The sequence below is a fragment of the Heterocephalus glaber genome, unplaced genomic scaffold (assembly GCF_053883595.1).
Source record: "Heterocephalus glaber isolate CG9 unplaced genomic scaffold, H.glaber_assembly_v1.0 deba00001555, whole genome shotgun sequence".
Taxonomy (NCBI): Eukaryota; Metazoa; Chordata; class Mammalia; order Rodentia; family Bathyergidae; genus Heterocephalus; species Heterocephalus glaber.
Window position 1 is genome coordinate 16,943,900 of NW_028258346.1, and position 72,089 is coordinate 17,015,988.

Consider the following 72,089-nt stretch of genomic DNA (forward strand, 5'->3'; position numbering starts at 1 on the left):
ATTATTTTTCTTCTCTTCACCAACAAAGTTATGAGGAAATTAGTCTGAATTCCATTGCATCACTTGCCATGTCATTCAATTTTAACCACATTTTTGTTTAAATATTGCCTAAGGCTATCCAAAGAAAATAACACATTTATTAAACCTGGGGGAATCTGAAGAAGAAATACGGCTCAATTTCCAGGTGCTCAGAATGAGTGAATGAGAGAGACTTCAAAGATGCTTGACCCACTTTTATTAATTTATAGCCTTAAACATCCTTCTTAGCCTCTATTTTTTATAGATATGATGTGGATACTTGTTTTATTTTAAAATTTGTTGTAAGCACTAAATTATACAACATCTATTAAATCACTAGTACAATGCCTGGCACATGAAAACCATTCAATAAAAGAAGGTGTTATTATTAGTAATTTTATTATTGTCATGACTACACAATAATGACTTTCCCAGTCCTCAGGAGACTCCTCTTGTCAGTCCTTTCCTTCTGTTGTTCCAAAACCATTCCACTGGGTGGTCCATTCATTCATACAGTTCTGTTTACCAATTACTGATCCTAAACCCCCAAGTTTGTCTTCAGTCTTCACCTTACACTTCTACGCATTTGTTGGCCTCAGTGTTTGGCTTCCATCAGATTTTGCCATTTTTCTGATTTATTTGTCAACATTCCTTTTCCTTTTGCTCCCTAAATGTAGACTCTCTTAACATTTATATTATTGAACTTCTCACTCAATGTTCTACTTTCCTTTGTAGTCTCCATCCTAGGGCTTCCAAACTGAGATGTCAAGTTCTAGATGTTTTCACCTCAACTCAAAATCCACTTTCCAAACTTCCTGCTTATAATTTCCATCCCGTTATTTCCTTGACCCTTAAACTTCCTTTCCCTCACTCTTTAGCAGCTTCATTTTGTGGAAATAACATTGTTTCAGTCATCTATGTTGAAGCTTCCTAGCAATTTTACAGATCACATTTCTTGATAAATCCTACCTGAAATGACAGTAGCCCTCCCTGGCCCACAGAAGTTCTCTCCTTTGAGTAGTCACTATATATATATAAGTTCCCCATATTAGGCAATAAGAAAGAAAGAGAACTATTTGGAACTAAAAAAAAAAAAAAAATAGAAAACAAAAGAAAATCAATTCTGGAAAACAGTGGTATGAGAAGTGTGACAGCAATTTGAATGTAATATATGAGTTACTTTTAACATGTTCTCTTTATTGGGTGCTCTTAATATTCAATGCATTACCCGGCTATATAGAGTTGTGTACCTCAAGGGTCAAAAGAAGGGGTAGATAGACTGAGCTGCACAGATGTTCACTACATTGTTATTTATATTATTAATATAAAATATTTAAATCCCCAACATCTATTGATTAAAAATTGTTACATATAATATGTGATGAATGCTCTGCAACAAATTACATTTCATGTAATATTCTATTAACTGTTATGGAAAGATATTTATACAAGTTGTTGAGTTAATAAAAAAGATTTGCAAGAGAAGGAATGGGCCAACTAAGGGTTATTACCTGCTTCAAGTTGTTACCAGTGAATTTCGTTGTTTTTTTTTCTTATAAATTTTTTTTGTATTAAATTCTTTTGTTGGTACATTGTAGGTATGCAGCACAATTACATTTCTCATTGGGAATTGTACCTTTACATGATGCATCTTGGTTCTTATTTTTCCCCATTCCCCTGCCCTCCCTTCACCCCCTCCACCCTTCCCTATTTACAAAGACTTTATTTCCATTTTTTCCATTTCTCATCATTTTTCCTTTCCCTTCATTCCTTTCCCCTGCCCCTCCCACTACCCCTACCCCTTTGGACCTTTTCTTCCTATTTTGCATTATCGGTCATTCATTCTAATCATTGGTACATTTTAGGTATACAATATAATGACATTCATCATTGGAAATTTGCACCTTTACATAGTCTCTCTTGGTTCTTATTTTTCACCCTTGCTCAGCCCTCCCTTCAACCCCTCCAGTCCTCCCTATTTACAAAGATTTTGTTCCTATTTTTCCATTTTCTCATATTAATCCCATTCCCTTCTATCTTTTCCCCTAAACCTCCCACTTCCTTCCCCTTTGCCCCTTTTCTTCCTATTTCACATTACCTATTATACATTTAGTCCTTATTTACACTTTCAGTCTCTCACACCAGAGAAACTATTCGATATTTATTCATGTGTGTCCTATTTATCTTGCTTAAGAGTATCACCTCAATGTGCATCCACTTAGCTATAAATGGCTCTAATTTCTCATTTTTTATAGCTGAGTAGTACTCCATTTTATAAATAAACCATATTTTCTTTATCCAGTCTCCAGTTGATGGGCATTTGGGCTGTTTCCAAGTTTTAGCTATTACAAACTGTGCTGCTATGAACATGGGCACACATATATCACTGTGGTATGATTCTTTTAATTCTTTGGGGAAGATCCCCAGCAGTGGAATAGTGGGGTCAAATGGGACTTTCAGTCCTAGTTCTCTGAGGTATCTCCACAGTGATTTCCACAGTGGTTGCATCAGTCTACACTCCCACCAGCAGTGGAGCAGGGTTCCTCTTTCCCCACAGCCCTGCCAGCATTTGTTATTGGTTGATTTCATGATAGCAGCCATTCTTTCTGGAGTGAAGTGGAATCTCAGTGTTCTTTTCATTTGCATCTCTCAAATGACCAGTGATGTTGAACATTTTTTCATGTATTTATTTGCCATTTCTACTTCTTTGTCTGAGAAATATCTGTTCATTTCACATGTCCATTTTCGGAATAGGTCCTTAAATTTGGGAAGTCTGATCTTTTTAAATTCTTTATAGATTTGAGATAGTAGACCTTTGTCTGAGGAAGAGCAGGTGAAGATTTTTTCCCACATTGTAGGTTGTCTCTTCACACTACTGGTGGTTTCTCTTGCTGTGCAGAAGCCTTTTAATAAGAAGAGATCCCACTTGTTGATTGTTTGTGCTAGTTCACAGGCAACTGAGGTTTTGTTCATACAATCTTTTCCTATACCGATGTCTTCAAGGGTTCTACCTAACCTCTGTTCCAACTGGGTTCAGAGTTTCTATTTTAATATTTAGATCTTTAATCCATTTTGATTTTAGTTTAGTGCATGGTGAGAGATATAGGTCTAGTTTTAATCCTTGGCAAGTTGAAGCCCAACTTTTCCAGCACCATTTATTAAAGAGGCTATCTTTCCTCCAGTGAGGGTGTTTGGCTCCTTTGTCAAAGATGAGGTGGCTGAATGTGTCTGGCGTTGTTTCTGCATCTTTTAATCTGTTCCACTGGTCCTCAAGTCTGTTTCTTTGCCAGTACCATGCTGGTTTTTATCACAGTAGCTTTGTAGTATAGTTGCAGGTTGGGGATTGTGATAACCCCTGCCATGTCTTTGTTACCTAGAATTGCTTTTGGTATTCTGGGTCTCTTCTTGTTCCAAATGAATTTTTGGATTGTTTTCTCAAGGTCCATGTAGTATGCTGCTGGGATCTCAATTGGAATTGCATTAAATCTATATAGCAGTTTTGGAAGTATGACCATTTTCACTATATTAATCCTTCTTACCCAGGAGCAGGGGATGTCTGTCCATTTTCTGATATCATCTTCAGTCTCTCTTTTCAGAGTGCCATAGTTTTCAGAGAAGAGGTCTTTGATTTCTTTTGTTAGGTTGATTCCTAGGTATTTCAGTTTTTTGGGTGCTATTGTGAAAGGAATTATTTGCCCTGTTTCTCTCTCAGTGAGTCTGTCATTGGTGTAGAGGAAAGCTATTGATTTTTGTGTGTTGACCTTGTAACCTGCTACTTGACTGAATTTGGTTATTAAGTCTAGAAGACTTTTGGTGGAGTTCTTGGGGTCTTCGATATAGAGTATCATGTCATCTGCAAATAAGGACAATTTGACTTCTTCATTTCCTATCTTTATTCCTTTTATTTCTTTCTCTTGTCTAATTGGCTTGGCTAATGTTTCCAGAACTATATTGAACAAGAGTGGTGATAGTGGACAGCCTTGTCTTATTCCTGATTTTAGTGTGAAGGATTTCAGTTTTTGACCATTTAGTATGATACTGGCTGTTGGTTTTTCATAGATGGCTTCTATCAGTTTGAGGTAGAGACCATCTATTCCAATTTTTTGTAGGGTTTTTATCATAAATGCATGTTGGATTTTGTCAAATGCTTTTTCTGCATCTGTTGAGAAGATCATATGGTTTTTGTCCTTGGCTCTATTGATGTAGTGTATTGCATTGATTGATTTTTCGTATATTGAACCATCCCTGCATCCCTGGGATGAATCCCACTTGATCAGGGTGTATGATCTTCTTGATGATCTTCTGCATTCTGTTTGCCAGTATCTTATTAAGGATTTTTGCAAGTATGTTCATTAGTGAGATTGGCCTATAGTTCTCCTTTTCAGTTAGGTCTTTCTCTGCTTTGGGGATCAAGGTGATGCTTGCTTCCAGGAATGAATTTGGGAGGATTGCTTCCCTTTCAATTTCATTGAAGAGTTTAAACAGTAGTGGCAGCAGTTCCTCTCTAAATGTCTTGTAGAATTCAGCAGTGAAGCCATCAGGGCCCGGGCTTTTCTTAGGTGATAAGTTTTTAATTACATTTTCAATTTCATTGGTTGATATTGGGTTGTTCAGAATTTTTAAGTCTTCTTCATTCAACTTTGGTAATTCATATGTATCTTGGAATCTGTCCATTTCTTCTGTGTTATCCATCTTATTGGCATATAGGTTCTGGAAGTAGGTATTGATGATCCTCTGGATTTCTGCTGGAGCTGTTGTAATTTCACCCTTTTCATTCCTAATTGCATGAATTTGGGCCTTTTCTTTCCTTTTTCTGACAAGGTTGGCTAAAGGTTTGTCCATTTTGTTGATTCTTTTGAAGAACCAACTCTTGGCTGCTTTGATTTTTTGGTATCGTTCTCTTAGTCTCCATTGCATTGATTTCTCCTCTGATCTTTATAATTTCCTCCCTTGTATGAGCTTTGGGGTTGTCCTGCTCTTCTTTTTCTAGAAGCTTGAAGTTCAGCATCAGGTTGTTTAACTGGACTCATTCTGTTTTCCTAATATGCATATTCACTGCTATGAATTTCCCTCATAAGACTGCTTTCATTGTGTCCCATAGACTCCGATATGTTGTATTGTCATTGTCATTTAATTGAAGGAACTGTCTGATTTCTTCTTTAATTTCCTCTGTGACCCATTGGTTATTCAGAACTGTGTTGTTCAATTTCCATGTGTTTATGAAATTTTTTGAGTTTCTTTTCCTATGAATCTCCAATTTCATCACACTATGGTCTATTAATATACAGGGGATAACTTCAATTCCTTTGCACTTACTTAAACATGTTCTATGTGTGAGTATGTGGTCTATTTTTGAGAATGACCCATGTGCAGCTGAGAAGAATGTGTACTCTGATTTTGTGGGGTGGAAGACTCTGTAAAATCTCTTAAGTTCATTTGTTCAAGAGTTCAATTGAGTTCTAATATTTCATTACTTATTTTTAGTCTAGTTGATCTATCTATTTGTGACAGTGGGGTGTTGAGGTCCCCCACTACAGTTGTATTAGTGCATATATGACTTTTCATGTCCATTAGTATTTGTTTTATATAGTTGGGTGCACTGGTGTTTGGTGCATAGATATTTATGATTGTCATCTCTTCCTGTTGGATTCTTCCCTTTACAAGGATGTAGTGTCCTTCTTCGTCTCTCTTAATCAGTGTTGGTTTGAAATCTACTTGATCTGCAAAAAGGATAGCTACTCCTGCTTTTTTTTTGGTTCCTGTCACATGGAGTATTGTTTTCCACCCTTAACTTTCAGTCTATGAGTTTCCTTTTGAATGAAGTGTGTTTCTTGTATGCAGCATATTGTTGGATTTTGCTTCTTGACCCTTTCTGCCAGTCTATTTCTTTTGATTGGTGAATTGAGACCATTAACGTTGATGGTTATAACTGGAACGTATTGACTTGTCATTGGCATGACTTTTTCTTTTTGTTGGGTTCTCCCCTTTTCCATTTAATTTCTTGTCATGCCAGATGGGTTCATTCTGCTTTGCTTCCTGGGGATGTGATCCTCAATGTCTGTTCCTAGGATATTGTGTAAAATTCTTTGGAGTGCTGGTTTGGTATTCACGAAGCTCCTAAGGTGCTCTTTGTCATGAAAGTATCTTATTTCTCCATCCATTTTGAAAGATAGTTTTGCAGGGTACATCAATCTGGGTTGGAGGCTGTTTTCTTTTAGGGCTTGGAATATGTCACTCCAAGCTCTTCTTGCCTTGATGGTTTGTGTTGAGAAGTCTGCTGTGATTCTGATGGGCTTTCCTTTGTATGTGATTTGTTTCTTTTCTCTGACTGCTTGTAGAACTTTGTTCTTCTGTTGAGTTTCTGGAATCTTAACAATTGTATGCCTATGTGTAGATTTTTTTTTGATCCAGGCTATTTGGAGTCCTATATGCCTCACTTATCTGTATGTCAAGCTCTTTTCCCCTGCTTGGAAAGTTTTCTGCCATTATTTCTGTGAAGAGATTTTTTATGTCATCTGCTCTCTCTCCTGTTTCTTCATTGAGCCCAATCAGTCTTATGTTGTTCTTCTTTGCATCATCTAGCAGCTGCTGGATTGATTTCTCATGTTCCCTTATAATTTTGAAGCAATTTTTCTTTTCCTGGTCACTAATTGCAATCTTATCTTCTATATCTGAAATTCTGTCCTCACATTGGGTCATTCTGCTGTGTAGACTTTCAATGGAATTTTTCATGTCTTGGAAATCTATTTGAATTTGTTTTATGGATTCCATTTGTTTCCTATGTTGGGATTCCATCATGTTCCTCAGCTCCTCTCTAGATTTATTAATCATGTCTTGCACTAGGGGCACAATTTCTCCTGTTATCTGAGAAATTATTTCTGATTTCATTTTTTCCAGATCCCCTTTTGTTGCCAGTTCAGTGGGTCCAGGTGGTTGAGTATCAGAATATTCCATTTCATTTCCCTTTGGGGTTGCTGTACGTGATCTGGAAGTCTGGTTTTGAGACTTACTTATGTGTTTTCTCATTTTGACTGCGGTGGGGAGCTGTTAGCGCCTTCATTGATTACCTCCTCAGAGCTGGGAGAGGTGGGACAGGGGCTAGGAGCAGCAGCAGGGATGGTGACCCAAAAGCTCTTTCCTGTGGGCTGGGAGCAGTGGGAGGGATGGTGGCCGGGAAGCCCCTACCTCTGGGCCAGGAGCAGCAGGACTCAGTACCTTGGTCTGGTGGTCTGGTGTCCTCTGAGTCTTTGTAGTGTGGAACCAGGTGGCTGCCTGTCTGCAGCGGGGTGATTCGGTATGTTCCGTGCAACTGGGGACCTCGGTAGGGCAACCAGTGAATTTCTAGGTATAAATGTGATGATTCTGCTTTCGCTGTGTTCCAGGGAGTGACTGAAAAGAAACAAAAGACAAGAGATGGATATAGAGTAATCTAAATTTAAAGAGCATCAATTTCAGTGTCAAAGAATTCAAAAAGAACATGAGATAGTAGTCCAAACTCACTCTCTATGTCTTGTGGTGATTGAAATGGAGTGATTTGCTCTGTGTCTCACAACTGGTCATCACAGATGTGGAATTGAAGGTTTCTGACATCACTGCTTTAATTCTCACTATTTTCTTATCACCGTTAAACTGACAAAGTATCCAGTTGGTACATTTTAAGCATGTGTGAAAAGTAGTCCACCCTCAAAGCTTGGGAATATTGATTTTGATGAAACCAAATAGTATTTTAAGGACAGAAAGTTTTGGAAGTACTTTATATTTAATTTATTTCTTCAATGGATGACTTTACACAAACTGTTTAACTTTTTCTGAACCTCTGCTCCTTTGAGTGCAAAACAGAGAGTTACTCTCTATACCACAGGGCTGTTTTGAGGCTTAAACAGGTGAACTTAAGTTGACACCAGCATCAGCCTGTACTTAATGACTCTCAGTCAATGCCAACTCTTTCCTCACTCTCCTTGAATTGCTCATGAAGACACCAGCTTGGCCATACCATAAGTCTGTTTTATGCATTCAATTGTGTCCCTCTTATGCTAAAATTTGTATGCTGAAGTCCTGAATGCCAGTACCTCAGAACAAATCTCTGTTGATTAAGCCACTCAGACTCTGATCCTCTCTATGGCAGCCCTGGGAAAGTAACACACCTAAAATTCTTCGATTGAATATTACTTGTAGTGGCATCTCTTAGGAACTAACCCTTAATCAGGTCCCAATCTTCCATGTTAAAGAACAGTAGGTCAAAAATCTTTTCCACCCAGCTCTTAGGTAGTATGTATTTTCAAGGATTAAAAAAAGATAAGTAGCTCTGCAATATAAATAATTCTAATTCTAATCTTCCAGTATGTTACTGAGTTTAGGTTATTCATATAGGCTGTGGGGTGGGGAATAGATAGATAGATAGATAGATCTCAATGTCCATATCTATGTCTATGTCAGATCTATATACCTATATCTACTCTGCTTTTTAAAGAAATATAACAAGGTTTTTCAGCATTTTTATCAAAAACTTGCTATAAACACCATTTTAATAAAGCGAGCACATCATACTCCCTCCTAAATTTCTATTTATGATAAATTGCCAGTCATTAATGGATTGTTGAATTCCACTTTTTGTTGTATTTTCCAAAGTTTTGTCCAATTTCCCAAACATTTCCTGGTGATACTGTGCCAGATAGATGATGTCAAAGTCAAAAGCTATAAAGATTTCTAATATTTTAACAATTATTGCCAAATTGCTTTGCAAACAAGACCTGCCTACTCTTTCTCTGTGGGTTTAATCCAAGGTATCGGTGGAAGCAAGTGAAGGGCTATGTCCTGGGAGCACCGGAGTGTCTGTGGCCCAATGCCACGTCATATAATGGATTCACTTTACAGAAAGTCCAGAAAGAATGGAAAGGAAAAATCATGAGATAAGAGATAAATAGAAACAAAGCTTTTGCAAATAGGGAGGGGTGGAGGGGTTGAAGGGAAGGCAGGGGAAGGGGAAAAAAATAAGAACCAAGATATATCACGTAAAGGTACAAGTTCCCAATGGTGAATGTAAATGTATTGTATACCTAAAATGTACCAATAAAAGAATTTAAGAGAAAAAAAAAAGAAAGAAAGAAAGCCGGAAGCCATACATAGTGCTTGCGTAACCTGCACAGAAATCTCTCCCCTTCACAGTTCTGGAACCCAGCATCAAAATGCCATGGAAGCTGAATTGTCAGCTCAAGTACCAAGCAAAAAGCATCTCTCTCCTCTCTGCTCTCAGGGATGTCTCTACTGACCCACACACTTCAGTGTTTAGTTCAGAGATAACTTTCAATAAACTGTTGTCATTTGAAAATAGTCTGGACAATGTATGGTCCATCTGAGATACTGAGAAAATAAACAAGTTGGGGAATGCTCCCTTCTCTCATTTGTAACCCTTTCTGGAATATGTGCACCAGATCTTTCCCTTTCTTCCTTGCAGCAGCACAATTTCAAAGAAAGCTCTTGATTTGGCATTTCTGGGAGACCCTTTTCTAAGGAGATGCAAAAATGAATGGCACTGGAGTTTTGCTTCAAAGCAACCAGTTCATCCTCCTGCTGCTATTTCTCCTGCAAATTCAGAGTCTGGGTCTGGATGTTGATAGTCGCCCGACTGCAGAAGTCTGTACCACCCACACCATTTCAACTGGACCCAAAGGTGAGGAAAGGAAATCCACATTTTTGTGTAATAAATATGATCTCTCCCCATCTCTCAGCCCATCCTAACCTGTCTCCTCTTGCCCCCCTAGCTTCCTCCCACTTCCCTTTGATTTGGTAGAATCAACAGTCTGTTTCTTACTTAAAATTGCTGCTCCTCCTTTTGGCTAAGATCAAGTGTATTTCTTACTTAAAGCTTTCCCTGGAAGTTAGTAAGAGAAGGCTGGGAGGAGATGGGACCCTGGGGTGGGAATTTGATGAAAGTCACCCAGGGTTGGGGGGAAATTCCCTCTCCCACCAGGCCCCAGAGGAAGATGGGCACTGAAGGTGTTCATCTTCAGGAATGCTTTCTTTAAGACCATCTGTTTCTATTCTTGCGTTGTTTTCCTTTTGTCCTTCTCATACGGATTCGGGCAGTTAAAGGTCAATAAAGTAAAAATTAAATCTTAAGTAAACTTTTACTTCACAATTATTGGGCTCCTGGGTGCCAATAAAGAAGCTGGGAAATCCTGTTGTTAAGGGTTGGAGGTAGGACAGAAATGAAGATTTCTTTATTTGAGAGTAGACTCTTCAAGGCCAAGTGCCTTTAGCTGAAGAATGATAGAATATTGCAAAGTTTTTCAAGTAGAGTCAAGGTCCAAGGTCCAAACATGCTTCAAGCAACTGGTTGATAAAAAATCTGTTTTCTTGGTTTCTGCTCTTACCCTTTTGCTCTGAAAGTGGTCACTGCACTGTAGACCGGTGCACTCTTATTAGTAATTCATGCCTTTTCTCCAGGCATGAGGTTGAGGAATTGCAGCTGTTTAAAATTTTAAGTAGAAAAAAAAGTTCCTTCCAAATAAAATAAAAAATACATAGCTTGATGTTTGTCAGTTATTTAAATGTGTATTGCTTAAAGTGCATGTTTTTTTAGTCAGTGAATTAATTTCCTCCTAAGAGTGCAATCCAAGTTTTAACCTTTGATGCTATAAAATAAATACAGAGAGGAACAAGGAGATGTTGGTGCTTCCAACTCATTTCTGGGGTGAACAAATGAATAACGTGAGGGCAAATGTTCAGAAAAAAAGTTTATGTTAGAAAAAGTGTTTACTTAAGACCCTTGCTGGAACTCCCATGGAGTGTAGGAAACTCCGAGTCATGCCTGCGGTGTTGTGGATAACACTAAAAATGAATGTTTGCCTTAGTCAGGCAAATGGGATTTTTGGAAGAAACTTCAACTTTCAAACTGAAAGTGTTTGAAACACTGGATAAAGTATTGTTAAAAGAATATCCAAAATACAATGCTTTCCAATCTAACACTTCTATTCATTTTGATTCAGCTACCATGAGCTGAGCACTTACGCATCAAGCAATATTTTGGGCACAACAGGTGCATTAGATGATATTAGTGTCGGGAGTAACAGAGAGGTAAGGAATTCAGGAGGGAGGCAGAGGTCAGAGCAGGTTTTTTTGAGAAGGTTGAAATTGAGTTGGGTCTTAGACATGATTCTGTTAGGCAGATGGGGAAAGAGCACTTTCCAAGGAACAGCAGAGCTTACAGAACAAGAAGAGAAAATATTTAGCATGCACTTAGGCAAAGGATCCCACTGCTTGCTTTTGAGAGGTTACAAAGTGTAAGTCAAACTCCTAACCGCTTCCAAGATAAAGGCAAAGAATATACTTTAAAAACTTCATGAAACCACCCTATTTGATTTTATGATTTCAGTCCATATTCAATATTTGTTGTATATCAGCAGGTGTCCACCTGCAGGTGTCTTGGGGTCCACCAGGGGTCTTTTTCATTTTTGTTTTATGGTACTAGAGATTGGACCCAGGATACTGAGGTACAACCCCGGACCTTTCTTAACATTTCATTTTTGAGACAGAGTCTCCTAAATCACTAAGTTGTCCAGATTGGGCCTGAACTTGCAATCCTCTTGCCTCGGCCTCCCAGAGTGCTGTGTCACCATACCTGGCTCCACCATGAGTCTTCTCATCCCCCTTCTTCATCTGCCACAGACCCCCTTTCTCCCCATTGGAAATCATGTTACGATTTCCAACAATAGAAACCTAGAAGTCTCCTTAACTCTCTTCCGATCCCATGTCGGATTATGAGATGTTTTTACAAGCTGGAGTTTGGCAGGAGGAAGACCTGAGAGCACTGGGGAAGAGGAAGAGTTGCTTTCAAACCCCGGGTTCTAGAACTAAGTCTGTTATGGACTCAGGTGCAATTCCCTCTTCATCCTTGGAACCTGGAGGCTTTGCATCAAATGCATTCCAAATTCCCTTCTTAGTGAGGAGATTCCATGATTCTGGAAGTCCCACCCATCATGCCAGATGAGGAGGGTCTAAAGCTAAGATGAAGAACCAATCTCAGGACTTGTATCTAATTATGAAGGTTGGAGTTAGATGGCAAACTCCCGGAGTCAGCACTCAGTCTGCTTGTTTCTTCCTTTGAGAGCACCTACCCACGTACAGGGAACAGCATCGGGCATGTTTATTGCTGCCTTTCCTCTGCTCTGGATACTGGGTTAGGTGTTACAGACACAGCAAAAAACATTTCCTGGAACCCTCTGTCCAACATAGACTACTGTGCACTGGACCTCATTCCTTCCTGTGTCCTACAACAGCCCCTCTCTAGCCCCAAACAAGGCAGATTTGGATATTTAGCTCTACAAAATTAAAAAAAGTGTTGATGGCTAAGGGAACATATTTATTTGGTTTTTGATCAACATATTTTTTCCTTCAGTCAAAGTCTTTATTTTTTCCCCTGGCTAATTGTCTCATTGCTGTATCCCTTAGGACTGTGGCACTGAGCTCAGAAATTTCTGATACTCTGGGAAACAGGCAGTAAAAAGAATGTAAATTCATTTAAGAGAATAGGAACTAAATAAATTATTTAGCGTTGCAGATGAAAAACAATAACACTACCCAGTTATAGAATCTCTTGTCCAAAATACAGACATCCTTTTTACAGTATTATTTCCTAAGCTTGACTCAGTGGAAAGAAAGGCGTTGGATTCCATCTGTTTGGTCTTCAGCATGTTGTCATGTCCATGACTGGGCTTTTTTGTTTTCAGAATGGACCTTCAGCCGACTTGCCTTAAAAATAACATAAAATGATCAATATAAATTTATGTTGTATAGATTTCATAAAGAGATATCTCACAAATTCTGTTTATCTTTCCCTCTTCTCCCTATTGAGTAACCATTTGGGGGACATTGTTCCAATTATCAAAACTATGTTGTTTAAATAAGCATTATTTTTCTTTCTATGCCTCAATTTATTACTTTATGCTGCTTAGCTGAAAAAGAAAAGATGCTCTTGTTGTGATTTTTTTCTAGTTTAGTGATTTCTTTTAACAATTTATGTGAAATTCTGACCTCTAGTGGTTTAACTCAAAAAGAATAATGCCAAGAAATGAACCAGAAATGCACGTGTTAAAGGTAATAAGAAATATTTGGAAAATGCTTTCTAAAATTGCAAGGAAACTTAAAAGGCATTGTCTTACTTAATATCCACTTGCCTTATGTGGCAAGAATTTCTTACGCATAAGCATACAGGCTCAGCAAGGTCGTTCAGGAGAGGGAGTCAGTCAGCTTCAACTTGACTCCTGGCCTTCGGGCCCTGGATCTACCGTCCCATTGCATTCACTAGTTCATATGAGTTTTATACTGGCATGAAAAACATGGTCCATGGGCCACATTTTGGTGACGAGACCTGGGTAGGAAAACGCCTAAGAACATGGAATTCATGCAACCTTACAGCCCAACAGTTGCCTTGGACACTAACATAAGCTGAAAGGAACAGCAAATCTTCTCTTTAATCATTAACCTCAGTGCATCATTGGTCTGTTTGGAAACTAATACTGTGTCCCCTGTTCCTTATTTTGGCTTCTGCTAGCCCCTTGGTTTAGGAGCTTTTTTCCTTTCAATGACGTGTGTGTGACCGTGGCCCTTAAGGCCCTTTCTAGCTGGCTTTTCCCCGCTGACCCCATCACTGCAAACTGCTTTTTTCCCTGAAATTTTCTCTGGGCAGGCGGCCTTGTCTCTCATTCCCGCCTCAGGACGAGGCTCTTCATGTGCCCTATGCCTGGCCCATCTTTACCCTGGCTGTTCCCAAGGATCCTTCCTTCCCCTCCCTACGCCTTAGCTCTGAGCCATTTGCACAGGACGGCCCTGCCTGCCTGCACTGGCGCCATCTGCTGGCTTCACAGACTTTTCCTGAAGGAGATTCTCTTGCGTCTTCTTGTAGTCAGGCCTGGAATGCAGGCTTCATGAAAGCAGGGACGACCCTGTCCTTCTTGCTAAGTGTTTTCCCACAGCCTCGAAGACTTTCTGACTCTGACACACTGTGCTTACTGGGTGCTCAGTAATTATTTTTAATTAAATGAACCCAAATGTTCTAACATCTACTATTTTAGCAGCAGTTTAGCTGATAACATAACTTCAAAATATCCTCTATGTCCGGCAGCTCCTAAAACGTGTCACTCATGTTTCCTAAAAAGGGCTGCTCCTGGGGGCCATTGTCATTGTGCCCCCTCCCCAGGAGCCAAAGAACCCTCCTGGCAGTGGGTCCTGCTCTCCTGCTAACTGCAGTGGTGCCACCACTTCCCGGGAACTCTGCCTCAGCTAGTCCAGCCAAAAGGGAGCTCCAAATGCATTCCAGAAAGAGGTTTTCACTGCTTCTGAGAACACTATTATTAAGGCGCTTGTCCTTTGTCCCAGAGCTGCAGGGGCAGGTTAGAATTCAGTGCAGTTATATTTGGGCTCTGGGCACCAATCAAGCTGACAACCCTTCCAACCAGCCCATAAGCAGGGTTGCCTGGACTCCAGCTATTACTTAAAGGTTGCACTGAGGACCATGGGATTCCACACGTGAAGTGACCAGAGCATTTCAGAAAACATGAGGCATGCGCAAGGCCCCTCTTTACCAAGAGAGGCTAGGCCACAGGGACGCGGTCTCCAGCTTCCTCCCTTTTCTGGGGTCATTGCTCAGCAGACCAGTTAGCCACAAGACGGTAGACTTCTGTTTGGCCACCTGATACGTTTCTGGCATGACTCTTTGTCCCAGCAATGGACACAACTCCGGTTATTCCCCTCAGTACTTCCCAGACTCCAACACAAAGACCCTGTAACTTGCCAGATATCCTCCAGAATACTTGGATCTCTCACATTCCAATTGGAAGTATTACTACCTGCAGGGTAACTCACAGAGGTAATTTGGTAAAACCTGTTATTTTTGAAAACTGAGGATTAGGGAGGTAAAATAACTTGTTCCAGGTCATACAACTAGTGATTGGTCGCAGAGCTACAGCTAGAACTCAGATTCCAGATTCCCGGAAGCAGCCCATCCCACCACTGTGTACATTCATTCTCACCTTTCATCATTCCCATCGAGTAGGAATTATCCTTCAGTCTTAGGAGTTAACGTTAGAAAAGGAATTCTGTGAAGTCAGTGTATAAACATGGCACAGAACAACTTGCACTGCATCTGCAGGTTTTAAGTTAAGCTGCCCATTCCTTTCTGGTGACTTTATCAGAGAGATTAAACAAGCAGGCATTTTCCTAAAACCTGTTCATCAATTGCATTAATTCATTAGACTGCTTCATTATGCATTTTAATATGCATTTCATACATAAGGACAGACTAATACTTTCGCTCTCTTGGCTTCTTTAACTTTGATATTCTTGTGTGTGGATATCTGGGGCTGTTGTTCTTTATCTGTTTTTCCTCTCCTCCATTTAGGTAGATGGCAAGGAAACATTTCAAGGCTGGGTCAGGAAGGAAAGAATAAAACTCCAGTGTATCAAAGTGTGGATAAAAATGAGACAGGATGTAGTGACTGGTAACAATAAAAGAAACTGTTTGTTTTATTTTAATAAGAGCATATTTTTAACCTATGTTATTTATGGTCTCAACTTTCTTGCATAACTACTTGGCTATGTACCAACTGCTAGTAGGGACCATAGTAAGAGAACCTTGCATGTTGGCAAAAATCATGGGCATTGGAGATGGACGTATGTGGTTTTGAATTTGAGCTCTGTCATATACCTAGTTATGTCACTTTAAGCCTTGATGTCCTCAAATTTAAAATGGTACATTAGTCACTTTTCTATTCCTGGGACAAAATACCTGACATTCACAACTTAAAAGAGGAGAGGTTTATTTTGGATCACAGTTTTGAAGGTTTCAGTTCCTGGTTGATTGACTAAGGCAGAAACATCATGGCGGACGCCTGGAGGTAGAAAGCTGTTCCCTTCATGGTATTCAGAGGCACAGAATATCAGAGCCAGAGGAAAAAGATGCCCTTCAAAAGTGGGTCCCAGTGACCCACTTCCTCCCACCAGACCCCACCTCCTAACAGCCCCTTCATCTACATAAGTCTTGGATGGATTAATCCACTGATGAGCACAGCGCCCCGTGATCCAATCACCTTCCAGAAGCCCCACCTCTGAACACATGAGACTTGAGAGTTTAAGTACACATTTCAGATGTAAACCATAACAAATGGAGATAAGGATATTGCCCAGCACTAATGCTTACTTTGAAAATTAAAACATGTTTAGCATATAGCTGAGCTAGCATTATTTTTTTCGGTAGCTTCCATGGCTCTTGGTTCCTCTTCTCTCTCCACTTCCCTAGAGACAGGATCCTAGATTGTAAAGGTGGCTTCCCAAATAGAAACCCACCAGGTAAAGGGAGCCACCTTCTGCTCCTTCCTGCAGTTTCCTATTTTTAGTTCCACTTCAAAATCAACTATTATTCTCCAATAGCTCATAACTCAAGACCATGATTTCTCCTCACTGCTTCCTTTTGTAGTTCTCCAAGAGAGATAGCATTCCTGGGATAACAGTATAAACACTTGTGGGGCCAGAATAGGGCTTAAATGAGTTTTCAGATGCATTAAACTAAAGTCTCAGTTTTCTTCTCAGTGACAGGGACTTGGTAGCTGTGTGGATTGTGCTGAGGTGTGAGGTAAGCCTTTAACACACAGGGTCAAGGACCTGTAAATGTGGCTGCACTATAGGTTACCAGACCCAAAGGAGAATGTGACTGTTTCCTGTATTTTTATTATTTTGTAAGAAATATTTCCCTTTAGCTAGTGCTTATGCCCTACGTAGGATGTTGACCTGGGGTCTTGATGACCCATAGAAGCCAGACACAAGTCATCTGCCACTTGTACTCCTTCTATTTATGAAATTCTATTGGTAGAAACCGGATAACTGCTAGAATGGTTTTATCTGGCCTCCCACTTCTCATGATATTCCAATTCACATCCAGTCTCCCTGCATCATATATATAATCTGTAATATGTTATCACTTTATAAAATTCTCAAAGTTTTAATTTATACCATTCTCTGCTCTTTTAGAAAAGCATTGTAAATATACTCAATACAAATCTGACATGCAAAAATCAAGTGAAGTAGCATAAATAATTTCATGCTTTCTATGTTATGTATTGTGATTGTGCTTGATTTGCGAACTCTGGAGGTATCCTTGCAGGTCCCTTGTGGCCACTTGATACTACTTGTATCTGTTAAATTGCATGCACATAAGTCTCAAGAATTTAAAAATTATTTTTAATCTCTGCTGACATACAGGGGTAATTGCCCCTATTTTAACGAGAAAGAAAGTAAAGCACGTTGCTCTTGCATATGATTTGGCTTCTGAGTGGGAATACTTTGACCCTTCCAACTCTCTAACTACAGGGGGAAAAGCCCAGCAAATTCACTGCTAAGAGGGGCTGCTGAGATCTGGAAAATTAGTCATATTTTAATAAGAAAGCTTACATGCACAGACAATGCCAATTTTTTTTGAAGTGATGATTTTTATTGCTCCCTGCATTCAAGAATTTCTCAATTCTGAGAGCCATTTATTTGCCGCTACTAAGTGTACGATGAGATATTATAGGGTTGAGCATGGTCAGAAGTATTTTTTGATAGTGTTGTTCTTTCTGGCCTGAGATGAACCAGTATTCAGAAAAATAATTGCTGTTCAGAGCCAAAGGCTGCAACAGTCACCGCTGCCCCGTCAGATCACATGCTGCGTGACCAAATGACAGGACAACCAAAAAGAGCAAGCCCACATGTCCAGGGGGAAGTCGGGAGATAGTGCGAGGTGGGTGGTGTGGCCGTGCTGGCCAGGCCACCAGTGGCTGTGGGACAGAGCCAACGCCAGGCTGTAGACACAGAGTGGATGCACGGAAGTGAAGCTCACACGGGGGTGCAAAGGCAGGACCGTGACCTGCTGTCCTAGACCGGAGTACTCCTGAGATGACATTTTATTTTTCAAAGTAAAGGAGCTCAAATTTTGGCTAACTCGTGTAGAATGGTTTTTCTTGTCTCCTCGTATTCAGGAAAGGCAATGCTACATTAGTATTATTTCAATGTGGCCCGAATGGGCTAACACAAAATTGGTTGCTGCTCTTTCTGAGTCTCTAATATTTTAGTTCTGAACAAATGAGTATGTCCAAAACTAAAATGTTTCACTGCTGCCCAAGCATCTCTGATCTGCTGTGAAGCCTTTAGAATGAAAATCACTACTTTTCCTTACATCCTTTCCTGTCTCACTTTTAGAAATATAGACATAGGGGTGAGGAGAGGACACCTTTGCAGAGGAGAACAATATAGAATAGGAAAGTTAAAGTCTCCCCACTTGTGTGCCATTGATGTTTCCAAAAGATCATCTGTGAGATGATCCAAAGTGACACTGCAATTTCCCTGTCGTAACTCCCACATTTTTAAGACCTCATTCAGTGCTTCCTGGGCACCAAACTCTTCCTGAGAGATCAAACCTCAACCAATATGGTGCTGAATCCCTAAGACCAACATTAAACTCGGTAGCTAGTAGAAAGCCAATAAATATTTGATCAGAGTGAAAATCATCAAAGCATGTTCTGTGTATGTATGAACTTGCCAAAAATAAAATGCATTAATCTGTGAAACCAATAAAAAAGTGAAGAAATGTGTTCAATGAGTGACGAGTGAGTAAATTGCGAAGCTTTGGACAACACTCAAGTACGTGTTCTACACTTATCACAAAAATCTTATACTCTAAGTAACTGATATTAATACAAACAGTTCAATAAGAATGTATAAGTATTGTTTAAACAATGCTTCAAGTGGCAATTGGAAAGTAGTAGAAACAAGGCACCAAATAGTGAATTACTAGGGAAATAATTCTATCAACATATTCAGAGAAATTAGAAAGTAGAAGAGAAGAGAAATTAGAAATTAACTTGAGGCTGGACTCAGGGAGACAGGGACCATCACCCGTTTTACATTACTGATGGTGTATTTTTCAGATTGCCAGAGTATTTCATTCTTCCTGTAACACAGAACATGTATAAAGTTCTGCAAAAGAAAAATGTGGAAAGAACAGCTAGTGCTCTCTCGCTTCACCAGAAATCCTTCAGTTTCTGGGCCCACTTCTTCCATGTAACCATCAGTACTACCTTGGCATTAATATTTTGTCTACATTCATTCTATTTTTTTTTCTTATTCTGTGTGATATCATACTAGGCATATTATTCTGGAAGAAGAATTTTATACACAGTGTAATTCTGGAGCTTATTCCTTATCCAGATGTCTTCTCTAACTCATTATTTTTACTACCTGGAAAATATGTGTTGTATTTCACTACAACTTTAACCATTGCAATGTAACAATTATCTTTGATTTTAATTTCATGATGACAAATCTTCAGATTGCTTATTATGTTTTTGTCTTTTCCACTACATTCTTGTACATACATTTATTTTTACTGTTATTTCTATAAAATAAGTTTCTTAGGGTAAATTAAAATGTTTATTTTTTATTTTAATCATTATTGACATATGATTTTCCAGAAATGTAGTAATTTACATGGTCAGGGATGGTGAATGGCAACATCTGACTCTGATGGTGAAATATGATATAGAAATATACATAATTGTGTGTTTCTCTGACTAACATTCAGTCTTGGCATTTTTCATCTATTATTTATTGCTTAAATATTTGTGCTATCTTTGTTTCATTTATTGTCTTTTTTACAAAGCAATTTGCAAATGTCCTTTGTATATTAAGATTATCACTTTTTTTACATTGTCATGTTTATTTATTTCCCTATCATTCATTTCCTTATAAGCTTTATATATCTACATAATATCTTTTTTTAATTGTTCACAAGAAAAATACATTTGTTCCCAATTCATCAAACTATACATTCTAAACATTCTTTATTTTTAAACTATCAAAACACAAACAGTAGAACAAAACCTTGCACACAGGAAAATCATGATCAAAACAAACCAATACTTTTCAAATATTGGGAAAAGCAATAAAAGTAATTATACTAAAAGAGGCTATCCTTTATAATCCCCAAATTTAAGAGAAATCATGTAATATTCTCATATTAACTAAAATTATCAAATACAAAGAGGGTAAAAAAATAAATTACTAAAACTTTGAGTCCCTCTATTTAATAGGGAGTTTACTGGCAGAAATCCAATGAACATGGTAAATGAAAATGTGGTTCAGAGCTTTAACAAGCTTTCCACTAAAGTTAGTCAACTAACAGACCATACAATCACATTCAGTTCAGGAGTTTACCCCAAGGACTTAGGAACCTCTCACTATTTGGTTAATGTATTTACTACCAAATATCACTTTAATAATTAAATATATTAGCCAGGCATGGTGGTGCCTGCCTGGAATCACAGCACTGGGTGGTGGAGAGTGGTACTGAAGCAGAAAATCACAAGTTGGAGCCCAGCCTGGGCAACTCAGTGAGACGCTGTTTCAAAATAAAAAATAAGAGCAGGCTGGGATGTAGTTCAATGGCTTGGGCTCATTAGCAATGTTTGGTCTATAGAGCCTGTTCATGGAGGGTGGTTGGCTTCAGAATTTTTTCCCCCATTAAGTTTATTGGTACATTTTAGGTATAATATACATTTACATACATCATTGGGATCTTGTACCATTACATCAGTATCTTGGTCTTATTTTTTTTCTCCTTCCCCTGCCCTCCCTTCAGCCCCTCCATCCTTTCCTATTGGCAAAGATTTTGTTTCCATTTTGTTCTTTTTCTTATATTTTTTCCCTTCTTTCCTTTCCCCTACCTCTCCCACTTCCCCTGCTCCTTTAGACGTTTTCTTCCTACTACACAATATCAATTATACATTTTTAAAATTAAAACATCAAGACCTAGGAGACATTATTACAGATTTTACAGAATTTCAAAGGACATAGAAAGCATATTTCAAAAATCTGTTTTGAAATAAATTTGAGAACTTCTAAGAAGTATCTTGGAAGACAAATTAATGAAACTAACTCTGAAAGAAATATAAAATTTGAATAGCACCTATTAAAGAAAGTATATTCCTAGCTTGAAAACCTACCTATATGATAACAACAGGCTCATATACATTTTAACTGATAAATTATATCAAACATTTAAAGCAGGAAAAAAAAGGAACACTTCTCCCCTCATTTTAGGAAATCAACATTGTGCTAATCCTAAAACTGGATAAAGATAATAGAAGAAAAAAGTATGAACATAGATAGAAATTTGTTTAACAAAACAAACTATTAGAAGTCAGATCTGGCAGTATGTAGAAAGTGGTTTTATTATAGGGATGGCAGTGTTGGTTCACCATTGAAAGATCCACCCTCAAAAGTCATCATTTTAACAGAGGAAAGGAAAAAGCCATATGATCCTGTCACTAGTTGGAGAAAAAGTATTGGACTAAATTCTACAGCTGTTCATGGTAAAAGCTATCAGGAGACTAGAAGTAGAACAGAACCTTCTCAACAGATTAAAGACATGTACTCCATACTTCCAGTGAGAACACCTTATAAGAATGGAGAAGATACAATGCTTTCTCCTTAAGGTGGGGAACAAGGGCAGATATGCCTACTCTTCATCTGTCCATTAGACTTTGAAACATAGGTCTAAACCAAAATAGTCTGGCAATAAAATGACACAACTAGGATAGGATTGGCAAGGTAGAAGCAAAATCTTCAAATGGAGATGAAATGATCATCTACAGAGAAAATACTAAGAAATCTGTAGGAGCCCCTAGTACTTGTATTTGAATTTAGCAGGATTAGAAAACACAAGGTATATATAAAAATTCAGGTCTGTGTATACTTGCTATAAATGAAGAATTGGATATTGAAATTTAAAAGCTATGTAGGAGTACAAAGGACCTAGAAAAGTTAAAAAAAAGAACAGTGTTGGAAGACGATTAGTACCTAATTTTAAGACTTCTTCTAAAGCTACAGTAATCAAGGCAGTGTTGGTGTGAGGAAAGATACATAGATCATTTGAATAAAACAGAGAATCTAGAAATAGAACCACACATATATGGTCCACTGAGTTTTGAAAGATTATTTAACATTAGCATTTTATAGAATATAAACTCAATTCAAGAGCTGAGGAAGAGATAGTGTTTTCAGCAAATGCCACTAGAACACCTGGTATCTGTATATAAAAAATTAACTTCAACCCTTTATTTCCATACATGAAAATAACTTGAAGGGATCTATGAACCTAAATAAGAAAGCCTAAAAGTATAAAACTTTAAGAAGAAATTATAAGGGAAAATGTTCATGAATTTAGGGTAGGCATGAATTTCCTAGGATACAAAAAACATGATGTATAAAAGAAAAAAATTGATAAATGAGATTCCATCAAAATTTAGAACTTTAAATGACATCATTAAAATGAAAAGTAGTCCTTAAACAGACCATATTTACAATGCATATAACCTATGACCAGAATATATAAAAAATTCTTAGAGCTCATTAATAGACAACCCAATTAAAAAGTAGACATAATAAATAGCCAGTACAGCAAAAGGAAAGGTGTACAACTCTAGAATCAGAAAAATACTAATCAGTACAATAACAAGATTGAATTATACACTCATTAGGGAGATGAAGTTAAAAGTTTTAAAAGCCTTGTCGTGACTTTTTCTTTTTGTTGGATTCTCCCCCTTTGAATTTAATTTGTCACGCCCAATGGATTCATTCTGCTGGGCTTCCTGAGGTTGTGATCCTCATTGTCTTCTCCTAGGGTATTGTCTAAAATTTTTTGGAGTGCTGGTTTGGTATTCATGAAGTTCCTGAGGTGTTCTTTGTCATGAAAATATCTTATTTCTCCATCAATTTTGAAAGATAGTTTTGCAGGGTACATCAATCTGGGTTGGAGGCTGTTTTCCTTTAGGGCTTGAAATGCATCACTCCAAGCTCTTCTTGCCTTGAGGGTTTGCATTGAGAAATCTGCTGTGATTCTGATGGGCTTTCCTTTGTATGTGATTTGTTTCTTTTCTCTCACTGCTTGTAGAATTTTGTTCTTCTGTTGGATTTCAGGAATTCTAACTATTATATGCCTATGTGTAGATTTTTTTTGATCAAGGCTAGTTGGAAATCTAAATGCCTCACTTATCTGTATGTGAAGTTCTTTTCCCCTGCTTGGGAAGTTTTCTGCCATCACTTCTGTGAGCAGTTTATTTTATGTCATCTGCACTCTCTCCTCTTTCTTCATTGACTCCAATCTTATGTTATTCTTCTTTGCATCATCTAGCAGTTGCTGGATTGATTTCTCATATTCTCTTACAATTTTAAGGCAATTTTTCTTTTCCTGGTCACTAATTGTAATCTTATCTTCTATATCTGAAATTCTATCCTCACATTGATTCATTCTGCTGCACAGACTTTTGATGGAGTTTTTAATCTCCTGGAAATCTGTTTGCATCTGTTTTATGGATTCCATTTGTTTCCTATGTTGAGATTCCATCATATTCCTCAGATCTTCTGTTTTTTGTCCTCTCTAGATTTATTAATCATGTCTTGCACTATAAGCACAATCTTTGCTGTAATCTGAGTAATTATTTCTGATTTCATTTTTCCCAGATCCTCTTTTATTGCCAGTTCAGGGAGTCCAGGTGTTTGAGTATCAGATTATTCCATCTCGTTTCCCTTTGGGGTTGCTGTAGGTGATCTGGAAGTCTGTTTTTGAGGCTTGTTTATGTGTCTTCTCATTTCCAAGTGGTGGGGGGGTGCTTTTGGCACCCCCTGGCTCACCTTCTCTGCGTTAGGAGCATGGAATGGTGGTGGGGGAGCTTTCTTCTAGGTGCTGGGACTGGCTCAACTTCTCTGCCCTAGGAGTGTGGAATTGCAGCAGGGGGAACTTCCTTCTGGGTTCTAGGACCAGCTCAGCTTCTCTCCAGAATTTTAAAAGAATCTTTTACCCCAGAAAATCTTCAAATTTCTCACATGGTCATCTATGACTATTTCTTTGGGGTTTTTTCTGTGTGGACAGATGTCAAATGAAAGGGAAGAGCATATGCCATTCAGTCCAGGCAGGGACTGGAAGACATTATGATGAATGATGAATTAACAGGTTGGATGGGAATACAAAGTCATGCAGTCAATGCCAAAAAAAAAACCATTGAAAAGGTCCCTTGATGGCAATCTGAAAGTACATACACTGGACTAATTAGTTTGGATTTAGCAGATAGAGAAGAACTGTGAAACATTTTGAGTGGGGCAGTAGCATGACAAAAATGTGATTTTATAAAGATTAATTTTCAAGATGGTTTGGAAAAGCAAAGTGAGATCCAAGGAAACCAGTATCCAAACAACTGTTTATTGAACAGAAAATATTCTATGGACTTTGGATACATCGACAAATTCACCACCATGGAAACCATTTAGGACTCACCTGTAGGGGACCAAGATTAGGACCGAGGACAAGATTAGGACCAAGGATGGGAAAAGGTAACCTAATGGCAGTAGGAATGGAGGGAAAAGAAAGGATAGACATGGAAAAAATTAAGAATGGAGATGGCCATGAGGGAGAGTCATCAAAACAGGCTTAGGAACTAAGTCTGGCGAAGGAAGGAAGGAAGGAAAGAAGGAAGAAAGGAAGGAAGGAAGGAAGGAAGGAAGGAAGGAAGGAAGGAAGAAATATTGGGAGACTATTGTTGTTTATATGTAGATGTTCCCCAAAGCCTCCTGCACTCATTGGAGGGGCATTAGGAAGGCGATTCGATCATGGGGGTTAATTCACTGATGAGTTTATGGCTAAATGTGCTGTTGGGAGGCAGAGCCTGGCACAGCTGGGTCACTGGGGGCATGGCCTGGAGGGTCCATCTCCCTCCCCCTCCCTTGGTCTCTCTCAGCTTCCTGCCTGCCATGGGCAAACCTCTACCATGCCACCCCACCCTGGGACAGACTACTATGGACAGAAACCTTTACACACTGTGAGCCAAAATACACCTCTCCTCCTTTAATTTGTTGGTGTCAGGCATTGAGTTCCAGTAACAAGAAATAACTAAGACAGAGACAAAAGAAAATTAGAAGAGGAAACAAAAATATGGGACACAGGCTAGTGATAGAGGCATTATTTTGTGCCCAGCCGTACTAGATGATACCGCAATAATGGATCATAGGACATCAGCAGAGACCTCCCAGCAGACCGAGGGAAGTCGACTCATTAATCAACCACTATTGAGGATGACATCTCAATCAATTACTAACTCCTCTGACTGTACTGTCAGTAAGCTCATATTTATGCATCTTGTCTTGAGGCATTTTACTCCTTTTCTTTTGAGAGCATTTATTAAGCAAGCGCCTACTGCATCTCAGATTCTGAGCCAGGAGCTGAGAATGCAAAGAGGACAGTATGTCATCCAGACCTGTCTCAGCCTCGGGGCCACAGTGTAGTACAGGAAGCTGTGAAGTGCAAGAGGTGTGGCTTTCAGAGTGAGATCAACTCTGCTGCTCAAGAGAAAGAGGGAGGAGGAATATTTGTACCTAGAAGATCCTTGGTCATGAGCTCAACTTGTGAGGTACACAGAGTTCAACGGAAGATAAAAATCTCCATGAGCTTTTGCTGGTGAGGGTATTTCAGCACCAATCAGCCCTGTTATGGTGGCAAACTTGTGTGTCAGCTGATTTTCTCTGCATATACCCTGATATGTAAATTTATTCTACTGGAACTAGGTCTGAGAGTTTCCATTCATTTTTCCTGACAGAGGACAGGGGAGACTGGGGGATGTGGGCCAGTGCAGGTGGGCATTTCTTCCTTTGTACCCCCTAAACTGGGAATTGACTTTGGTGCCTAGGTCCTCCTCCTGAGACTCAACCTCCCTACGGGAAGGGACCTCAATCTCTTGATCACTGTTCAGAACTTGCCAGTGAAAGGATCCAACGCAAACCGAGCCGATGACACAAGTTAATATCACTGACAGCAGAAGAGCAAGGGCAATCGGAAAATTGTGCCACAGGGAGGATTCGGATTCGGATTTGGATTCGGGCTGCACGAGCTGCAGGTGCTTCAGAGTGCATCCTGGGCTCCATCTTTTCCCCTTGGTCCTGCTTTCTTCGATGATGACTGTTGTCCAGCAGGTTCTTTCCCTGCGGCGTCATGGTAGATGCAGACCCTTCCGTGCCAGTTTGTGCTCTGTGACTCCTGCAGACAGACCGAGTGTCTGCCTGTCCAAAGTTCTAACTAATACCCTCAAGTGGAAACTTAGGGTTCTCGCTTGGCCCAGCGTCAATTTTCAGAATCAATTTCCACGTATAAAATCCAAACCATGTGGGTTGGGAATGAGCGAATGTGGTTTCCTACAGAAAACTGTGGAGCTGTCACAAAAGCACAGAGAGTAGATGCCAGGAAACAGAAAGCGAGACTGCCCACTGCACATGCAATACTCCTGAGTGGTGAGAGCACACAGCGCAAGCGGCTGTTTGTGAACGGCGTCATCCACGCTCGCTGAGGAACTCCGTGAGAAAATGCTCCTTATCCCCATTTTCCAGGATGGAAAACTGAAGGAGAAAGCTTAATTATTAAGCAGGAGATTTCATTTTAAGTTTAAATAATTTGGCAAGTTATTTATTACAATTATTAAAATTCAATTCTTTATTAAACTTAATTATTTATTAAAGTATAGGTATAAATTATTTAGTATATGATTAAAGAGCTGTTATTTAGAAAATTAAGATTTGAGCCTAAATCCATATAGAAATGTATGTACATAAAATTTATATATATATATATATATATATATATATATATTTTTTTTTTTTTTTCCCTGTTCCATCTATGGCAGAAAGCTTCCAGAGAGAATTTGAATGACTCTCCTGTCTTCTAAGAGACATGTGGTTTTTGATACTGGAGCTTTTGGGCAAATCACATCTTTTTAACAGAGTTGCTCTCTTTCCTATGAGAGTCTCCTTGGGACAGCTTTCCTACTTAAAGGCAATTTCCTGTGGATTAAGATGCAGTTGGTTCTTTTGTAACCACATCCTCACTTAGGCCCAGAATAAACAATGTTTTTGGAACACTTTAAATGTGTTAGGAAAAGTGTTAATTTTTCCACATGAACGATCATATTTCATGCACATTCATCATGACCGTGTGCTATCACATTAGGGTAAATCTATTGGACCCCTGCTCCACCGTTTCACAAATATTTTTCCTATTCCCGAGGAGCACACTGTTGTTTACTGTTCTGAAGCAGGTTGGCCAAAGTCTGGCCCTCCCTTTTCTACACAGCAATAAAGATAGCAAACCTATCATGTCAACAAGTCATTCTTCATTTACTAATCATGCTGCATTTTTCTTATGCTTTTATTAAAAAGAAATATGGAGAGAACTTGCCTCCAGTGTCTCAGATTAGAACAGGGCTGCGATGAAATGTCACCATAGGTCCACATTTTTTCTGCAGACCATGACCACTGCCACCTTTGGAGGTCAGCGGGCTGTGCTGTCAGAGATCTCATTTTAAGTGACAGCACCTTCTCCACTGGGCTCCTGTCAGCCAAGTGATTGGTGCCAGTCCCAGGGTAAAGCACCATTTGGACAACTGAAGAATCTCACCTTCAGGCCATCACAGCAGCGATACACAAAACACAGCACATTGGACAGGAGATAAAGTAACTGCTTGATTGGTTTCTTTTTCTACCCATAGTTTCCATGCCAAAGTGATTATAACTAATCGAAGAACCATTTCTCTCCAAGTGAGGAAATCTCCTTCACCCTGGGGGGCTCTAGGAAAGGCAGATACTCTACTCATTTCCAATTACTGAGAAGTAAACAGAGATTTGGGGAGGTTAAATATCACACTTAAGATCAAAAAGCTGGGGTGCTAGTCAGCTTTCTGTCACTGTAATAAAATACTTCAGATAATTACAAGGAAAATGGTTTATTTTGGCTCCTAGTGTTGGAAGTTCCTGTCCATTACTGAGAACAGTTGCTTTTAGGTCTCCAGTAGTTGGGTGGCCAGGTGCCAGAGGCAGGGAGCACACAGTAGAGTAGCAAGAGGGAAGAGGACAAAGAGATGCCCTTCAAGGTCACTCCAGTGACCTCTGAACCTCCCACCAGGGCCGCCTCCTAAAGGTTGCTCTACTTTCCAAAGGCACCTTTGTGGGGCCCAAAACTCTCAAACATAGGTCATCATGGGCCACTCAACATCTGATCTTAGCAGCTGGAAAGCAACATAGTGAGGCCTTGAACTCAGAGTGTGCAAGCTTAGAGCCCTGGACTTCATCAATACATTGTCTCACCTTCCCAGGATCTACTGCCTTCTGTGACTTTGAAAATTTGGAAGTTTGTCTTTTTCCAACAACTCTGTTCAAGGTTTCTTTATCTATTTATTAGTGGTTCTTTCAGAAGCAAAAATGGGATTATCTGCCATGGTTTATTTTCAAAGGACTTAGACTTAATCCTGTGGATTTCGGCTTCTCTTTTTAAGTGCTCATTTCTCCTGTTTGAGAGATTATACATAACACAGTGTGGGTTCAAGACAAATGAGATGGCCACACTCCACGGAGGTGACTGGAATAAATACTTGTAGCCCATTAAAAAGTAAGCTTGATATAATGGTGAGATGTTCATTCGCATAGGAGACTATTTCTACCTTTTAGAGACATTTGCTGAAGGATTTAAGGAACACGTGCCGTGTCTGTAATTGACTTTCTTTTTAAAATTCAGCAAAAATAAGTTGAAACAATTCCAACATATATTTGCTAAATCCCCATAATGAGTATATGTCTTTGTCATTAAGTGTGTGAACAGTCTCATAGTAAATAGTCAGAAAAGCTCACAGTTAAGTCAAACAGTAAGCAATGATTACAGGAGGGGGTTGAGGTGGTGAATACAAAAGAATAATCACTGCTGTGCCTTCCTTCTCTTCTCATTAAAGTCAACACAGATGAGTTGACCAAGTGAGCTGTGTTAAACGCTTTCATCCGTTATCTCCTCTAATCCACAACGGTTCTATGAGGTGGGCATTGGTTCCCCTATTAATGGATGAGGGAACTAAGATTCAGAAAAGTGAAATAACTCACTGTGGCGAGTAACAACACAGGGTGCTCTCTTTGCTTACAGAGAGCTGTGTGGACACAACTGGGTGGAAGGAATTCAGGGAGTAAGTGAGGGTGCTGCGAGAATGGTAGCTGAGTGGATAGGGTGAGGCAAACAACAGCAGCTTCCAAGGATGCCAAGTATTTCAGCAAAGTGATTGGAGAAAGAAAAGTATTGGTCCATTGCCCGGCGCCTGTAGCATATCTGATGTACATGAGAGGTTTGGGAAATAATCAAAATGACTATGGAAATTTGAAAGTGGCATATTTAGAAAGAAGATATAAGTTGGAGTAGGAAGGATATGTTTTAGTCTGGACTTTCTACCTCATTAGTAAAGGATACCATGCCACCTATCCCACTAGACTCCAAAGCAGATGAAGGGATAGATTGCTTACAACTCTTGCACAGTATCTGAGTTTGTGTTGGCAATGGAAAAACACAGTTTACAATGAGTTTTCCTTAACCTTTCCAAAAAGAATCCACTAATTTGTAATAATTACTTCTTTGGAGTATGGGGTACTGACCTAGGTTCAGACATTTAATTTCAAAGTAGAATTCAATTTTAAAAGACTTTTCCTTTTTACAAAAATAAGCCTTACCTATGAAAATTTGATCAATTGTGTACTGTGCTGGAATTCTGCTAGAAGGATTATCACAGCAAGCTAATGGCCTGAATGAGCCCAAACAAATCATTTTTATAAAACTGAAATTCGTTTATTTCATTTTATAGCTTTTCATCTACTTTTCAAATGTTACCATTTTTCAGTGAAGGAAAGGAAGTCTAAATAGCCCTACTAATCCAATGAGGCATCGTCAAGAGGATGAAAGGAGACGACTGTGGGCGTGTGGGAGATCCTTTCAAAGCTTGCTTTTATGTGACCCTCTGCTCTCATTAAAACAAGTCCCAGGGACCAGATGATCCGGGACTCGCACTGAAGGCAGGACGTGAGTTGTTTCCTTCATGTCTGCCAGCCTCTGGCTCACCACCAAGCCGGTTGCAGGCTCACAAGTCACAAGAACAATAATCCTACTTTCCCTCCCTAGTCTCCACTGGGGCCACAGGGAGCAGCAGGCGACCAAGCCACTCACCTGGCTGCCTTCAGTTAGATACTTGCTAGGAAATGAATGAGGAAGCTTATAGGAAAAGGAAGAAAGATGGGAAATAATAATGACAGCAATATTCACATCCATGTGGCTTTATGCTCTTACCTATCGGTGACCAGGACCTGCTCCGTTGTTCCACTACTACAGAATAGCAATCCAAGACTCAAGAAAGGTAAGAAAGGAATTTGTTCTAAATCATAGAGCTTGTTCAGAACAAGGGTTTGGCACAGCAGAGGCCTGGTGTGAATCCTGACTTTACTGTTTATAAACTGTGTGATCTTACATAAATTATATCGACTTCTCTTTGACCCATTTCTTCATTTCTAAATGGAGCTCAATGTAATATGCTTCTCAAGGTTGTGGCGGGGATCAAATGAGAGAATGCATGTCAAGAACTAAGAATACTTTTGATGTGTAGTACTTGATAATACTATTACTTCACTGGTAAAATGTTTTATGGTTCACACAAGTATATATCCAATTCTACCAATATATCCAATTCTACGAGGTGCGATTAAAAAATACAGTAAAAATTTAAATTTCAAAAATTAATCCAGTAAAAGATGCATTGCCATTAGTGCCCCTCAAATTGCTCCCCCTTACTTCCAACACACTTATCCCAACATTCTTGCCACTTTCTGAAGCACCTCTGGAAATCCTCTTTCCTGAGTGTCTTTACAAGATGTGATCGAAAACACAGTGGAGAGGCAGACACCTGGTTCCACACTATAAATACGCAGAAGACACCAGACCACCAGACCAAGGTACTGAGTCCCGCTGCTCCCAGCCCAGAGGTAGGGACTTCTGAGCTGCTGTCCCACTGCTCCTGGCCCAGAGGAAGTGGCTTCCTGTTCACCATCCCTCCCGCTCCTCCCAGCCCAGAGGAAAGGGCTTTTGGGCCACCTTCTGCCCCACTACTCCTGGCCCAGAGGAAGGGACTTCCAGGCCACCATCCCTCCCACCGCTCACGGCCCAGAGGTGGGCTTCTAAGCTGCCATCCCACGGCTCCTGGTCCAGAGGAAGGGGCTTCCCGGCCACCATCCCTCCCACTGCTCCCAGCCCACGGGAAAGGGCTTTTGGGCCACCATCCCTACCGCTGCTCCTGGCCACTGTCCCACCTCTCCCAGCTCAGAGGAGGTAATCAATGCAGGTGCTAACAGCCCCCTGCCCCAGTCGAAATGAGAAAACACATAAATAAGTCTCAAAACCAGACTTCCAGATCACCTACAGCAACCCCAAAGGGAAATGAGATGGAACACTCTGATACTCAACCACCTGGACCCCCTGAACTGGCAACAAAAGGGGATCTGGAAAAAATGAAATCAGAAATAATTTCTCAGATAACAGGAGAAACTGTGCCCCTAGTGCAAGACATGATTAATAAATCTAGAGAGGAGCTGAGGAACATGATGGAATCCCCAAATAAGAAACAAATGGAATCCATAAAATAGATGCAAATAGATTTCCAGGATATGAAAAACTCCATTGAAAGTCTACACAGCAGAATGAGCCAATGTGAGAACAGAATTTCAGATATAGAAGATAAGATTGCAATTAGTGACCAGGAAAAGAAAAATTGCTTCAAAATTATAAGGGAACATGAGAAATCAATCCAGCAGCTGCTAGATGATGCAAAGAAGAATAGCATAAGATTGATTGGAGCCAAAGAAGAAAGAGGAGAGAGTGCAGATGACATAAAAAAAAACTCTTCACAGAAATAATGGCAGAAAACTTCCCAAGCAGGGGAAAAGAGCTTGACATACAGATAAGCGAGGCATATAGGACTCCAAATAGCCTGGATCAAAAAAAATCTACACATAGGCATATAATTGTTAAGATTCCAGAAACTCAACAGAAGAACAAAGTTATACAAGCAGTTAGAGAAAAGAAACAAATCACATTCAAAGGAAAGCCCATCAGAATCACAGCAGACTTCTCAACACAAACCATCAAGGCAAGAAGAGCTTGGAGTGCCATATTCCAAGCCCTAAAAGAAAACAGCCTCCAACCCAGATTGATGTACCCTGCAAAACTATCTTGCAAAATGGATGGAGAAATAAGATACTTTCACGACAAAGAGCACCTGAGGAACTTCATGAATACCAAACCAGCACTCCAAAGAATTTTACACAATACCCTAGGAACAGACATTGAGGATCATATCCTCAGGAAGCAAAGCAGAATGAACCCATCTGGCATGACAAGAAATTAAATGCAAAGGGGGAGAACCCAACAAAAAGAAAAAGTCATGCCAATGACAAGTCAATACATTTCAGTTATAACCATCAATGTTAATGGTCTCAATTCACCAATCAAAAGAAATAGACTGGCAGAAAGGGTCAAGAAGCAAAATCCAACAATAGGCTGCATACAAGAAACACACTTCATTCAAAAGGAAACTCATAGACTGAAAGTTAAAGGGTGGAAAACAATACTCCATGTGACAGGAGCCAAAAAAAAAGCAGGAGTAGCTATCCTCTTTGCAGATCAAGTAGATTTCAAACCAACACTGATTAAGAGAGATGAAGAAGGACACTACATCCTTGTAAAGGGAAGAATCCAACAGGAAGAGATGACAATCATAAATATCTATGCACCAAACACTAGTGCACCCAACTATATAAAACAAACACTAACGGACATGAAAAGTCATATATGCACTAATACAATTGTCGTGGGGGAACTGAACACTCCACTGTCACAAATAGATAGATCAACTAGACTAAAAATAAGTAATGAAATACTAGAACTCAATTGAAATCTTGAACAAATGAACTTAACAGATGTTTACAGAGTCTTCCACCCCACAAAATCAGAATACACATTCTTCTCAGCTGCACATGGGTCATTCTCAAAAATAGACCACATACTCACACATAGAACATATTTAAGTAAGTGCAAAGGAGCTGAAGTTATCCCCTGTATATTATCAGACCATAGTGTGATGAAATTGGAGATCCATAGCAAAAGAAACTCAAAAACTTTCATAAACACGTGGAAATTGAACAACACAGTTCTGAATAAACAATGGGTCACAGAAGAAATTAAAGAAGAAATCAGACAGTTCCTTCAATTAAATGACAATGACAATACAACATATCAGAGTCTGTGGGACACAATGAAAGCAGTCTTACGAGGGAAATTCATAGCAGTGAATATGCATATTAGGAAAACAGAATGAGCCCAATTAAACAACCTGATGCTGAACCTCAAGCTTCGAGAAGAAGAAGAGCAGGACAACCCCAAAGCTGATACAAGGGAGGAAATTATAAAGATCAGAAGAGAAATCAATGCAATGGAGACTAAGAGAATGATACAAAAAAATCAATCAACAAATTCTTTCAACAAAAGAATCAACAAAATTGACAAACCTTTAGCCAACCTTGTCAGAAAAAGGAAAGAAAAGGCCCAAATCCATGCAATTAGGAATGAAAAGGGTGAAATTACAACAGACCCAGCAGAAATCCAGAGGATCATCAATACCTACTTCCAGAACCTATATGCCAATAAGTTGGACAACACAGAAGAAATGGACAGATTCCTAGATACATATGAATTACCAAAGTTGAATGAAGAAGACCTACAAATTCTGAACAACCCAATATCAACCAATGAAATTGAAAATGTAATTAAAAACTTATCAACTAAGAAAAGCCCGGGCCCTGATGGCTTCACTGCTGAATTCTACAAGACATTTAGAGAGGAACTGCTGCCACTACTGTTTAAACTCTTCAATGAAATTGAAAGGGAAGCAATACTCCCAAATTCATTCCTGGAAGCAAGCATCACCTTGATCTCCAAAGCAGAGAAAGACCCAACTGAAAAGGAGAACTATATATAGGCCAATCTCACTAATGAACATACTTGCAAAAATCCTTAATAAGATACTGGCAAACAGAATGCAGAAGATCATCAAGAAGATCATACACCCTGATCAAGTGGGATTCATCCCAGGGATGCAGGGATGGTTCAATATATGCAAATCAATCAGTGTAATACACTATGTCAATAGAGCCAAGGACAAAAACCATATGATTATCTCCATAGATGCAGAAAAAGTATTCAACAAAATCCAACATGCATTTATGATAAAAACCCTACAAAAAATTGGAATAGATGGTCTCTACCTCAAACTGATAGAAGCCATCCATGAAACACCAACAGCCAATATCATACTAAATGGTCAAAAACTGAAATCCTTCACACTAAAATCAGGAACAAGACAAGGATGTCCACTATCACCACTCTTGTTCAATATAGTTCTGGAAACATTAGCCACGGCAATTAGACAAGAGAAAGAAATAAAAGGAATAAAGATAGGAAATGAAGAAGTCAAATTGTCATTATTTGCAGATGACATGATACTCTATATCGAAGACCCCAAGAACTCCACCAAAAGTCTTCTAGACTTAATAACCAAATTCAGTCAAGTAGCTGGTTACAAAGTCAACACACAAAAATCAATAGCTTTCCTCTACACCAATGACAGACTCACTGAGAGAGAAACAGGGCAAATAATTCCTTTCACAATAGCACCCAAAAAACTGAAATACCTAGGAATCATCCTAACAAAAGAAATCAAAGACCTCTTCTCTGAAAACTATGGCACTCTGAAAAGAGAGATTGAAGATGATATCAGAAAATGGACAGACATCCCCTGCTCCCAGGTAGGAAGGATTAATATAGTGAAAATGGCCATACTTCCAAACTCCTATATAGATTTAATGCAATTCCAATTGAGATCCCAACAGCATACTTCATAGACCTTGAGAAAACAATCCAAAAATTCATTTGGAACAAGAAGAGACCCAGAATAGCAAAAGCAATTCTAGGTAACAGAGACATGGCAGGGGGTATCACAATCCCCAACCTGCAACTATACTACAAAGCTACTGTGATAAAAACAGCATGGTACTGGCAAAGAAACAGACTTGAGGACCAGTGGAACAGATTAGAAGATGCAGAAACAACACCAGACACACTCAGCCATCTCATCTTCTATAAAGGAGCCAAACACCCTCACTGGAGGAAAGATAGCCTCTTTAATAAATGGTGCTAGAAAAATTGGGCTTCAACTTGCCAAAGATTAAAACTAGACCTATATCTCTCACCATGCACTAAACTAAAATCAAAATGGATTAAAGATCTAAATATTAAAATAGAAACTCTGAGCCCAGTTGGAACAGAAGTTAGGTAGAACCCTTGAAGACATCGGTGTAGGAAAAGATTTTATGAACAAAACCTCAGTTTCCTGTGAACTAGCACAAACAATCAACAAGTGGGATCTCTTCTTATTAAAAGGCTTCTGCACAGCAAGAGAAACCACCAGCAGTGTGAAGAGACAACCCACAATGTGGGAAAAAATCTTCACCTGCTCTTCCTCAGACAAAGGTCTACTATCTCAAATCTATAAAGAACTTAAAAAGATCAGATCTCCCAAATTTAAAGACCCAGTCCAAAAATGGACATCTGAAATGAATGGACATTTCTCAGACAAAGAAGTAGAAATAGCAAATAAATACATGAAAAAATGTTCAACATCACTGGTCATTCAAGAGATGCAAATGAAAACAATGCTGAGATTCCACTTCACTCCAGAAAGAATGGCTGCTATCATGAAATCAACCAATAACAAATGCTGGCGGGGCTGTGGGGAAAGAGGAACCCTGCTCCACTGCTGGTGGGAGTGTAGACTGGTGCAACCACTGTGGAAATCAGTACGGAGATACTTCAGAGAACTAGGACTGGAAGTCCCATTTGACCCCGCTATTCCCCTGCTGGGGATCTTCCCCAAAGAATTAAAAGAATCATACCACAGTGATATATGTGTGCCCATGTTCATAGCAGCACAGTTTGTAATAGCTAAAACTTTGGAAACAGCCCAAATGCCCATCAACTGGAGACTGGATAAAGAAAATGTGGTTTTTTAATAAAATGGAGTACTACTCAGCCATAAAAAATGAGAAATTAGAGACATTTATAGCTAAGTGGATGCATGTTGAGGCGATACTCTTAAGTGAAATAAATAGGACACACATGAATAAATATCGAATAGTTTCTCTGGTGTGAGAAACTGAAAGTGTAAATAAGGACTAAGTGTATGATAGGTAATGTGAAATAGGAAGAAAAGGGGCAAAGGGGAAGGAAGTGGGAGGTTTAGGGGAAAGGATAGAAGGGAATGGGATTAATATGAGAAAATGGAAAAATAGGAACAAAATCTTTGTAAATAAGGAGGAATGGAGGGGTTGAAGGGAGGGCTGGGCAAGGGTGAAAAATAAGAACCAAGAGAGACTATGTCAAGGTGCAAATTTCCAATGATGAATGTCATTGTATTGAATACCTAAAATGTACCAATGATTAGAATGAATAATCGATTATGTAAAATAGGAAGAAAAGGTCCAAAGGGGTAGAGGTAGTGGGAGGGGCAGGGAAAAGGAAAGAAGGGAAAGGAAAAATGATGAGAAATGGAAAAAATGGAAATAAAGTCTTTGTAAATAGGGAAGGGTGGAGGGGGTGAAGGGAGGGCTAGGAATGGGGAAAAAATAAGAACCAAGATGCATTATGTAAAGGTACAATTCCCATTGAGAAATGTAATTGTGTTGTATACCTACAATGTACCAATAAAAGAATTTAATAAAAAAAAAAAAAAAGAAAACACAGTGGATGCTGCTGCTGAGTACCATCCAACAAAAAGGCAGCCTCATAGAAATATTACAGTGTTTCCTCAACTACCTTATTCATCAAATCTAGAACCCTGCTACTTCTGGCTCATCCCCTAAGTCAAAAATGATCGTGAAAGACAAACATTTTAAATCAACACAGGACACTAAGTCTGCCAGGACAGCACAACTAAAGACATGAAAGAGGACTCCAGAACTGCTTCAGACAGATGCAAGAATGATGGGATAAGTGTGTTCAAAGCAAGGAGGTGTATTAAGGGTGATGATTCTGAATGTCTCTTTTACTGTAATAAATTTAAAATTTTTCACATTCACCATATTTTTCAATGGTACCTCATACATTTATCAAGTACCAGAAAGCGATGTGCTAAATTCCAGGTGTGCTAGAATAAATCACTTATGATCCCAGCCATTTCTCAGGTCACAGAAAAATGTCAGGGATAAGCAGATATAAACTGAGTATGTGATATTTTAAGCAAAAAAAAAAAAAAAAGAGAAGAGAAGGACAAAGTAGCCCAGCCCAGGGGTGGTTGTGAGGGCTTCCTATGGGAAAAGAGCTTTAACTTTACCCTTGCTAAAATCCTTCTGGGAATAGGCATTAATTTGTCCATGCTACAGATGAGTGAACCAAATCTCAGAAAAGTTAAAGGATATTCCAAGGTCCTTCAGCTGTTGAGTGGCAAAGCCAGGTGTCAATCATTCAAACCCACTTCGACACATTTCCTGTGAATTAAATTATTGAGGGAAGCTGGGCTTCCTACTCTACTTTTTTGTTCAAAAAGGGAAAAAAACCTGAATTTTTTTCTGCATCTCCACTTTTCTCCCTGCAAAATTTAGCAAAGTGCCACATGCCCTAAAATCTACCACCATCTGCTGAGAGTCACAGAAGCCTAGGCTGAAAGGGACAACTGTTTACTGCTAAGGACCTTATTGGGGGGGTTAAAAACAATATTTCTGAATTCTCATTCAACCACTAAGATAGTCTATGACAATTAAGCAAGAAACTTGATCTCATAGGTTCTTATTACTTTTCTGTTTATAAAATGGAGTGATAGTTTTTACCTCCTAGATGTGCTATGACAATTTTATGTCACATCCTTAGTGTAGCACAAGTTATACTCCCTCAGTGACATTCACTGTTAACTTTGGCTAGAAATCCACCTCCTAATTCACACCATTCCCCTGGTCTGACCACACAAGCCATCTGCCCAGAAGTACTGTGTATATATTCTTTTGTGAAGTACTTAGTGTTTAACCAATGTCACAATGTGGAAATCTGACTCTCCTATCATTGTTCTTGCTTTCTTTAAAGACTGTAACATTTTGTGCTCCTTCAGCAGCACATATACTAAGATTGTAACATTCTGCTCCCAAGGAGAAAAAAGAACATAGATTGGTTGTATATGCTTTTTCTGGTTAAGCCAATGAACATCTCAAATTTCTCTCCCCTGAAACTGTCCAAATTTCACCTTTGTCCTTAAGAAGTTTTTGTTTATCCATCTTTCTTCAAGTATCAGACAGGAGTCCTTCACGTCCTCGGGTTACTGTGGTGATAAATGCAGGTGTCTGGTCACAACATTGTGTGTACTGTGCTCTTTATTTTCAAAGCACAGTCACATGCCAACCTTGTTGATCCTAAAACAACTGGGCGAGGCAGGGAGAGCAGATACCATCCTCACCCTGAAGATGAGGAAACCACAGCAGAGAGGAAGGCATAACAAAGACCACATTGCTAAGCATGACTGTATCCCAGGTCTTCTGTATCACCTGGAACTTTTTAGGAATACCCTCTGGTAGCTGCTACTACTTCAATTTGCAAGTGAAAAAGATGGGATTCAAAGAAGCAAACCACAAACTCAAGTTCCTCCAGATAGTGAATGGGGAGCTCAGACTCAAGTACAGCACTGTCTTACTCTGAAGTCAGTAAGTTCAATAACTGATCCACCCAAGATTTGCTGAAGCCATTAGTGACTAACGTGATAGTAAAATGTGAGACTGCTGATTCGTGATCAGGGCACCTTTCATTATACCATTCGCCCAGCTCTTCTTGATTGTTCAAGGTGCTGGAGCTTCACTCACCAATGACTAAGAGAGTCTCCACTTAAACAGAACTGCCTTGCATTCCTCATCTCCTATTCTTAGCTTCCTGTTCTCACCTTTCTGTAAGGTTCTAGGGGGTTCTTCAACATTTTAGAGCTGGATATAGAGAAAACTAGAAGAGAAAGTATACTGGAAGTTTCTTCCTTTTCCTTGGGTGTCCAATCTATGTGGCCAACGTACAATCTCACATCTGAGTTGCAAGGCAAAATCTTGAGTCTTGTGGGGGATTTCAACCATGTTCGCCCTCTCCTGGGAAGAATGAATTTAGGTTTCTATTTCAGCTGCTCCTCTCTCATTTTCTGTTTTAAAAGGAGATGATGGTGAAAAAGGAGATCCAGGAGAAGAGGGAAAAGATGGCAAAGTGGGACGCAGGGGGCCGAAAGGTAGGTAACCTGATAAACCCCATGGAAATGTTCTTGTCTCTCTCCTCGCCGTTGCCCTGGTAAGTAGCAATTCATAATGCTGTCTGCCCCAAGACACATGAAATGTAGTTCTGACTGAATTAACTCCCGCCTGAGAGCTCCCATGAGCTTGCCTCCCAACAAGGCTTAGTCTGATTTCTCAAGCTACATTCTTAGGAATGGCCAGAGGGGGCGCTCTCACAACCCCAGAGAGTTCAATAGGAATATCTAAGAAATGATGAGTTTTAAAAAATAGCTATTCTCCCCCTTGGAAGCCGTAATTAAATAACTTTCTTTGGCCTAGGGATTAAGGAGAAAGATTAGAAAGAATAGAAATAGCTTCCTGAGCTGTTGATAAAGTCACCTCCCCACGGGTATCTCTGCTGCTTTTACCGCCTCTCATAAAAACGAGTGACATAGTGGGACAAATGGAGGAATATAGGAAGGGTAGGAGTAGAGAAGATGAGAACAGCATGTTGGCTAGTGGGGAAGTTTTCACTAATAAAGCTAAGAGTAAACTTCGTTAAAACAGCTTCTGGTATAAGCTGTGTCTTCTGAACACTTGACTTGCTCCCTGCCAGTTGCGTCAAGATGGCTGCCCCAGACCACTTATTTTAAAATACTGAGTAATTTAAAAGTAACAAAAGACTCAAAGGCTCTTGAGGTCTCAATTTGAGGCATGCTGGTTTACACTCATTTTCTAGAAAGACGTATGTTACTTGCGAAGTTATTCTCATAAAAATAAAGCTTTATAAAGCTTTAAAAATACAAAATAAATACTAATTTTAGAAGAATTCATTTGTCCCTGATCATAAGTTTTAGCATGAAAAGCTCAAGACAATGTCTGATGTCTCTTTGATATCTAGGTTTCAGGATTACACATCCCTTCCCTCTTTTGAAGTGGCTAAGGTTATCAAATCTTGTTTTAAAAGAAAGAGGAAACTGAATCCCAAAGTAAAGCCAAAATGTACTCCTGAATAGAGTACAAGACTCCTTCCACTCTGTCTTTTGTTTAACTTTTAAATTAAACATACTCTGCTGTGGTCATTCTAGAAATAACTGCATCAATAAGTATTTTCATATTATCATGTTCAGGATTGTCATAATCACCCATGTTTTAATTTTAATATATAAATTTTAACTGTTAAAATGGATAACATAGGAAGTATGTTAGATATCACTGGAAGAATACATTTTTTGCTATTTTCTTCAAGTGAATATTACATTTGCTGCATTTTGAAAGGGAAAAAACTTATGATATAAAAATATCATGTTTTGCTTTTCAGGAATTAAAGGAGAATTGGGTGACATAGGACCCCAGGGCATTATTGGCAAGTCGGGGCCCTTTGGCAAGAAGGGTGAGCTGCATTTTACTATTTTTCCAATTGCAAATGAAACCAATTGAGCATGACCTTAATATATTTTTAAAATTTTATAGTATGAAAGTGATCCATTTCTGTCTTTTAAAAGACAAGTGCTCTGTGTCTTCACAACTTAGCTCTTACACAAGCAATATATCTCACAGTTCCTAAAGAGAAAGGCCTTGAGCAAAATTAAACAAGATTTCAGGATCAGAATCAAGAATAAGGTGCTGGTAATCTCTACATATGGAAGTCTTTCCCTGGGATCTATTTGTAGTACTAATCCTTAATATAATAAAAAAAATCATGATTACTCATAAGACACAAAGTCAGAACAGTAGAATTTCCTTTCATAATCTGAATGGAATAATGAATACTTCTCTACCTGTGATCTAAGAATTTGAAGTATATGTATGCATATCCATTTGTTTCCAGGCATGTTCTGATCTCATTCATAATCACAGCCTCAATATTAGAAAACAAAGATATATAGTCTCCTCTTCATTAACTAAGCTCTTCTCCATTCTGTTCTCAAAAAGCTCCATAATGATAGCAGGTTCTAATTGGTTGTTACTCAATAATTCATACACACAGGCATTGTTTCATGTGGTCTGGAGATATAAAGCTGGATGAGAATGAAATTTTTAATGCAAATAGAATTTTCTCAAAAAGGAATAATACTAACATGACTTCTATAGGGACCAGTGAGACAGTAAGACATGGTTGACATGAGCAAAAATCGACCGAGGTCTTGAAGAATGGTAATGTGTTTATGGAAATGGGAAAAAGGCATTAGAAAGAGATGCAGGAGCGACTTGTACCAAGGTACCATGTTGGTGGAACCTAACTGTGTCACCTTGATTGGCTTGGGAGCCACCTTCAGGATTAGTAAAGCACACTTCTGGTGTGTCAGGGAGTCACAGCAGTGGGACCTTGGGTACTATATGTGGTCCTTCTCATCTTTCTCCTTGGTGATGTTTGTCTGCTCAGCTTTGCAACCACCATGGCCTAAGCTGCTTTGCTCCACCACACCCTTCTGCCATGATGCCTGCTGACCATGGACTGCACCCTCTGAGCTAGATTGAACCTTTCCTTTAATGTGTGAGTGTGAGGCGTTGTGGACACCTGACCAACACCAATGAGGGCTGGGCAAAGCTCCATGCCATGTGTACTATGATTTCCGCAACCTTTCTATAAACATCTGGGCCTTTAAAAATTAAACAAGCTCTTGTGGGGCCAGCAGTGTGTTCCTGTGGGTAGGCTGATGGGCTAGAGTTGGAGCTGAGACTGTGGCCTCCCTTCTCATTGTGCAGCTCAATCTTCCCTCCCTCCCCACTCTTTTCCAATTCCTTTCCTTCTGCCACACATGAAGGCAGGGGTGGAGGCGGGTGCTATTGGGAAGAAATTGCTTGGTGATGTTGGATGCAGTGCCTTCCGCTGTACATGCACTTGAAACTGAAAGCCCTATGGCTGCAGAAGAGTGACATGAGCTCCTCATGGCTCACGAGCCCTGCTACCTCTGTCTGTGGTGTTTTGCCATCAGGCTCTTGAGGCTGGGCCTCTGTGTTGCTCACTTGCATGGTTCCTTCCCAAGACCCACAAAGAACCCTAAGCGACGGGTTCTCCTGGCCTAACATCATGGTAAATTTTGCAAAGTAAAGCATTTAGCTCCCACTGGTTAAAATAGGGCATCTCCACATTTTAAAAAATGATCATCCCTCCAACAAGCCCTTTTAGATATATTTTTCCTAATTGTTTCCCGGTAAATTTTAATACCATCCCTGGACTAACTGTTGATTTACATATTATGTATTTATTTATGATTGATATATTTTTTAAAGTGTGATTTTTCTATCACCTCACCCCTCAAGAATCTGTGTTTGCATCCTTGAGGTGACATTGCCCATGGAGAAAGCACAGATTAAGCCTGTCCTACCCTTCTGCTCCGATTTCCTTCCACCCTCCTCCTCATATCGGGTGGTTTTGGAGTGGATACAAGTATGTGGGAAGCTGGCTAAGATGAGCTCGAGTGAGGAAAATACTTATCTTGGACTTAATGAGATCTATTTAGGTAGTTTGGAGTTACTTCCACATACAGTTAAATTCTTGCTAACGAGCCCAGTGTAGGCATCACCTCCAACCACACTCACACCACTTACGGTGCAAATTTGTCTGAAGTCCTGATGTGAAAGTGCTGGGCTGGAGGTCGGATCATCATCTGAATGTGTCCTGGGTCACCCAGCACAGAAAGCTGTGGGTTGTGGAAAAGAAATAGTGTTTGAAAACACAGAGCTAGGCCCAGAGCTAGGCTCTGGGAAGTTTTATCCGAATTTAATAATTTAGGTATAAATAAAAAGGCCTGTACAGGGTATTCCCAAATATGATAATATTTTAAGTTTCTTACATTGATAGCAAATAGCTAAGTTGAAGGCTATTCTGATATTTAGCGATACAGACAAAATTCAGACTTCTGTACAAGCTGTGAGGGACTGGCTTGCATTAGGTTAGTCATTCTCCTACATGTGATTCCCTGGGTCAAAAAAATTAGACACATATTTGAAATCACGAGAAAGCTACCAAATATGAAAAGAGTTTGGGGCCATGAAGAAGCAGAAGGGAATCGCCACGCAGTAAGCTAGGCACTGTGCATTCCCTTCCTCCCTCAGATGTCTGTTCACCAGTTTCTAAATCAAGTCAGCAGGCTAAGAGACTAAGGGGTATGAGTAGAAAGTTGCTCCAACTGAATCGATATTTGAGGCCTGACACAGAAGGATTCCCCCGGGAAAATGTCCCGTATTTTTAGTTAGAACTCCAGAAATTTTGAAGACTTAAAGATTTTCATTTGTTTGGATTTTCAAACAGGGTCTTGCTATGTAGCCCAGGGTGACCCTGAACTCACAGTGATCCTTCTACCTCAGCCTCCTGAGGGCTGGGAGTTATAGGAGTACACCACTGCACCTGGCTTCTATCACCAATTCTAATGAACATTTTGCTTGAGGTTCTTGCCAGAACAAAAATGCAGGAAACATAAATCATCTTCATAAAGGGCCAAGGATTTAGCTCAGTGGTTTCGCCACCTGCTGCACAAGCTCAAGGACCCAAGTTCGATTCCCCAGTACCAAAAAACAATAATAATAATAATCTTCATAAATATAGGAAATAAAAGAATGAGTGAGTCATTATTAACAGAGGATTTATTACATACCTAGAAAATACAAAAACTCTACAAATAAACTATTTATATTAATAAATTGTTGAATATCAACATACAAAATCAGTTTTGCTCCTACATAAAAATAATTCAAAAATGAAGTTAAAGCAATATTAATTATCATAATATCAAAATTATCACATACATAGGAATAAATTGAATGAAAATTGTACTTGCCCTCCACAACAAACAAAACATAGTGATAATGAAATAAAGTATACCTAGGGTAACAGAGGTAAAAATACTTCTCAAATTGATCTAATTTCAATACCATTTATGTCAAAATTTCAAAGTATTCTTTTGGAAACTAATGAGCCAACTCAAAAATTATGTGTAAACTAAAAGGACTAAGAATACACAATATAATTGCTAAAAATAAAAATAAACCTGGAAAACATAAATCTCTGAATTTAAATATTTATTATAAAACCAGCCAATGTTGAGATAGACAAATAAATCAATGGAAAAAACAGCATAAAAACAGACTACTGTATTAAGTTTGCTTTATGCAGGGTGCTGCTGTATTTTCCAAGAGGAAATCATGAGTGTATCAATAAATTGTACTGGATTGATTGGATATTAATGGTAACAATAATAATCTTGACCTCATACTTAGAACTCTATCTAAAATCAGTGGTTTGTAAGTGTAAATTTTGTGATAAAATCAAATATGATAGATCTAAATTTGGAAGGTAAAGAATGCGTATAAAAATTAATATAGAGCTCCGTGTTTTTTATTGTTGATCAAAAAGTAGGCACGATTTTCTAAGCCAGACAAGAAAAGGACTTACCGTAAAGAAGGTCAATCAAAGGACCTGCCATTCATTAAAAGACGTTTATTACAGAACAGACAACCACAGAACTGGTTATGTGCTACGTGTATATCCAATACAGAACCTATATCCAAAACATACAAGGAGATCATAGAAATCAATAGTAAAGAATAGATAATCCCCCAAAATGTCACTTTTCATTGTTTTATTTCCATCAGTTAAATTTAATAAGTTTTGATTAACTGCTAGAGAAAAGACTTTTCTGTCTATTATTAATCCTCCATCCTTTCTTTAAAATGTTATTACAGAGTTGTGGGCAAATAAACCCACAACTCACAATGAATGCAGCCAAAAATCAAGAGGCCAATAATTATTTTTAAAAAGCATTATAGAGGCACAAAAATTCATTCATTCATTCAGATATTATTACCATTGTTAGTGAATTGTGTAAGGTGATATTTGTATACTTTAAAAATTTTAGCGACTTTCTTATGATGCATCATTTTTACAGCCACTTCTCCGTTTGTTAATTTTGTATTATTTTTCTTAAAGTGGGCCCTGAAAATTGTCTCAGCTTCAGATAAAATGCATTATGGACCTGCCACTGGCTGTGTCAATTTAACTACTGGTTGAAGGGGATGCAAAGGTGTAGTGAGAAAGTGAGTGTTTGACTCCCAAGATTTCTGCCATCAATCACTGTGTCAAATGAGGCTAAGATCTGTGCAGTGTCGTAGACAAAGCAGAAGTGGAGAGGAACAAGTCCAGATCTGAAGAATTTCATTTTCCAATGCGTTGTCCTAGATGTGGCTCTTTTGTGGATTCACATGTGTCAAGCTGATGCAAGTCTCCAACTAAAAGGATTGGGAGTTGAAGATCTTGTGCCAAGTTTTAATCCTCTCATAGAATATGACCAAGTGACTCAGAGAAGTAGTAGGTGACAGAAACAGGGCAAGGTGAAGTCTTTAATGCGAATGGCAGAGGTTCAAAGTGGATGGATGACTTTCCCAAAATGTTGAAAAAGCAACAGCCTAGAAATGATAGTTAACTGAACTTACCTCCTTAGGCCAATTATTCCTTCAGAGTCCGGGTACAGAGTGCCGAGTGCTTAGTATGTACCTCTGTCACTGAACCCATTGCCACGCTCATTAACATGTATGTTTCCCTCTCTAAACTGATTTTCTGGGAGTAAAATATGAGTAGAGAAAGAAAGATGGGCTGGGTGTTTGCTTAGGAAATTCTGTAGGAACTCAACTTTTATCCTGATGTCTACTACATAGTAGACACCATAAATGTTTGTTGTACTAAGGATGGAAAGAAGAGGAATGACAAAACACATTTCCCACAATGTTGCCTTCTTTTCTATTTTTTATTCTTCACGTACCATTTTCCTTTAACATAAACTCCACCCCTAGTTATGAGATTTCCTTCTCTTCCCAGGATGTGCCATCAAAATTGATGAGCATGTCTTAGGGTTTTTAAAAAATGGAGATGCACTGTTCTGGCTAACTTCATTTCATTTTTAATCTATACTTTGAAATTCATTGTCCTCATTGTGACAATGGCCCTTCTAAGGTTTTCACTGACTGGGATGAATCTCAGTTTTCTAGGCTGACCTCAAGGTTGTCATTTGCTTGGATAAAGGTAGCTTTCTTTGTGTCAATATTTCATTTTAGGAATAAGAAATAAGAATGATTGAGTATAGGTAAATTCAACCTCAAAGCAAAATAAATGTTTTTACTTAAGGTCAATAATCCCTTTACGCTGAAGGCCTCATGATTTTTCGTTTGTTTGAGTGTGACCTCTAATTCTTCAAACTTAAGACAGTTATTACAGATATGTTCCCAGTCATGGGCCAAAATAAGTTTTTGTGGATGGCCTTAGCCATAATTAATTTTGGAGAAATAGACACACCAAGCCCAGGCCTTCTGTGAACCGGCTAATTATGTGGAATCGGTGCCCTTATCATGGCTCATAGTTAGAGAGCAGAAGCAAAGGTCAGCTGGGCTCCTCTCGGTCAACCCATGCCAGCCTTATTATAAGATGAGGTTACCTGGCTTATTCTCCTAATGATCTTACCCTTGTGGGTACCATTGGTTCCACGTAAAGATCAAGATGTGAAGAAATTAGCTCATCTGTGCACATTTAGCTATTAAGTAGCAGAGCCAGGATTCAAACTTGGTGTTTTGGAACTTCCAGGGTCTTTCTTTCACAGCCTGCTCTGGTCCTTCTGTTTGTAAGAAATTCAGGTCAAAGTACTGGCAGGAGCCACAGTATTTTCCTGTTCTCAAAAGATAAAGCCACAAATCAACTCCGGAAGCTGAGTCCATATTTCAAGATCCAGTTCAGAGCTGGGGCTTCAATGCAGCCTCTCTGCCCTGACCCGCAGGCAGGTTTTCCTCCCCTGACTCCCTACCAGGCTTTGGCTTATTTTACTCTGTTAATGCATGACCACGTTGATCTCCTTGTCCTCTTATGTGTGCTTTTACTTCATTAAAAGCCCATCATTTTTCCAAAGCAAATACAACAGTCCTGTATCCTTGGCAGAAACACTCCAAGACCACAGCCTGATGCTGTGGATGGTACTGAGCCCTGTCTTTACCATGATTTCTCCATCTACATATAAACCTACAATGAAGTTAGATGACTACTCTGCCATAGGATAAATCTGAATCACTTTTCAGGTAAATGGATGCACCTTGAGACCATAATATTAAGTGAAATAAATCAGACACATGAGCTTAAATGTCACATGGTTTCATTTATCTGAGAATACTGCAGTATAAATAAATTAAAAGGCAAAATAAAAGATAGATAATAGGAATGTAGAATATATAAAACAGGAAAATAGAGTGTCGATCTTTTGCAAAACAGAAGGGGACCAAGAGGTGGAAGGAGAGAGAAGAGAGGGCGGGAGAAAGAGATGAAAACAGAACTAAGATGTGTTATGTACACGTACCAACTCCCCACAAGGAATGTTGATGTACTGCAAACATGTACTAATAAAAATTAGGAATTAAGCTATTAAATAAATAAAGTAATAAATTAGGTAAACTAAGAGATTTACAACAGCCACTTAAACTGGAACAATTTTAGCAATGTAGTGTAATAAAAGTGAGTTGAATGTGGTCTCTCCCTCCACCGCCCTCAAACTACCTCAAGGTGCTGTATTTACCCGTCTTGTCTGATGGCTTGAGAGGACACAGTGCTCGAATAAGGAGGGCAGTGTAGTGAGCGCTGTGGGCACTGTAGAGTAGAGTTAGGCCCCTCCGTGGGGTGGGGAGGGGACTTGAAGGCAAGCAGGCAGTATGGCGACAACCCCCTGACACCAGCCGGCTCTGGCTCTGAGGAGCAGGCGGATGGCGAGCGCAGCCTGACGAGGCTGGCCAGAGGCAGGACTCACGTTCTGGGAGGAATGGAACAGGATGGTGTAAGACGCTGTCACACTCTTCCAAATTGAAGGCAGGTTAAAACTTACGAATTATTCACTTTTGGAGTTTTCTACTCAGTAGTTTTGGACCACAGCTGACTGAACCTGCAGAAAGCAAAACCACAGACAAGAGGGAGCGACTGTTCCCTGATTGGATCTCTTTTATGCCTACTATGCGTGGTGCTTGGCCAGAACTAGGATCACAACGGGTCTGGAACCAGTGTTCAGTCCATGTTGAATTGAAAAAGGTTCAAATACAAAGAAAGTATAAAAAATTAAAATACTGAACTCATAATCATGATCTTTTAAATCCATATTGTTTCTGGTGAGATAAGGTCATAGTTACTTTCCTCCCTGCTGAGACAAAACAGGCCAACCCAACTTAGGGGAGGAGAGGTCCACTTTGGCCCACAGCTGTAGCCCTTGTCAGCTGGCTCCAAGGCAGAAACAGCACGGTGGAAGGGGCTGGGTGGAGGACAGATGCTCACATCACGGCATCAGGAAACAGAAAAGAGGGCAAGGTGGGTGAACGTCCTTCCACGCCACACTCTCCTGCGCCACCTCTTCACAGCACACTTCCAGCTCTGCACTCTTCGGTGGCTTGATCCACCTGTGAATAAAGCACTCCACGATCCTACCACCTTCCAAAAGCCCAGCCCTGAGTACATGAGGCTTTTGGATGACGTTGGAGATCTAAATCACAACAACAAAACTACTATGCCTTTCAAAATTGTTTGTATTTTGTTAATTGACACATAATAATTGCACAGACTGATGGAGTACAATATATTTCCATCTGTGTATACACTGTGTAATGATCAAACTGGAGAAATCAGTATATCCATAACCTCAAAGTTTATAATTCCTCTGCAATGAAACGTTCAAAATTTCCTTATAACTATTTTGAGGTAGTCAGTAGTTACCCTACTGTGCAATAGAACACCAGAAGTCATTCCTCCTAGATAACTGTCACTTGGTAACCACTGACTAGCATCTCCAAAATTCTCCTTGCCCTGTCCTTTCCAGCTGCTAGTAGCCTTTATTCTACTCTACTTCTATGAGGCTGACTGTTTTAGATTCCACATATGAGTGAGATCCTGCAATGTTTGTCTTTCTGTACCTGACTTATTTTATTTTGATAACACTTTCACATACTTAGCTTTCTTTCATTAAGTCATCTGGGAAACACCATGAATTGGAGAGCAGAAATGGCTGGGTTTGAATATCAGCTCTGCCAGTCAGCTGTCCCATTGCTGGGACACAATACCTGACACCCACAGCTTAAAGGAGAGGTTTAACATGGCTCACAGTTCAGGGGAGTCAGCCATACTCAGCTGGCTCTAAGGTGGAAGCATCAGAACAGAAGGGCATGGAAGAGGAAATCTGCTCACCTCATGGCAGCCAGGAATCAGAGAGAGAAAGGAAGAGCTGAGGAGGGAGATGCACCCTCCACTGGCCCACCTCCTTCAGCCAGACATACTTAACTATGAACTCTTTCATGAATCCACCCACTGGTGAGTGCAGCATCTCCAGGATCCAAAAAGCCCTCCTTGGAACCCATGAGACTCTTGCGGAGCATTCTAGATCTAAAACATGACATCCATACTGCCATTTAACTACTGAATGTTCTTGCACAAGTTATTTGCCTCTCTGGCTCTCAGTTTCTTCAGTGGCAAGATTAAGAAAATCAGAGTGCCTCAGTCATAAGATTTAATATGATAATATGTATAAAGTGTCCAGAATGGTACTTGGCAACTGATTGATGCTTAGTAAATACATATTCCTGTTCTTCCATTAATATATTCTGAAAATCTGTTCTTATCCTTTCCAAGTTACATGGAATGAGATCATGAATTTGTAGGAAACAAGTAAAATGTGAGCAGCTCAATCTTCCCCAGGAAGGTGCTCAACCTTATTTCCTGGCTTTCTTCTCAGCTGTAGCCCTGCCATGTGTCATCCAAGCCCTTGCTCCTAACTCCTTCTGCCGACACTTTTGACAGCCAAGTTCAGATACTTAGCCTTCCTTCATTCTTCCTTATGAAATACCATCTCTTCTCTCCCAGAGCACGTTATGCTTGTTCAGTCTCTCTCACAGCATTTATCACACTGTTGTCATAGACTTCTCCACTGTCTCATTTCATCTAAGCACAAGCATTTAGACTTCCTTTCCACACATAAACTGCATGCTGCATTTCAAGTCCTCTTCCTTCTCTTGGGGAGCCCCTGTGTGTATAGTACCACTATAGAGAAAGGGGTCCATATGGGTCAGTTTAGAAAGGCATGGAAAGTCCTTGGGACCCAAGCAGCATGCCTTCATCCATGTGTAAGGAAATCTTCACTAGGCAATACAAAACAAGTCATCAGCAATGAGAAGAATAGCAAGGGCATCCTCAGTGGAGGCAAATAGGACACCCCACGGCTTTTAGAGAGGTTTCCCTTTTCCCCTGTTGCTGGTAAAAGAGGAAGTTATGGAGTCTCAAGGCTGACTCCATTCTCCTCCCCCTTGTTCTCTTGGGTAATATGCCCAGTTTTCTGGCTGTCCCCCAAATCCCATGAGGATCAGCCCCATACTCTACCTAGCCTGGATGACCATCAGCCTGTGTTTATCTCTCCTGAGTTCTTATTCTTTATCCAGATCACTACTGAAGCATTAAAGGCTATTTCACTTCTCTCAAAATCTACTCTTTTTATCCTCAAGAACCACAGCCAAACATTTTCTCTTATAAATCAAAAGCTTTGCCTTTCAATTACTGTGTCTGATGTGGGCTTAAAGAGCTTATTTTGAAGTTAAAAATAAAACAAAAAATCAAGGCTTTTTTTTATTTCTGTCTGTTTTAAAAATCCTAGTTCTGTGAGAATTATTTTTTTGGATGCTTCTAACTGAGTAAAAAATGATCAAATACAAAGAAGAACAGAAAGGAAATACCAAAGTTGACATTTCAGTATAATATATTTGAGATATAGTATATATCTTTGCATATATCTTTTATATATCTTTACATATATCTTTTTATATATAGTATATATCTTTGATATATCTTTGCATATATTGCATCTTTCCTAGAAATTGTAAACTTCTACATGTCAGAGGTTTAATCTTGTTTCTCTGTAAATCCTCTCCAAATACTGAGCCTCATTATGCATAAATAGTAAATATTTGTTGAATTGAAACAGCACAATACATATTTTTTTAAATCCAAGGGCAAAGCCACATAGAATAACTTGGGGTATAATAAATACATAGACCCCTCAATGTGTCAATCAATTGATCCAAATTTACTAAGCCCAGTGGTGTTTTTATAATTAAAAACATGCTGAGAATTGTATTAGCCTTGTTCAAAAGACCACATTATAAAAAAAAACACACACTAGTGGACAGGTATTACAAATTCAAATGTTCCTTATACATCCTGCTAGAATTCTATATTAAATCTAATTAAATTGTGACTCGCTTGATTATTTCTACCTGTGCAGCCATCCCCAAAGAAAATTATTTGTATAAAACCAAGGGATATTATATCAGAAATGAAATTTGGAAAAATGTTTCCTCTGATTTTGGATGTATGGGATATGGTCTGCTTAAAATAATTCCCCTTTTTCTTTCGTTGTGCCTTTTTGTAGTTGTTTCTATTATTTTTCTTCAGGTGACAAAGGAGAGAAGGGTTTGCTTGGGATACCTGGAGTGAAAGGCAAGGCAGGTATGGTGTGCCCACTTTTCTCTTTGATTTCTAGCATCACTCCCAATGTGTTCATCTCAAAAATAAATACAGTTTTTACAGAAGAACAAAACTCTTTTCAGTGTGCCTAGCCTTATTTTCCCTGGGCTAGAGGAAAGGAAAGAAGGGAACTTTTCTCTCCATCTGCTGGTGACTTTCCAAGCCCTGGGGAAGGAGAGGTGGAGACATTCCATTCCCATCTTGCTTGGGTGGGAAGCGAACCCTACACCACAGGAAGCAGTCATCATTCCTGGCACCAGGGCATACTGCAGCAGGACTTACATCAGCATGCCAAGCCTGGGGTTCCACTAGCATCTCAACCAAACCCTGACCTGCAGACTAACAGAAGCAAGCTACCCCGACCTGCAGAGACCCCTAGTTACAGAAGGAGCTCTCAGTGGCCAGGCAGGTGCCCCTGGGTACTGAGTGAGTTATATTTCCAGTGTTTTGTATAAGGAAGGAAGGTAGATTGTTCTTAGGAAGTTCAATTGTTTCTATCCATGGGGGTGTATGGAAGACGAATCCAAAGCACATGCCTTCTATTAACTATGAACGTGAATAAAATTTAGCCACAGATTTTTTTCCCTTTGGCTAATAAATTTCTTTTTACTTTTCATGTTACCAAGAAAAAAAAAAGCCAAAACTAGTGTTTACATGAACCAGATATTAAATAGAAAAAGGGAATTGTCTGAAATTTATAACACTTTTCTTATAATTGCTTCTCTCTCACAATAATATCAATATATAGTGGAAAAGGTAGGTGAGCAAAGAGGAATGAATAACAAATTAAAATTACAGTTAACCCATAAATGGGACAGCTGGCTTTTAAAATTGTAAGTTGGATCTCTTTACAGGAAATGAATGTAGCCCTTGAAGCATGCAAGTATACTTCCCATGGATAATCAGAATTAGCATTTGATCGAATCCTGAAGTTCCTCCTATCTTGGGAGAACAGTGTGAGCTACTGAATAATGCAGGAACAGAAGAGAGGCCTGCTGCAAATACATTTTAAGGAAGCTGTAAAAATGTTATTCTGAGATGGAGCAGGCAAGTTCTGTGTTCAACAAAATGCCAAATGCTCCACAATGTGTGTGCGGTGGAGTGTCATATTTATTCTTCCTTTTAAAAATCTAGTTTAGATTTGTTTCTAACTCATTCCTAACATTTAAAAAGATATTTTCTGAATTCCTAAACATCATGTAAATTGGAAAGTTTGTTTTAAATAAAAGGTCAAATGCATAGCCACTCACAGAGAGGCCTCACAAGTCTAGAAAAGGACAGTACTGTAACTGCTGGGAAGACAGCAGCCACTCTAGCTGGTGTGTTTGTACTTCTCTGTGAATCCACGGTTTCTGTCATTTCCCAGGTACTGTCTGTGATTGTGGGAGATACCGGAAAGTTGTTGGACAACTGGATATTAGTGTGGCCCGGCTCAAGTCATCTATGAAATTCGTCAAGAATGGTGAACATTTTCTCTTTTGCTTCATACCGCATACCTTGTGTCTACAGATTTGTGTCACTTTCAGCACTGTATTTCCTAGCAGACAACACGTTGTGTTGGGAAAAGACCTACTGGTGTCACCAGTTTTGAGGCTGCTCAAAATGCTAATTATCCACCCAACACCAGGACAATTCCAGTCCACTACATAAATTTGTGCACTTGGGCATTGCCATCAATTGGAAAGGGGTTTCTCCAAAGAGAAGAGAAAAAAGTAGAATGCGGCAAGCCATATCTTAAGAATAAAAAGACATAGCAAGAGTCAAATAGGAATAGCATCTCAGAAAACAGAAGTAATAATAGCATAGCTACTTTCTTGAGTAGTTGAGACAGTGCACAACTATTAGCATCAAGGCACAGAGTCTTTATATAATTGTAATGTAATGCAGTGATTAAACTGAAGCTTAGAGAAATCTTGCCCATAGTTACAGATCTAATAATCAGTAAAGCAGAATGCAAGCTTTCCTGACTCCTCTACCCATAGTACAAATCTGTACAAACCTTACATATTTCTCTAAGTTTTGAAACTTCCTGTACTGATCAATTTTTATCTCTTTTCCATCTCCCTGTAATAGTTAACAAGAAATCCCTTACAGTGGAAAGGACTTATGTATTCTTTTCTGAGAACAGTGTTACTGAGGGAAATATTACAGTTAACAATTACAACTAGTTTCATGTTTTTAAATATTTTTTCCTCAATTTTTATTTTTTACCAGCCCATGCTCCCTGTACATAGTGATCACATTCCCCCTTGGAGGTTGGAACATGTACATCACACATCTTCATCCTTTTTATGTTCCTTTCCCTTCCCCTCCTTCCTCCTCCCTCTTTCTCCCGGTCCCTTCCCATTTGAAAAAATCTATTACCTACTATCTTTTATTTTTCTCTTTATTTAGTTTTGAATTTTTCACATAAGAGAAACCATGTGATATTTAAGCTTGTGTGTCTGATTTACTTCACTTAACATTATGGTCTCAAGGTTTCCACACTTTGTATTTTATTTATCGTAATCCAGGTATTTATGTTGCATATTAACAGAAACACACAGATGCCATCTGATGTCCATAGTCATCTTGCAATACTAGAGGCATAGGAAATACTTGATGTTAGCTAATCACCTTAATAACAGCTCTGGTTGTAGCCCATAATAAAGATTCTATGTCTGATATAAGTTCAACCATCATGAATGAACCGGATCCCAAGGGTAGAGCATAGACCAATAGTTCTTAACACCAGAGTAGTCATGGATTTATTTGTGAATGAAAGTTATGGATGCTAAGGTGTACAAGTAGATGCCTCTAAAGCCAAGGCATACATTCCATTTTATGCACTTAGAATGATGCTGAATCCCTACTTCTGCCCTGAAGCTCAGGTAGTGACTCAGTTTTCCTCTTGTAGCTGAGATGAAGTATGGACAATCTCAGCCCATATGTTCATGTCCCAGAAATTTGATTCTAAGTGGACACACTTCTGAATTATTAGAATATCAGTTCAATAAACATCTGCTGCCCCTTGGAATGTTCCAGTCACTGGGGTTAAAAAGTGTCAAAGATATAGGCATTGTCCTCCAGACACTCACAGCTGAGTGGAAGAGACTCACAAAGAAACCCTGGAGTAGATTGTTCTGGGTGCTGTAGAAGAAGTGGAAAGGGCAGTGCAGATGGAGGGAAGAATGCACGAGCCCCTGCTGAGGGGTTTGAAAGACTTCTTTTCAGAGAAATCAGTTCCACTGAGCTCTAAAAGTAAGTAGGAGTTTGACAAGGAGAGAAGCAGTAAGATGACTTCCCAGGCATAGATGCGGAAGAGAGAAGGGGACAAGTATGGCTGTGACATAAAGGAGGTGGGGAAGGGCGGTATGGGATGATCTGGTGGCAGTTCAGATGACCAGTCTTTGTCAACCTAGTGGCACACCTGTGTGGGGGGCTGAGAAGGCGGAGAAGTGAGCTCCAACGGAAGACGTGGGTTCTCCACATGATCACTAGGAAGTCAGAGAAAAAGTTAAATCAGTATCTACCTCTTCACAGGGCCTTGCAAGAGAATTCTTGAATGCTGAATGCATGAATTTCAATCTGACAATGATATATCTACCTTCTCTTTTCAAGATACATAACGATACTCTTTTTTTCCTCCCTGTAGTCATAGCAGGGATTAGGGAAACTGAAGAGAAGTTCTACTACATCGTGCAGGAGGAGAAGAGCTACAGGGAATCCCTGACCCACTGCAGGATTCGGGGTGGAATGCTAGCCATGCCCAAAGATGAAGCCGTCAACAGCCTCATCGCTGACTATGTGGCCAAGAGTGGCTTCTTCCGCGTGTTCATTGGGGTGAACGACCTCGAGAAGGAGGGCCAGTATGTGTTCATGGACAACACCCCACTGCAGAACTACAGCAACTGGCAGAAGGGGGAGCCCAGTGACCCCTATGGGCACGAGGACTGTGTGGAGATGCTGAGCTCAGGCCGGTGGAATGACACGGAATGCCATCTTACCATGTACTTCATCTGCGAGTTTGTCAAGAAGAAAAAGTAACTTCCCTCATGCCACACATTTGTTATTTCCCTGTGACTAGCACTGCAGTTATCTGTATCCATCCTTGTCTTCCTAACTACACTAAATTCACTCTGACTCAAATGAGAAATGCCAAGCGAGGGTTGGCATCTCCATAGCATGCTCTTGGTGCCAATTCTGACATTATTGTTCATGATGTATCACTGACTCGAGAGCTCAGCAGGTGCCATGGCTCCTGAGAGAGAGAGAGAGAGAGTTTGAATCACTAGTTGGGCAGGAGGCGTTTGTCTGTGTCTCCCATCAAATGCTCTTTGATGCTTTTTGGTTTGCCAGCTGTCCCTACAGCCCCATCCATTGCAGATAACTGAATAGCTGCTTGGTGATGATTAGGTTGGTTGGTGTTGATGAGGCTTCCCAGGCCTTGCTCAAAATCAGACACATAAGAGGCCTTCTATGAGGAATGTGAAGCTATTTCCTGTCTTTGAACTCCGTGATTTGACTGCTCACCTGCAGGGCAATGGCCACACTTGAAAGCGTCCCTTGTTTTTGGAAGACATAGAAGTGTTTTAACCCCAGTTTCTCTATAAGAAACTTGGAGCTCAATAACCTGTTCCAGACCCCAAGGAATCATGACAACTCCTTTGGGCCGTTCATCTACAACTTTCACCAAAATATACCAGGCAGGCTCCTTGGGCCCCTCTCTGTAGGGCCACAGTTTTATCCCAGGACCTAGATATTAATTCTCTCATCTAAGAAAAAAGGGATTCTGGAAGTTGAAAAGAAAAACAGAGAGTGCTTGTTTCCAAACAATATATTTTATACTCTTCTGCCTAAATTGCCTCCTGCTATTAACATGACTCCATTTTTCTTTATCATAAGTTTATTTATGTAGACTTTCTTCCCCTCAAACTTGGAGAAGGAAGAAAGGGTGTTGAGAAGCCTTCAGAAAATTCTAGAAGCTTCAACTTGCTGCCATGTTCAAGTCTCTAAGCCCCTCTCCTTGTCTTTAATAGGTATAGCACTCCTATGCAACCCATCTATGAACGAGGTTGTAAAAAACCCATACTGGAGATACTCTTTCCACTGCTTTGACAGGACAGAACTGTATCAGGCATGGAGTTTGGAACAGGAAGAGAATTCACATTTACTAAGTTGGTAAAATTCTTACCTTGAGAGGCAGATCAAACGTCAAAGCAGTTTTCGCTTGACATTTAAGGATAAACAGTTTAACGCAAGTCTAGATAATCCCCTTATAAACCGATGCTCCAGCTATGGTTTGTGACATATGATTAGACTGTTTAGAATTCTGGAAAAATGGTTAATGGAATAAGAGAAGCAGATCAAGAACATATGTTCTCCCTCTGCCATCTGTCCATGACATCGCCCATGACTAGCTGGTTATGGGATAGGATTTAATGAGTTCTATGGGTTGGACAAGGGTCACAAATTCAGATCCTATCGGGGCCAGACATGTGACATAAGTGAACAAAGTGGAACAGGATAGAAGCTGGGTGCGCCGAACACAGCCTCCACTTCCACAGTTGCCAACCGCATCTTGGCTGCTCCTGCTCTTGCTGTGGAGGAGCCAATGTTGCTTCACGTCCTGACATTTCAAGAGAAGTCAGAAAACTGTAATTTTACATCTTCATATTTTTAAATGTTGACAACTAATCAATTTTTAACCCAGATTTTAATTCATACAAGACTCTGCTAGCCAAAATTGTGATCTTTCCATTTCTCACCCCTGGGGAAAAGCTCTGAAGTTTCTAAGTAAGGAGAATGTCATAAGATATGATGGTATCAATGTCAAGATCGCCATTAGTTTCTTATTCAGTTCAGGTGAATAACAGAAATTTGTTTGAAAGTTTAATATTTACCAGGTTATTGAACTAGTTACTTCATCTCTTTTGAGAATGTGGCAAAGAGTATTTTAATGGCAGGGGAGTTTAATAAAATTACAAAATAAGACACCATTTTAAAGCCAGTCCTCAGGTAGAATGCCAGCCAAGGCCACGAGGAATAGAAACAGCTAGAAAATCATGGAGGAAAGGAATGGGGAAAGATAGGGAGGAAGAAACAGACAGAAAACATTGCCCCAGAAGGCTCCTGTTTGAAGCCATGTGCTGATTTGTTCTAGGTCCCCCAAAGGATGAGTATTTATAGTAGATCCTACAAGTGCTTGTTATTCCTCTGATGAATAGTATAATACTCATGACTCATCTTTGCTGCAGATGCATCCAGGAGAAGATGACAGAACTTCAAAAAATAGGATTCATCATGCAGACTTGCCTGGAAGACATTTCAAAGGCATCACACATTTAATTAGAATTACTATGAAAACTTATAATCACGAAGCACTTTGTGCTTTCGTGACATGTCATTGAGTATTACTGCTCATTTGATTCTGATAAAATCTTAAAGTATGAAGGGCAAACATGTTACTGCCGTGAGAACACTCAGACCCAAAAGAAGCAAAGAAATGTAACACAATCAACTCCTTGGTGAGTTTTGAAACTACCAATCCAGGGTCTTTCCATTGGGCATCTGCTCGCTGCTCTGAGATGGAAGAGCAGTTCATCCACAGCACCCTGTGGTGGTCTGGGCTTGGGTCATGGTCCCGTTATGTTCCTAAGTCACAGAGGAGCCTTAGTACAGACATGGGAATGTACACACTCACACACCCTATGTTCACTGGCTCATTTCTACCTCACACATGTCTGCATGGGCAGCAGTGTCATGGAGGTGACTTTGTGCACCCTCAGTACAATTTTGCAGATAACTATATATTGGGAAGTCAAATCAGGCATGTGAAAGTCAAGAACTGACCAAAGTAAAGTTGATTGGGTAATTATTTCCCCACTAAAGATTTCACTTGAGAAATGACTTAAGTGGTTAGCATTTAAAATCAATTTTGTTCTCAAAGATTTGAATTTATGCTAAACTTTTTAGGGATATTTCTGGGTCTCTCCCAAGTACCACATAAAGCTGTAAGGGAAGACAGTAAAAAAAAAAAAAATGTTCATAACCTCACAACCCAGCCTTTTCAAAGCAACACATTCATTAACCAGGCCAGAAGATCTAGCTTCCTCCAGACTCATTTTCCAAACACAGGAGAAAGGTTTATACCCTAGGTGGAGAAAGATACCAAACATCCATTGTACTTTGAACCACTCTCTCATCAAAACTGCTGGAATGTTTTTTAAAATGTTTTTTATCCTGATTAGATCTGTGCTACCCAAATATGGGTTGCTCTGATTATCTTTAACTAATTTCAACTCCTTGGAGTGCACATTTTGAAGCAAGAGGGGTCCGTGGAATAGGAAAGGTAAATTAAACAGCATCACTCATAGAGTCGTCAACAGACAGAGACCAGAGGTTGGCAGGTGCTACCACTGATAAGAAAATGATGGTGGATTCCATAAAGGGTGACACAAGCTTAGCAGCCTCACTTGAAAATTCTAAAGTGGGATCTTATGTCACAACTGCCTGGAGCCCAGTGCTGACTGAGCCATTTGGTGTCCATGTAAGGGAAGCATGTTCAGTGCACCAGCCTTGTTTTCCTGATCTGCATGGTCCTCCTCATAGAACACTGCAGCACAGGAGCTCATGTAATGAGTCATTCAACAGGTTCCATGGCATGCTATGACCAGGTACCTGTGCTGCAAGATATATGTTGAAAAGAACCAATCTATGTTTTAAGACATATAAAAATTACTTAGGTGAATACGCATCTCACAATAATACTATAGAGTACATATATTATGCATACTGAATATATGTGCATATACCAAATATGTTTGTATACAAGCAAAGTAAAACTTTTAGTCCTTATTTATAGATGAAATTTTTTCTTCAGGGAGGTAAAGAAAATTCCCAGAAGTTGCACTTCTTATTAGGCTTAGAGCTGAAGTTCATAACTGGGTATGATTTAAATATTCTGTACACTTTTTCCAGTGTGCTTTTTATCTGAGCTTCTGTATATTGTATGAATATTAACTGATTTTCCTACTTAAAAGTAAAACCATTGACTTATTGAGGTTGTAAGGCTTTCAAAATATAGTTAAATCCTTTAAAATTTGAGGGGGAAAATGTGTCATGTCCTTCCAAATGTGGATTGAAGGAAAGGAACACTGCCCTGGATATTGTATATGTGAATCTTTTTATGAATATGGAACTTTAATTTACTGTTCTTCTGGCACTCATGCAATCTGTATTTGAATTTTTTTGGTAATCTGATAAGTCTATTAAAAATTTTCCTTATAGAAGATGAAAATGCATTTCTCTCTACTTTCCTCCGATTGTCTTTTCCCCATCTTTTGCTGTTTACATCTCAGAGGCCTGCCACAGAGGTTGTCTGGAGCATCCATAGCATGCACTTCCGGAAGTGATGGGTCAGGATAGGAGGGACTGTCCTCACAGTGACAGGTCTACAAGGTGAATATCTGCACAGGCTTTAACACCCAGACAGTGCGCTCCACACCCAAGTTCAAACTGTGATGGTGAGACAGAAGGACACAGATGTAGACCGGGAATAAATGTCCAAGTCAAATGGAGCATCCCAATCATAAATAGTCTGTTTATTAGGAAGAGGTCCATGGAGGACGGGCTTCAACCTCAAGAGTTGGAGCTCTTAAGAGGTAGCTGACTGGTAAAGACCCTTCAGAGGGCTCTGGGTAGGTACCCAGAACCAGTGGGAGAATGAAACCCAAATCAGAGTCCATGAAGCCTTCATAGAGAAGGGATTCAGTAAATAGTAGAATTTGTAAACTCATTCATTTGTCAAAAATAGTTATGGAATGTCTAATATGTTTTAGGTGGCACTCTGAACAGAATGGGGACACAAGGGAGAAGGCAGGAAAGACTTCAAGCCTCATGGACAGGACTTTCACTACACCCACTGTACTTTAAGCCTATGACATTGAGTTTCAAGATTCAATGCGCTGTCAGGGTTATATAATTGTATCCTATTTTTATATCTATGTTACATTACAACATAACAGTTCGGCAAAGATATACTAAAATGAATTGGGCAAAGGAAAGTTTGTAGGAGTACTTGTATCAACCTTCTTGAAGAGTAACATTGACAGATCTGTTCAAACACATTAACACCCTCTTTGACGTAGACATTTTGATGTGAACACAATGTCCCCATAGCTCTGCAGTGTGTGCAGTCGCCCACACTAGCTCCTCACATGACAGAATATGTCCTTGTGGTTGTGCATGAATGAACATTGACAAGCGGCAACGGTTTCCCTCAGGTGTCCCTGGTGACCTGTACCTGACATTCAGTGAAACACAGATTTTCCACAGATCGTCACTTTCATAATGAAATAAGCAGGGTAGGGAGGGTACAGCCATCAGTCATGTATCTTACAATGTTTTATTAAACAATGAGCACTGCGACCCCAGATTAGTCTCTACATCAACAACTGGGGTGGGAGATAATGCAATGTGTATGAAGCCAGATGATTTTAAAGATATATAACTCTTGGGTATGTGTGGTTTCCACCATGGATGCCTTAATCAGATGAATTTATCAACAGCTAACCCTAGGTCTTTGTGTAAACCTGATTGGTTAGTGGGCCTAAGAGACAGGGGTTGGAGATGAGAACTAACTGTAGTCCACTCCTAGTAAATGGATAGAGTGTGAGTCCAGGAAATGGTACTTGCTACCTCGGTCACAAGGTGTAAGAAGCTAAAAAGTCACAGAAGCATTTTGTAAGTCTTGAGAAAATGAAGTAAGGGGAGATATTGCAAAAGACATTCAATTTCAATCAAATAATGTCCAGGTTGATTCTTCTCTAAGAGTATAGACTGCGTCCTATGAAATGATCATGACTTCACATGGTTGTTTTCTGAGTCAACTCAGAGAAGGTGGTTCCAAGGACAGCTTCCCAGAGAAGGGACGTGTCTAAGAGGAGGATACTTTCTGGAAATGTTTATGTTTGCTATGGTATTTTTTCCAAATCCCTTTTTGTGTGACCTCGTCTTTGATTTTGCTGACCTTGGTACCTTTCAGGGATTGAACTCTAAGGCAGATGAAGGATTATTTTCTCCTGGATAGGAAAATTGTCCTTTCCCTGAAAGATATGAAGACTTAAAGAACAGGGTTAACACATTCAGGAAGCACTTTACAATTTTGGCCTCTATATTTGAAAAATAAGAAATAAGTTGATGAATCCAAAAAATGCATTCAAGATTCTGCAATGAAGTATGAAAAAAATCATAGATTCTAAATGAACTTGAAAAATATTTCTTCTGAGTTTGCTATCTCTTAAATCCTAAGAAGAGTAAGGCAAGGAGTAAGTACATATTGGACTCTAACTTTGAAAATAAAAAAGACAAACTAGCTGAGCACTTCTTTCCTCAGGTGGTCTACCTCACTGGGAAGGATGTGACACCATGTTGCTCTTTGAAAAATGCATTCTTTTATAATATGTTTCCTTCCTTCTAAGGTTCTAGAAAATTCAGTAGCTCAGAATGCACTAATGGTCTGGCTTTCATGATTCATAGCCACATGAATTATCAAGATGATATAGGCAGGGTGAAATTATATATAAAGCAAAGGATATATCTGTTTAATCACCACAGATAATCGCTCAAATCCAAATGGTCAGAAATTACTTGGCACCAGGATCCTGGTATGCAAAACTTCTGGGAATTTTGTGCAAATTGTAACAAGGCTTATACATCCAAATAATATGCATGCTTGGGGTTCTCATACATCTTTGCACTTAACACAATATTTTTAGCCCATTAGTTTCCAGAAATTACTAGCCATGCTGTTGGAGAAAGTCCTTACTGTTTGCGTGATTACCACATACCTGTTGGGATGGTAAGTTCTTTGTTCCTTTTTATTCTTGACATAACTTCTTCCTTTGACACTCAATGACCAGGAATAAACAGTATGTGCCGCAATCACCGGAAATTAACTGGCTTCCTTCCAGGTCTATGGCCAATGACTTTTTCCAAAGGATCTTTGGTTAAGCCTTTGAACTCCTGAATCACCTTCCCATCAGGCTCAATGAAGCCCACCTCATTTCACTGAACTGGGCAGTCTGATGCTGTAACTGGCACCCCAGGGGGAAAGCAGATCTTTCTAGTTTTCTTCTCAGCTATCTCTTACCCAACTCCTACTGAAGACCTAGGTTGAAACTGCTGGTCGGGATAAAGGATGAAGTGGAACATCCTCCCTGAGGAGAAGACAGAAGAGTCTGGGCACCCACTGAACTCTATAAGTCTCAGGGGATTCAACCTTTGAACCATTTTTCTGTACCCCAGCCCCTGTAGGCCTTTCCTCAGAAGTCTCATGTCTAGTCAGTTGCAACTTCCTTCAAGAGGGCTGGCTGCTAGAGACTCCTGCAGTAAGTCTCTAGTCCCCACCTGCCCAGTATACGTTGCAGGTCTGAGAAATAAATACACTGACACAGAACTAGGAGAGACAGCAAGGGCCAGGACAACCAACACTGGTGCAACCAACAAAGACCCTGGCCAGTCCCAGACACTGACTTTTATTGGCAATCGATTGGAGCAAAGGTGAGCTATGTGCAGTTTCTATGGAAATTAATATACACGCGGCTCATAAAGGACAAGACAAAGCATTCTTGAATTAGGAACAAAATAGACAAAACATATGATTGTAATTGGAACATTGTCCTTCTAGTCAGAAGGGTTTAGTTGTGGGAATGGAATCTGGGTGTGAGTTACTCCAACCTCGGACATAGGCTTCAGCCAGACTCGCTTCTATAAACAAGCCAATTGTGGGGTTGACTCTTCACCGCCTGCCTTAGGCATCATCAGTATTATACTTCTCTGCAGCCGGTGGCTCTTGTGGTTTGGGTCCAGGACCGTAACACCTGGGTAACCAGTAATTTCCTAAACTTCCCCTTTGATTTACTGATGTACTGGAGGAAAATAATGGGCTTCTACTTTCGCTTTCTCTGTGTCCTGCCTCTCTGCTGGACATGCTCTCCAAGTATTCTAGGGAAATGAAGAGTAGTGATGTACTTCTTTTCAGATCCACCAGGATAAATCCTCCTTCTACCAAGTTTATGGGATGTGGCCAGTAAATCTTTATTTTTTTATCACCAGGTTCAGGCTTAGTGTCAGTTTACTGTGACATAGACAGAGCTGTATTAGCCTGGCTTCCTTTCCTCTCCTACAAACTATTACATTATTCTCACCACAGAGTCCATACCCTAAAAAAGTCTTAGATTGAGATCAAATGCATCAGAGATGATCTCAAGGACTAAAGAAGTAAACTAATGGATATTTGATTGATTGGCCAAGAATGACATCTGCAAAATTATACGTCTGAACAAGTTTCTGTTCTATTTTTCACTAAAATTCACCCAAAAGAGAGGCATTCTACAACCCCACATGAAGTTAGAAGTACATTATGTCTGAGAAACCTTAAGCAATCAGGTTTTCTTTTCTTCCAAAGGCCTTTTCAGAAACAACTTATGCTACTGTGTAAAACATTAGCCCTGTAATTCAGCAATATCTTAAACATATAAAGAGAAATTTCCAGAACTTGAATTCTTCTGTGCTACAACTTTGCAATCTTGCATTATCTAGGAAGTAGACATAAGTAGTTATAAGAAGTAGACATTTTCCATTTACCTTTTTAAAACAATTTCCATGGTCAGTCCTGGCTGTAGAGTACCATGCCTGTATGTGCATAGAAATGGGATTTGTTGGCATAGAATGGTTGATGTTGCTTAGCGTAAAGATGTTGGATGAGGAAAGTATTTATCCCAAGGCTGGACCTCATAGCAGTGGGAGAAAGAGAGAGAGAGAGAGAGAGAGAGAGAGAGAGAGAGAGAGAGAGAGAAAGTGAAGAAATGAAAGTGGGCAGGTATGTCAGTCAAGAAACAGGGCAGCACCCCCAGCCCATCATGAAGGTTCTATTCCAAGACATCCAGCGATGCCTGACTCTGAGAGTGTCCCAACCCCTATATGTGCTACATTTTTGTCACTTACTCATTCACAAATTTAATGTCATTTTCAAAGCACTTATCCACCATGATTGTAGCTTTTGCGGTTTGAGCTGCAACAGCAAGACTAACACCAGTTTCTGTTTCAGTCTTCACAATTTCAGAGGTAGCATATGCATTCTTGGCCATCAATCTTAGCAACGCAGTGTAGGAATTTCTTTTCTTCTTAAGTGGAGCTCTCATTTTTCCATTTAATCATGGGGCAGCTTCTCCATCCCATCTAATTTTCCAAAACCACTGCTCGAGTGCTTCGGAGCCATGATTACTGTGAAGTGAGGGTTCCCTGGAGGGAAGCAGCATGATCCTGCCTCAGTCCATCTCAGCTATGGAGCCTGGAGGGCTGCTGAGTAACCAACAGGAGGGTAGAGCATACCACAGAAGTGCTGGACCCAAGCGTGACTCACATTCTGGGTGGGAGGGAGTGGGACAGGCAGGCTTTCATCACACCGCTGGGAACAGCATGGAATTGAAACCAATGCATTACCTACTTCTGGAATTTTCCATTTCAAATTCTTGGACCACAGCTGACCCTGGGGTAAGGAAATGACAGAAAGTGGAATTGTAGGTGAGGAGGGATGGCTGTCATGACTGCCACAGCGTGAGCATCATGCTCCACATTTTCCATGTGATTTTAAATCAGTCCTCAGCCTCGCTGTGGCCCATACTATTACTGACCCCATCTCACCTATGAGGCACTGAGTCAGACACTGTCAGTAGCATTCCTAGGGTGCCACTGCCGAGATTTCAGCTTGAACTGACCACCGCTGCTCTCTCTTGTGTCATCATCAGCTACTGGCATATTTGGAAGGTGTAGGACTCCCTCCATGGCTTTACTGTTCATGTTCCAGGGGCTTCTCACTGCTCACTTTTCCAAGCTTCTCACCTGCATGCAAGCACAGCAGTGATCTGCGGGGAAGAAGGAAAACTGCACTACAGCACGGCTACTTCACAGCCTGTCGGTCAGTCACGAATAAGCTGGACACTCAAAACTTCCACCAGTCCTCCAAGGGAGCAAATATACATCTCAAGAGTTCCGAAGGCTCTTCTTCTGCCCTTCACAAGGTGAGGAAAAGTGGAGTCTCGCATAAAGGCAATGATTCTGATAGAGATAATGTGCTTCAAGGGGATGGAGTTGAAAACATCTGAAGCCAGACACGACAAAGTTCCTGAAAAGAGCCTCCCCAAGAGGCAGCTGCTCTGACAGAGGGAGGGAAATTTGGTAGACTGGGTCCCCTGGGCTGCAGGGATGTGGTCCAGGGGGGAGTGTGACGGGAAGGAGGGCACAGACCGCTTCTGAAGACATCACTCGTGCTGCCGAGGGAACACGAAGATGTGGGTGCAGGGCGGGAGGACATCAGGTCCCCCTTGTGCGATTCTACCAGCACTTGGGCCCCTCGCTCTAGCAATATCATCCTTGACGAAGAAAACTACTCTCGTCAGTGTAAAGTGGCCCTTACCGTCCTCTGTTACTGTGATGTATGGAACAGGGTGTGCTGCTTTTATTGAATTTTAAGAAAGAAATAGCACTTAATCCACCCAGGATGGTGGTCATTTGCTCACTTTTATAGATGAGTAGTCACATCAGTCTTGCCTCCAGTCTTCTCTCTTAGACTCAGTAGTCCTACAGAAAAGAGCCATTCATAGCACAGTATAAATCATAGATGCTTAATGAATGAATATACAGTCTTTGTGGTACAACCTCTACCTAAATTTTAAGCCTTCTTATTTTCTAGCCTTCCTGTGTACACATTTCCAAATTTATGTATGTAGATAGTAGCAGTTCTCACAGCAGGTTCATCTCTCTGATTTGTGTATAAGAATTTGGTGTATCATTCCCAATTTCCCACTGTCTTAGCTCATTCAAGTTGCCATAATAAAGTACAGTAAGTTTGGTGGAGTGTAAAGAGTGGGAATTTATTTCTCACAGTTCAAGGGAGGGAGTTCAAGATCAAGGTGCCCACAGATTTACTATCTAGCCAGCGCTAGCTTCTTGGTCTTTCGATGGCTGATGTCACCTTGCATCTTCATGTGGTAGATGGACAAAAGAAAGAAGTCCCTTGAGTTATCTGCTATAAGTGATTTATATTTATAATTATATAGTTAATTAATATTAATATAATAATATTTTGAGGACCATGCCTTGACAACTTCATACAAAGGCCTCTCTTCCTATTACTCTTACACTAGGGGTTGGGATTTAAACACAGGAATTCTAGGAGGATACCAACATTCAAAACAGCATCTGCTGGGCCAGGGATTTAGCTCAGTGGTTCCAGCACCTGACTCAAAAGTGCAAGGACCCAAGTTCGATCCCTGGTACAAAAAAAAAAAAAAAATCGCTTATCACCAAAACATGCATCTGCTTAGCGACCCTTCACTCTCCTGATGAAACAACAGCTCACATAACTCAGAGGCCCTCAGGGCTTTCCTCTCTCTCTCTCTCTCTCTCTCTCTCTCTCTCTCTCTCTCTCTCTCTCTCTCTCTCTACTCTACATAGTCCTGTCATTGCACTTTCTATTGAGGGTAGAGTCTATACCACCTTCACTTCTGTAGTACAGAGCAAAGTATCTGAGATATCACACATGACCAATACATATGTATTCAATAACTGCCACATCTATGATGAATCCCAGAAGAATCCAATGATGAACCCAGCTTTCCTGGTCCCTGTTGGTCTTGCTGTGTGCAGGGCATTATACTAGGGTGCCTTAGTCAACGTCTTGATAGGAACATGGCACAGGTAAATGAGGTAATGGAGAAGGGTAGCAAAGGGGACTCATTTATAAAGCTGTGTGCAAGGGCAAGGGAAACCACCAAGGGACAATGAGCAGGGGAGACGGTAATGGCCTTAGGGCCACTGTGGGAGGCATTTCACCAGTCCTGGGCAGGGCTTGGGACAGGAGCTTCTGGTGATTTAGGAGAACACCTGCTGCCAGCCAGGGAGGGGAGCCAAGAGGCCATCAGCTGCCCGCACCTCCTTCTGTTCTTCTGTCCTCCTACAAGAAGCCAATCCCAGCCAGAAGCCGGAGGGGAAAGCCTGCACTTGTTGGCAGTTAGAAAACTCAGACTCCTGAGGCTGTGAACAGGTGAAGCCAAACAGAAAAGGAATCGGAGGGACAAACAAAGATATTCAGCTCAGGGTGAAGTCCAAACTCCCTACTTTAGCCAGCAGAGGCAATAGTTCCTATGAAGAATTCTTGAAACCAGGTTAAGATGAGAAAATTGGAAGAGATTCAAAATTGGAAGAGTAGCAAGTTGTAGACAATAAGGATCCATGCAGATAGTCCTGATAAAACCTCAGCATTAAGATTTGGGCAGAATGGTCCAAACTAAATGCAATACAACACAAACCCAGATTGAACAGCAGGATTTTAATGAAAAACAGAAGGTAGAACAAAAGGTAATCCCAAAGACAATACAGTTGGTAGAAGAACTAATAAAGTATTATGAGATTTTCATTGATTTATTCATAGATGAAGAGTTTTTAAGGCTGCATATTTGGTTTTGGCAGAAACAAAACAACTGACATATGAGTCTTAATTTTAGGATCAGTCTAAATTGCTAAAGTGAAAATGTCCAGGTATAATTCAAAAGTGCAGTCCACCCCTTGACAGCCTGAATCTCAGGTTATCTGAGAAATCTTCTGTGATCCCCAATTTTCATCTTTGAGAACCATTTTTGAAACATTTCCAGCAATAAGATCCTGAAATTCTTTGGCACTATAGGCACCATGCTTATCAAGTATATATGTCTTTATATTTTTGTTATTCAAGAAATACCAGAAAGTTGATTACTGTGAGTTGCCATTATAACCAAATCTCCACATATAAGGCATGACTCAAACATTTATTTTCATTCACTATCAGCTCAATCAAGAAAAAGGTCATTTCCACAACTAACAGTTACTCTGGAAATGGGTTTTCCCATTCCCTCCACCCCACAAGTTATAGTTGTCCCTCTCCTATAGTAATGCTTCAGCCCATACTCTTTTGATGGCAAGAAATCCAACTCAGACTCACTGAGCAGGCATGGAAACTGAGAAACACAGGGCCGCAGCCAGAGTTGGCACATCTGATCCAGGCTCTAAGGGGTTCTGCCCTCTCTGGATACTCTTGCCTTTGGTTCCTTTCTGAAGATTTGCATCCTCTAAGGGGAAAGATGGCTGCTTGTAAGGCCAGACTCCCATCCATCCTCTTCATCAGCTCCAGAGAAAATGCAGTGTGCTCCTCAGTCTGCAACAGAGTGTAGCTCCGTCTTGACCTTGTGCTCATCATTATAGCAGCAGTAGGGGTGAGAAAAGGGATAAGGATTCTATTAACTCATGAGATTGCTGTATTTCTCTCTACGTGTGTCTCCCATTCATTGTGTATCTATCTAGAGACAGATAGGTATTTGTATAAAGAGCTAGTATTTTGAGTTATGTTGATTTGAATTGAACTAGAAGATTCAATAAAATGATGAGAAATAAATGGAAAGGGATAAAGGGCATAGGCTTGCTATTACTCTACCACTGAAATTAATTGGAGTGTTCTAACTTAGGAGTCCTAGCTGCAATCTTACTCTCCTACTCAGAAGCCTAAAACCATTGGGATTATATATATAAATGTCACGAGGCCTCAATACTCATCTTGTTAAATTGCAAAATTCCTCCTACACCCTTTCTCCCCTTCTGTTTCCTCTCACCTCCCAGCTTCTCAATTAACTTAGCATGCAAACTTTTTTCCTGCCAAGTGATTCAGGCTGGGGCTGCTGACGTATGTCAATGCTGCAAAAATAAAATTTATTTGCAGCTCCACATCTTACCGTGAAAATTCTTCTAAATATTGCAATCTATTCCACAGTGCAGTTTGTTTAGTTTCCTATACAACAATATGTCCATCAAGCCTTTAAGTAAAACTGGGAGTAGAGAAAGACTGGCTACATTTTCCTTTGCCCTATCCCCTGCTCCCATCACACTGCTGAACCTCAATCCATAAGCAAGGCTGTGCTTAGCATCTCACCCAGAAACAAAACCTGGGTAGGACCACGAGGCCATAACTACAGGCCAGAAATCATTCTCACTGTCCCATGAACACTCTGGCATTCGGTGAAATTGCAGTTTTCCTGAGTGTTTTGACAATTACTGGAAGTCTCCCAAATAGAGAACAAGCAATTATAGTTTTCCAAAAAGCAATTGCCATGAGGTATTTGAAATTGCAATAATGTCCATGGGGATCTTACCACCTGTTTATGTTTCACTAAGTTGACCCTTTTTGAGATGCACACATTTGTTTCTTTTATTTAAAGCCACATATTGCTATTAAAATGATGTGCTCTGTCTGGCAATTTGACAGTGGCATCAGCCAATCTGAGAGCATGAGGTTGTCCAGAGCTGGGATGTGCTCACGTTCCTTCTGTGATTCTGCTGAACCATCACCCTCGCTCGGCTCCTGGCAGGGATGCTGCTGGCCACTGTCCCTGCCACCTCCTCCATGCCCATGGCTCTCTGGCCACATCTAATGTGGGTATTGAAGGCCATGCCTTCTTCTGGGGCTGAAACAGTCTTTGAAGCTTGGCTCATTTTCTTCAAAGGTTTGGACCTCAGGGATGTTTTGGGTCTCTTATAATCAAAGGATTTTTTAGACCAAAGCTGTGGTTTCTTTGCCAATGCAGTCCTTTCAAAATGCGATCTATTTGCTTTTGGTTCCATGTGCCAGCAGCCACATGCTAAGTCCTCTGAGAGGAAGAGCTCTCAAATCCTGGGTATTCCTCTGCTTCCTTGCTCAGTATCTACCCCTCCACACCACCAACATGGTTTCCTCTCTCTCAAGCATGGGTTATTTCTTTGGGAGTCTGGAACTATAGGTGGGAAGTTTAGATCCTTAATCTAATCTAGGTTCCACCTTACTTTATTCAAATAAGAAGTTCTATTCAAATTTTTCTTCAAAGTCTTGCAACATCTCTATTTGGTATCTTCAAATACAGCAAGACTATAATTTCTATAATCTCTCTAGTCCTTTAAATCCTGCTGAATCCTAGCCAGTTCTTTTCTGAGAGATCTATTTGTAACAGCCTTGCCAATGGCAGCCCATGATAGCCAACGCACATTAATGTTCTCGTTCCATACAGCTATCTCTTGAAAACTACAAGTTGAAGGCAACTATTCAGCCTCCCAAGCTACTGGAGAAAAACTTTTTCCAGTAGCCCATCCCAGAATAAAATGGAGAGCTGGTTTTTCATATATCCCAGCCTCTGAGATTGACCTCCCTGCTGTCTAAGTGTGAAATCAGTGCCACATTCCAGCTTTACTTTACAGCAGCCAACACAAAATCCAATTTCTTTCTTAGTTAGAATACTCTATGCTGTGTATAAATAAACACACCCACAAATCATAGAGACAGTAAGTTTATTTGTCATTCACTCTGCAGTGAAAATAGGCTGGCCATTTTCTTTCCGCCTTGGTGGGATATCACGTGAAACTCTGGACTTCCCAGGTTGCTGCAGAAAAGGAAGAAGCATCTGGAAGCTGCACAGAATGACTGCAAAGCCCAGGCCAGGAGGGGCAGTTGCATCCCATTACCTGCATTCCCCTGCCTGGGACCCAAAGAGAAGACTATTTTGGAGATGAGAACAAGACTGGGCCTAAATGAAGAACTTGCATTAATGTTTCTTCCCATTGACTTAGCACATAATGGAAGGCAAATCCTGCAAAATTTAGATGAGCTAAAATAAAACAGTGCACATCCAGTGGCAGGAAAGTCTAGGAAATGTAACCTTTCTGTGGGCTTTGGAAGAGGGAAATGTGGAGAACACATAACATTCATTCTGCTACCAGCAATGGCAAGCTCATGGTTAGATTTCCAGATTCTGATTTCACCACCCTTTGGCCATGGGATCTTAAACACATTACTTAACCTCTGTGCTCAGTTTTCTGCTCTGCAACATGGGGAAAAAAAAAGAATTGCTACATCAGAAAACCATAAATATATATATTAATTGGACCTAATATATTAAGTCATTATTTGCATATATGTTAATTAGAGAAAGCCTTGCATCCAGGCAAGTACAGCAGAAGGTTACAGAAGTGCTGATAGGTCAGCACAGAGAAGACCAGGTCATTAGCACAAGAGCCATTTTGTATTACACCTATTTGACTGTGATGACAGACATATATGTTTAATTCTAGCCCACCCATCTCTAAGACCACCCTCATGTGCATTCTCATGCTCATTGTATGCCATGTTATTTTAGCTCATTTAAATTTGGCATGATTTATTTTAGATTTCATGCTAAGTGAATGGAAAAAACTTATT

At 39.9% G+C, this 72,089-nt stretch overlaps 1 protein-coding gene across 1 annotated transcript; it reads left to right on the plus strand.

The window, feature by feature from the left end:
• Positions 1 to 9,422: 9,422 nt before the first annotated feature.
• Positions 9,423 to 57,767, plus strand: Colec10 (collectin subfamily member 10). Its single transcript, XM_004850209.3, has 6 exons — positions 9,423 to 9,688; positions 39,219 to 39,290; positions 40,595 to 40,666; positions 51,725 to 51,778; positions 53,163 to 53,258; positions 55,431 to 57,767. The coding sequence occupies exons 1-6, from the start codon at positions 9,541 to 9,543 to the stop codon at positions 55,820 to 55,822; spliced, it is 834 nt and encodes a 277-aa protein (XP_004850266.2). The 5' UTR covers positions 9,423 to 9,540; the 3' UTR covers positions 55,823 to 57,767.
• Positions 57,768 to 72,089: the final 14,322 nt, after the last annotated feature.

Excerpts from the sequence above, each read along its gene's own strand:
- Colec10 (XM_004850209.3), top strand. The coding sequence starts at position 9,541 with ATGAATGGCACTGGAGTTTTGCTTCAAAGCAACCAGTTCATCCTCCTG. Across the intron at positions 39,291-40,594 it reads GGGACGCAGGGGGCCGAAAG|GAATTAAAGGAGAATTGGGT; the intron begins GTAGGTAACCTG and ends TTTGCTTTTCAG. Across the intron at positions 40,667-51,724 it reads GGGGCCCTTTGGCAAGAAGG|GTGACAAAGGAGAGAAGGGT; the intron begins GTGAGCTGCATT and ends ATTTTTCTTCAG.